The 71,524-nt window shown below is 56.0% G+C and overlaps 3 protein-coding genes across 6 annotated transcripts in view; all 3 read left to right on the forward strand.

Annotated features, from left to right (window-relative positions):
• PDE8B (phosphodiesterase 8B) overlaps positions 1-4,285 on the forward strand; it is a 41,572-nt gene extending 37,287 nt beyond the window's left edge. For 2 of the 3 annotated variants that reach the window (XM_078855015.1, XM_078855016.1), the window contains exons 19-22: positions 1-102; positions 2,333-2,509; positions 2,899-3,028; positions 3,228-4,285. The exon at positions 1-102 is cut by the window's left edge and continues 43 nt beyond it. In XM_078855015.1, the coding sequence (XP_078711141.1) occupies positions 1-102; positions 2,333-2,509; positions 2,899-3,028; positions 3,228-3,337 (519 nt within the window). In that variant the 3' untranslated portion in view covers positions 3,338-4,285. Of the gene's footprint in view, positions 103-2,332; positions 2,518-2,898; positions 3,029-3,227 lie in introns of all 3 variants that reach the window. The other variant, XR_013636488.1, reaches the window with a different exon arrangement.
• A 13,573-nt stretch (positions 4,286-17,858) lies between these two features.
• LOC144931084 (guanine nucleotide-binding protein G(q) subunit alpha) lies at positions 17,859-27,726 on the forward strand. Its single transcript, XM_078855018.1, has 7 exons — positions 17,859-18,275; positions 23,540-23,724; positions 24,975-25,129; positions 25,222-25,350; positions 25,878-26,007; positions 27,087-27,240; positions 27,469-27,726. The coding sequence occupies exons 1-7, from the start codon at positions 18,128-18,130 to the stop codon at positions 27,657-27,659; spliced, it is 1,092 nt and encodes a 363-aa protein (XP_078711144.1). The 5' UTR covers positions 17,859-18,127; the 3' UTR covers positions 27,660-27,726.
• A 6,704-nt stretch (positions 27,727-34,430) lies between these two features.
• Positions 34,431-44,532, forward strand: LOC144931085 (fibronectin type III and SPRY domain-containing protein 2-like). 2 transcript variants are annotated; one of them, XM_078855019.1, is made up of 13 exons: positions 34,431-34,889; positions 35,443-35,520; positions 35,740-35,835; positions 36,335-36,568; positions 36,915-36,937; positions 37,499-37,626; positions 40,407-40,547; positions 40,767-40,907; positions 41,055-41,223; positions 41,336-41,469; positions 42,145-42,295; positions 42,781-42,936; positions 43,530-44,532. In XM_078855019.1, exons 1-13 carry the CDS (start codon positions 34,599-34,601, stop codon positions 43,774-43,776), a joined length of 1,989 nt encoding a protein of 662 aa, XP_078711145.1. In that variant the 5' UTR covers positions 34,431-34,598; the 3' UTR covers positions 43,777-44,532. The 2 variants fall into 2 exon arrangements, with proteins under 2 accessions (XP_078711145.1, XP_078711146.1); XM_078855020.1 differs by lacking the exon at positions 35,443-35,520.
• The last annotated feature ends 26,992 nt before the right edge of the window (positions 44,533-71,524 follow it).

A 71,524-nucleotide genomic window follows, 5' to 3' on the forward strand; every position in this document is an offset into this window, starting at 1 on the left:
CTGGCCACGGAGATGACCAAGCACTTCGAGCACGTCAACAAGTTCGTCAACAGTGTCAACAAGATGGCTGCGGCCGGGGGCACGGGGGACTCGGTGTCCCTGGTGGGTGGGCACGCACGCGCGCACACACGAGCACGCGCACACACACGAGCACGCGCACACACACGAGCACGCGCACACACACGAGCACACGCACACACACGAGCACACACACACACACGAGCACACGCGCACACACGAGCACACGCACACACACGAGCACACACACACACACGAGCACACGCACACACACGAGCACACGCACACACACGAGCACACACACACGAGCACACGCGCACACACGAGCACACGCGCACACACGAGCACACACGCACACACGAGCACACGCACACACACGAGCACACGCGCACACACGAGCACACACACACACACGAGCACACGCACACACACGAGCACACGCACACACACGAGCACGCGCACACACACGAGCACACGAACACACACGAGCACACACACACGAGCACACGCGCACACACGAGCACACGCGCACACACGAGCACACGCGCACACACGAGCACACGCGCACACACGAGCACGCGCACACACACGAGCACGCGCACACACACGAGCACACGCACACACACGAGCACACGCACACACACGAGCACACGCGCACACACGAGCACACGCGCACACACGAGCACGCGCACACACACGAGCACGCGCACACACACGAGCACGCGCGCACACACGAGCACACGCGCACACACACACACGAGCACACGCGCACACACGAGCACACGCGCACACACGAGCACACGCGCACACGAGCACACGCACACACGAGCACACGCGCACACACGAGCACACGCACACACACGAGCACACGCGCACACACGAGCACACGCGCACACGCACACACGAGCACATGCACACACGAGCACACGCGCACACACGAGCACACGCACACACACGAGCACACGCACACACGAGCACACGCGCACACACGAGCACGCGCACACACGAGCACACGCACACACACGAGCACACGCACACACGAGCACGCGCGCACACACGAGCACGCGCGCACACACGAGCACGCGCGCACACACGAGCACGCGCGCACACACGAGCACGCGCGCACACACGAGCACGCGCGCACACACGAGCACGCGCGCACACACGAGCACGCGCGCACACACGAGCACGCGCGCACACACGAGCACGCGCGCACACACGAGCACGCGCGCACACACGAGCACGCGCGCACACACGAGCACGCGCGCACACACGAGCACGCGCGCACACACGAGCACGCGCGCACACACGAGCACACGCGCACACACGAGCACACGCGCACACACGAGCACACGCGCACACACGAGCACACGCGCACACACGAGCACACGCGTGTGCGTGTACGAACACGGTGACACACGCGCGCACGCACGCGCACACGCGTGTGCAAAGACAAAGGTCCCCGGTATTGACTTTACACGGCACACGAAGGGATGGGAAGCTCGGACCACGCCTGGTCGCCTTTGTTTCCCTAGTGGCGATGTTTACACGTCGCACCAGGTACTGATTTGAGGCTGAGTCGACCTAGAGGATGCCCCGGACCGCTTCAGATATTGGTCACCGATGTTGTCCATGAGCGCAGAATCGAACTCGGATCGCCGGATTCGTAGCACAGTGCACCCAACCACTGTGCCACTGCTCCGCCCACATCACCAGACCACTCACAGACCACGTGGGCACGCTAGAGACGTGCACGACGCATTGCCAGGCAAGGGCGCTATTTATGACATTAATATTTAGATTGTTTTCCCAGGAAAGCCTCAATGGGCCTCATACTCTTTTTCAGGAGGCTCCTATTTTTCACATCAGGGGGGCGAATTAGACCGTGACTCCAGCACACAATTGCCGACTCTTCTTTGAATTATGTCATGGGATCTTTAACAGCCGCTGTAGAACAGACGGCTTGTAGTTTATACACTCGCATACGGTAAGATGGAACCACGGACCTACGCCGTAAATGACAAACTATGTACCATATATAGTGAAGCAATGTCGTCTGCGCTCCTTCAATTGAGGAGGAGCAGCCAAACTGCACGAACTCGCTCCTGAAGCCCTCGTCGTGGCGAGCGGACCACGGCATGGCATCTCGCGAGTGAACATCGTACTGCTGCCATCCGTACGAGTGGACAGTTCAAGTTGTCTAGCGACCAGGCCAGGAGCCTCATTCGCAAGGGCGGCCTGGGTCAACGACGCCCGTGAGCCGTGTAGACGCACACGCGCATTGGTGACGCGTGTCCCCCCCCCTCTCCCCCAGAATGGGAGCAGCAGCGAGGATGACTCGGGCGGGGGGCCGGGCCCCCCGAGCACCCCCGAGATGCGCCTCCTCGTCAAGCGCATGCTCATCAAGTGCGCCGACGTGTGCAACCCGTGCCGCCCGCTCGCGCTCTGCGTCGAGTGGGCCGGGCGCATCTCGGAGGAGTACTTCGCACAGGCACGCACGTGCGCATACCCACGTGCACATACCCACGTGCGCATACCCACGTGCGCATACCCACGTGCGCATACCCACGTGCGCATACCCACGTGCGCATACCCACGTGCGCATACCCACGTGCGCATACCCACGTGCGCATACCCACGTGCGCATACCCACGTGCGCATACCCACGTGCGCATACCCACGTGCGCATACCCACGTGCGCATACCCACGTGCACATACCCACGTGCACATACGCACATCTGTGGAGATGGTGGTGATGATGGTGGTGGTGATGATAATGGTGGTGGTGGTTTTGGTGATGATGGTGATAATGGTGGTGGTGATGATGGTGATAATGGTGGTGATTATGGTGATTATGGTGGTGATGGTGTGCCCTGCAGACGGACGAGGAGAAGCGGAAGGGGCTGCCTGTGGTGATGCCCGTGTTCGACCGCTGCTCGTGCAGCGTCCCCAAGTCCCAGATCTCATTCATCGACTACTTCATCACCGACATGTTCGACGCGTGGGACGGTGAGACACGGGGGGGAGCGGGGGGCGTGGGGGATCGAGGCGTTGCCAACTCGGCGATTGTCACTAAACTTTCTGCGACGCGAACATCACGCAGATTCACGGGCAATTCCCGGTGGCGTTCGGGATACAGCACGAGTTCACTCCGAAACGCCCTGTTAATCCTCTGGCGTGCGTGCGTGCATTATCCCGCCCCCCACAGCTTACGCGGAGCTGCCGAACCTCATGCAGCACCTGAGCACCAACTACCGCTACTGGAAAGCGCTGGACGACCGCAAGCTCAAGTCACTGCGCCCCCCGCCCGAGCAGTGAGCCGAGCAGGGAGAGCGGCGTGAGGCAGCGGCCGTGGGGATGCTGAGGCCGCCCAGAGGGGTGGACGCGGCGAGCGTTCCTGGGCGAACGCCGCCGCCGCCGAAGGAAGGACCTGGAGTCACTTGAACAAAGCTCGGCAGGCCCAGGCCGCCCTGGGCTGTGGGCAGCACCTACCTCCGTGACATCTTGGGACTGGGCGGAGTTGGGGAGAGGCGCCTTTGGTTTCCCCACGAGCCCCCCACGGCGAGGAGGAAAAGGAGAGGACCCCCGAGGGCGTCCCCCCGGCCCGTGGCCTCCTCTTCCACCACCCCCTCCCCACCGCGTGCCCCCCCCCCCCCCCCTGCATCGCGGCTTCGGTGGCCTCCCCACCGCGTGGCCTCCCCCTGACACCCGTGGAAAGAGGACGAGGGCCCAAGAGGCCATGGGCTGGAGCCCCCCAACGCGCGTATACTGAGCCCAACTTCTCTATAGACTGGAGCACCCTCCGTTTGGATTGGAGTGCCCCCCACCCCAGGTCTGCCATAGATGGGACCTTGTGGGCCAGCTTGAAGTGGGGGGGGGGGGCCATGGCGCGCACGGGCCCAGGAGAAGGGCTCCTCCGCGTCTTAACTTTCACATCGAGGGGGTCTCGGGGAGACACGGGGAGACACGGGGGACCCCAGGAAGAAACAAGGGGCATGGGGACCCTGCTGGGCAGACACGGAGACCCTGAGGAGAACCAGGGACCCTGGGGCATGGGGACCCTGCTGGGAAGACACGGAGACGTTGCTGGAGAGACACAGGGACCCTGGGGGACGGGACTCGTGGGCGTCTCTTTGTACGCACACGGCGAAACACACTGGACTGTAACACGGAATTACGTTGTTGTAGTGTAACGAGATGTTTTGTACACGACGCCCGCGCCGTATTGAAATAAATGATACGAACGCTGTCGGCGGCCCCGTGTGAGTGGCGACACGGGGATCGTCGGGACATCGGTCATTTAAACCAGCAGCAGCAGCCAGTTAGTTATGCCACTAAGTGGCTGCTGCTGCTGCTGGGACACGGGGAACCGTTCGACTTTCCGACCAAGCAGCTTTGTGCATAAAGCTGGCTCGGCTTGTCCTGCACAGCGATTCTCAATATTGATTCAAGTGCTACTGACGGTTGATGTATTGCTGAATGTTGATACCGGTCCAGAGCTTTGCTTGTGTTGACCTGGAGCTGCTGAAATGATGCATTCCCAGAGAGGCCATGTGGCTGACAGGATGTTTTAAACGTGCTTTTACATATACATACAGGTGGAGGGATAGATGCAATCATTGGGCCCGAGAACGCATCACCGAGTGGATTATGTGAATTGATGTTCATTGGCCTGATTTAAACATTGTTACCCATACAGTAACGTGCCAGAAACATTTTACTTTTAATACGAGTGTAGCAAATGCCTGTTTCTCAATATCGACATATGCCCATTTTAAACTGTGAATCAGGAAACATTTTCAATAGTGAATTCTTACCAGGCCCCCGTGGTATTAAGTGAAGCTGCAAACTCTTATCTTCTACACAACCTCTCCCTGGCTTTTCTACGTGCTATGAAGAACGGCCATTGCCTGTAACGTTTCCTATGATATATATATTTATTTATTCTTTAGAGCCACGGTGCTATTGGCACGCGCGCGACGCGTCGTGTTGTTTAGACGCGTGAAGGAGGCGCAATATCTGCTGATCGAGTCCCAATGTGAGTTTAGTGAAACTGGACCCTGCTCGTCTCCCCGCGACGACCCGCGTGTTCTCTCTTCTGGCTTTGTTGCCCTCGCTCAGCAGCCGAGAGCAGCACAACGTTTGTGTTGTTCTGGCACAGAGAGAGAGAGAAACCCGACCCCCTCTGCGCAGCGAGAGTGGGACAGGTGCGACCGGCGGGGTCCCCTGAGCGCAGCGCCCCCGATCGGCACGGCCTGTGCCTCGCCTCCCCGGGGTCGTTCCCGGCTCCGCGCGGCACGGACGCGCGTGGTAGATCCACTGCTGGATGAAGGCCGCCCCCCGCCGTGTGGGTCGTGGTGGGGGGGGGGTGACCGTGAAGATTTGCCACAGCGGTCAGCGCGGGTTGGTGGTTGCATCGGCGTTGGAGGCATAGAAGCAGAGTGCAACATCATGGGGTTCTGCTGCTGCAGCTGCACCCCACGGGGCTTGCTTCTTCGTCTGTTGCCCTTCCTCCGCACCTCCTATTATCACGGTTGGCTACGTACGGTGCGAAAGAAGAGCAGCATACAGTACTAGCGTCGCATTGGCTGAATGTTCCCGTGTTACTGTGATCAGGTGTTCTTCGTCTGCAATATGTTACTGTGTGTGTGTGCTATGGCTATGGATGCACTGTGTATTTTGTCAATGTGCTTTGGATATTGTATGTATTGTGTATGTAGTGCCGTATGTATGTACAGTATTGTGCGTATATTGTGTGCACCACAGTGGCGTTTAATTGAACCGGTCCTGGACCTCCCCTAGGCCGACTCAGCCTCTAATGAGTACCTGGTGCGATGTGCAAGCATCGCCACTGGGGGGACAAAGGCGGCCGGGCGTGGTGCTGGCCACCCACCCCTCGTGTGCCGTGCCGGCCTTCATAGGTGCTCGCTAACAGCGCTTGTCCCAAGAGCCTCAGGTTATGTGGGAGATGTGTGTGTTACATCGAGTGTCCTGGGTGTGTATTGTGTGTTAGCGGTCAGGGTCGTGGGCCCGTGCGTCGCGGGGCCTTCGTCGCCATCTGCTGGCGTGCGCTGGGCTGGGAGGGTCAGGGTCCCCTCGTGGGGATCGGGGTCAGGGTGCCCGAGGCTGTCCGAGCTCTGGCTTCACGTGGTGTCGCGATGGGGACGTCTGTCACTCGACATCCGGTTCACCGGGGGTGGCGGCTCTGCTGGAACAACAGGGGGGTGGTGGGGGGGTGGTGGTGGGGGGGTGGTGGGGGGGTGGTGGGGGGGGGTGGGGGGTGTGATGCATGTCGCAGACGAGACGCGCGGGGGATGCAACTCATGTCGCTGCTGTGAGCTCTCAACACCGATACCACACACGTGATGTACACACAGGGTGTAGTGCACACACGTGATGTACACACAGGGTGTAGTGCACACACGTGATGTACACACAGGGTGTAGTGCACACACGTGATGTACACACAGGGTGTAGTGCACACACGTGATGTACACACAGGGTGTAGTGCACACACGTGATGTACACACAGGGTGTAGTGCACACACGTGATGTACACACAGGGTGTAGTGCACACACGTGATGTACACACAGGGTGTAGTGCACACACGTGATGTACACACAGGGTGTAGTGCACACACGTGATGTACACACAGGGTGTAGTGCACACACGTGATGTACACACAGGGTGTAGTGCACACACGTGATGTACACACAGGGTGTAGTGCACACACGTGATGTACACACAGGGTGTAGTGCACACACTTGATGTACACACAGGGTGTAGTGCACACACGTGATGTACACACAGGGTGTAGTGCACACACGTGATATACACACAGGGTGTAGTGCACACACGTGATGTACACACAGGGTGTAGTGCACACACGTGATGTACACACAGGGTGTAGTGCACACACGTGATGTACACACAGGGTGTAGTGCACACACGTGATATACACACAGGGTGTAGTGCACACACGTGATGTACACACAGGGTGTAGTGCACACACGTGATGTACACACAGGGTGTAGTGCACACACGTGATGTACACACAGGGTGTAGTGCACACACGTGATATACACACAGGGTGTAGTGCACACACGTGATATACACACAGGGTGTAGTGCACACACGTGATGTACACACAGGGTGTAGTGCACACACGTGATATACACACAGGGTGTAGTGCACACACGTGATGTACACACAGGGTGTAGTGCACACACGTGATGTACACACAGGGTGTAGTGCACACACGTGATGTACACACAGGGTGTAGTGCACACACGTGATGTACACACAGGGTGTAGTGCACACACGTGATGTACACACAGGGTGTAGTGCACACACGTGATATACACACAGGGTGTAGTGCACACACGTGATGTACACACAGGGTGTAGTGCACACACGTGATGTACACACAGGGTGTAGTGCACACACGTGATATACACACAGGGTGTAGTGCACACACGTGATGTACACACAGGGTGTAGTGCACACACGTGATGTACACACAGGGTGGCGTGCACACACGTGATGTACACACAGGGTGTAGTGCACACACGTGATGTACACACAGGGTGTAGTGCACACACGTGATGTACACACAGGGTGTAGTGCACACACGTGATATACACACAGGGTGTAGTGCACACACGTGATGTACACACAGGGTGTAGTGCACACACGTGATGTACACACAGGGTGTAGTGCACACACGTGATGTACACACAGGGTGTAGTGCACACACGTGATGTACACACAGGGTGTAGTGCACACACGTGATGTACACACAGGGTGTAGTGCACACACGTGATGTACACACAGGGTGTAGTGCACACACGTGATGTACACACAGGGTGTAGTGCACACACGTGATGTACACACAGGGTGTAGTGCACACACGTGATGTACACACAGGGTGTAGTGCACACACGTGATGTACACACAGGGTGTAGTGCACACACGTGATGTACACACAGGGTGTAGTGCACACACGTGATATACACACAGGGTGTAGTGCACACACGTGATGTACACACAGGGTGTAGTGCACACACGTGATGTACACACAGGGTGTAGTGCACACACGTGATATACACACAGGGTGTAGTGCACACACGTGATGTACACACAGGGTGTAGTGCACACACGTGATATACACACAGGGTGTAGTGCACACACGTGATATACACACAGGGTGTAGTGCACACACGTGATGTACACACAGGGTGTAGTGCACACACGTGATGTACACACAGGGTGTAGTGCACACACGTGATGTACACACAGGGTGTAGTGCACACACGTGATATACACACAGGGTGTAGTGCACACACGTGATATACACACAGGGTGGCGTGCACACACGTGATATACACACAGGGTGTAGTGCACACACGTGATGTACACACAGGGTGGCGTGCACACACGTGATGTACACACAGGGTGTAGTGCACACACGTGATATACACACAGGGTGGCGTGCACACACGTGATATACACACAGGGTGGCGTGCACACACGTGATATACACACAGGGTGTAGTGCACACACGTGATATACACACAGGGTGGCGTGCACACACGTGATGTACACACAGGGTGTAGTGCACACACGTGATGTACACACAGGGTGGCGTGCACACACGTGATGTACACACAGGGTGTAGTGCACACACGTGATATACACACAGGGTGTAGTGCACACACGTGATATACACACAGGGTGGCGTGCACACACGTGATATACACACAGGGTGGCGTGCACACACGTGATATACACACAGGGTGTAGTGCACACACGTGATATACACACAGGGTGGCGTGCACACACGTGATGTACACACAGGGTGTAGTGCACACACGTGATATACACACAGGGTGTAGTGCACACACGTGATATACACACAGGGTGGCGTGCACACACGTGATATACACACAGGGTGGCGTGCACACACGTGATATACACACAGGGTGGCGTGCACACACGTGATATACACACAGGGTGTAGTGCACACACGTGATATACACACAGGGTGTAGTGCACACACGTGATATACACACAGGGTGTAGTGCACACACGTGATATACACACAGGGTGTAGTGCACACACGTGATATACACACAGGGTGGCGTGCACACACGTGATATACACACAGGGTGTCGTGCACACACGTGATATACATACAGGGTGTAGTGCACACACGATATACGCAGGGTGTAGTGCACACACGTGATATACAGGGTGTAGTGCACACACGATATACACAGGGTGTCGTGCACACACGTGATATACATACAGGGTGTAGTGCACACACGATATACGCAGGGTGTAGTGCACACACGTGATATACAGGGTGTAGTGCACACACGTGATATACAGGGTGTAGTGCACACACGATATACACAGGGTGTAGTGCACACACGTTATACACAGGGTGTAGTGCACACACGATATACACAAGGTGTAGTGCACACACGATATACACAGGGTGTAGTGCACACACATTATATACAGGGTGTAGTGCACATATGATATATACAGGGTGTAGTGCACACACGATATATACAGGGTGTAGGGCACACACGATATACACAGGGTGTAGTGCACACACGTTATACACAGGGTGTAGTGCACACACGATATACACAGGGTGTAGTGCACACACGATATACACAGGGTGTAGTGCACACACGTTATACACAGGGTGTAGTGCACACACGATATATACAGGGTGTAGTGCACACACGATATTTACAGGGTGTAGTGCACACACGTGATATACAGGGTGTAGTGCACACACGATATACACAGGGTGTCGTGCACACACGTTATACACAGGGTGTAGTGCACACACGATATACACAGGGTGTAGTGCACACACGATATATACAGGGTGTAGTGCACACACGTTATACACAGGGTGTAGTGCACACACGATATATACAGGGTGTAGTGCACACACGATATACACAGGCTGTAGTGCACACATGATATATACAGGGTGTAGTGCACACACGATATATACAGGGTGTAGTGCACACACGATATATACACACAGGGTGTAGTGCACACACGTTATACACAGGGTGTAGTGCACACACGATATACACAGGGTGTAGTGCACACACGTTATACACAGGGTGTAGTGCACACACGATATACACAGGGTGTAGTGCACACACGTTATACACAGGGTGTAGTGCACACACGTTATACACAGGGTGTAGTGCACACATGATATATACAGGGTGTAGTGCACACACGATATATACAGGGTGTAGTGCACACACGATATACACAAGGTGTAGTGCACACACGTTATACACAGGGTGTAGTGCACACACGATATACACAGGGTGTAGTGCACACACGATATATACAGGGTGTAGTGCACACACGTTATACACAGGGTGTAGTGCACACACGATATATACAGGGTGTAGTGCACACACGTTATACACAGGGTGTAGTGCACGCACGTTATACACAGGGTGTAGTGCACACACGATATATACAGGGTGTAGTGCACACACGTTATACACAGGGTGTAGTGCACACACGTTATACACAGGGTGTAGTGCACACACGTTATACACAGGGTGTAGTGCACACACGTTATACACAGGGTGTAGTGCACGCACGATATACACAGGGTGTAGTACACACACGATATACACAGGGTGTAGTGCACACACGATATATACAGGGTGTAGTGCACACACGATTTACACAGGGTGTAGTGCACACACGTTATACACAGGGTGTAGTGCACACACGTTATACACAGGGTGTAGTGCACACACGATATACACAGGGTGTAGTGCACACACGATATACACAGGGTGTAGTGCACACACGATATACACAGGGTGTAGTTCACACACGTTATACACAGGGTGTAGTGCACACACGTTATACACAGGGTGTAGTGCACACACGATATACACAGGGTGTAGTGGACGCACGATATACACAGGGTGTAGTGCACACACGATAGATACAGGGTGTAGTGCACACACGATATATACAGGGTGTAGTGCACACACGTGATAGATACAGGGTGTAGTGGACGCACGTTATACACAGGGTGTAGTGCACACACGATATATACAGGGTGTAGTGCACACACGTTATACACAGGGTGTAGTGCACACACGTTATACACAGGGTGTAGTGCACGCACGTGATATACAGGGTGTAGTGACAATCACTGGCACAGCAGCAGCAGTCACGTGCAGGCATCTTTATTAAACACACTCACACCGACACACACATGCTACCGCACACACCACACAACCATTCACACCCCTCACTCGCACCGACACACACATGCTACCGCACACACCAACACAACCATTCACACCCCTCACTCGCACCGACACACACATGCTACCGCACACACCAACACAACCATTCACACCCCTCACTCGCACCGACACACACATGCTACCGCACACACCAACACAACCATTCACACCCCTCACTCGCACCGACACACACATGCTACCGCACACACCAACACAACCATTCACACCCCTCACTCGCACCGACACACACATGCTACCGCACACACCACACAACCATTCACACCCCTCACTCACACCGACACACATGCTACCGCACACACCACACAACCATTCACACCCCTCACTCGCACCGACACACACATGCTACCGCACACACCACACAACCATTCACACCCCTCACTCACACCGACACACACATGCTACCGCACACACCACACAACCATTCACACCCCTCACTCGCCCCCGAGACACGAGCGGCACGCTCGAGGCGAGCCGCGCCACGAGGCCGTCACGTGGGAGGGTGGAGGGATCCACTGCTGGCAGGAGGTCACCCACTCAGGCGCTATGGGTTGACTGACAAACCCGGCAGGGAGACTTTCACACAGATGCTCACAACCCGTCCACGGTGTGTTCTACTCCTACTGTGTTTGTCTCTGCGCCCCCATGACTTGGCATGTCTCTGCCACCATCTGTCTGTGTCTCTATGTCATTGTCCATCTGTGTTCCTGTCTCATTGACCCTTTTCCAGGCCCCGGTCGTCGTGTCTATGTTTCCATCTCCAGAAGCACGCCTTCATTGTCCATCTCTCTCTCTCCCTTTAGTTCCCTTGTCTGCATATGTTCGCCTCTGTGCTTCTGTCTCAACGTCCCTTCATGTGTATCTGCGTCTTCATGTCCACGTATCCACGTTCAAATATCTTCCATTGTTTGTGCCTCTGTCTCATTGTCTCCCGTGTCCATACCTCTCCGCTCCTGCCCACCTCTCCCCTGCCCCACGTCACCGCTACGATGGACACCTTTTGTTTGCGGCTACCTGGATCCTCCTCCACGTGTGTCTCTCGACATGTCTCCGTGTCGCAGCTCCTGCGTCACTGCCTCCCGTGTCTGTGTGCATGTCTCACGTGTCTGTGTGCATGTCTCATGTGTCTGTGTGCATGTCTCCGCGTGTCTGTGTGCATGTCTCACGTGTCTGTGTGCATGTCTCACGTGACTGTGTGCATGTCTCACGTGTCTGTGTGCATGTCTCACGTGTCTGTGTGCATGTCTCACGTGTCTGTGTGCATGTCTCACGTGTCTGTGTGCATGTCTCACGTGTCTGTGTGCATGCCTCACGTGTCTGTGTGCATGTCTCACGTGTCTGTGTGCATGTCTCATGTGTCTGTGTGCATGTCTCCATGTCTCCGCGTGTCTGTGTGCATGTCTCACGTGTCTGTGTGCATGTCTCCATGTCTCCACGTCTCGCTCTCTCACTCTGCCTGCCTAAGCCGCTGTCCCAGCGTACGTCTGTCCCCTTGTCAGTGTCTGTCTCCCTGTCTCCTCCATGTCCCCCTGGCTACATAACCACGTCTCCCTGCCTGTGCCCATCATCCTTCGCTGTCCTCCTACAGCTCTGTCTGTCCTCCCGCACTCTCCGTCTCATCCGCCCTGTGTCTGTCCCTCTCTTGTCTGCCACTTGTCCTCTATCTTCCTGTCTCTCTGTCATCCTGTCTATCCCTCTGTGTGTGTCTCTATTCTTGTTTATATCCCCCTGTCTCTCTGTCATCCTGTCTATCCCTCTGTGTGTGTCTCTGTTCTTGTCTCTGTCTCCCTGTCTCTCTGTCATCCTGTCTATCCCTCTGTGTGTGTGTCTCTGTTCTTGTCTCTGTCCCCCTGTCTCTCTGTCATCCTGTCTATCCCTCCGTGTGTGTGTCTCTGTTCTTGTCTCTATCCCCCTGTCTCTCTGTCATCCTGTCTATCCCTCTGTGTGTGTCTCTGTTCTTGTCTCTGTCTCCCTGTCTCTCTGTCATCCTGTCTATCCCTCTGTGTGTGTGTGTCTCTGTTCTTGTCTCTGTCTCCCTGTCTCTCTGTCATCCTGTCTATCCATCCCTCTGTGTGTGTCTCTGTTCTTGTCTCTGTCTCCCTGTCTCTCTGTCATCCTGTCTATCCATCTCTCTCTGTGTGTGTCTCTGTTCTTGTCTCTGTCCCCCTGTCTCTCTGTCATCCTGTCTATCCATCACTCTGTGTGTGTCTTTGTTCTTGTCTCTGTCTCCCTGTCTCGCTGTCATCCTGTCTATCCATCTCTCTCTGTGTGTCTCTGTTCTTGTCTCTGTCCCCCTGTCTCTCTGTCATCCTGTCTATCCATCTCTCTCTGTGTGTGTCTCTGTCTCCCTGTCTCTCTGTCATCCTGTCTATCCATCTCTCTCTGTGTGTCTCTCTGTTCTTGTCTCTGTCCCCCTGTCTCTGTCATCCTGTCTATCCATCCCTCTGTGCGTGTCTCTGTTCTTGTCTCTGTCTCCCTGTCTCTCTGTCATCCTGTCTATCCATCTCTCTCTGTGTGTGTCTCTGTTCTTGTCTCTGTCCCCCTGTCTCTCTGTCATCCTGTCTATCCATCCCTCTGTGTGTCTCTGTTCTTGTCTCTGTCTCTCTGTCATCCTGTCTATCCATCTCTCTCTGTGTGTGTCTCTGTTCTTGTCTCTGTCCCCCTGTCTCTCTGTCATCCTGTCTATCCATCCCTCTGTGTGTGTCTCTGTTCTTGTCTCTGTCTCCCTGTCTTTCTGTCATCCTGTCTATCCATCTCTCTCTGTGTGTCTCTGTTCTTGTCTCTGTCCCCCTGTCTCTCTGTCATCCTGTCTATCCATCCCTCTGTGTGTGTGTCTCTGTTCTTGTCTCTGTCTCCCTGTCTCTCTGTCATCCTGTCTATCCATCCCTCTGTGTGTGTCTCTGTTCTTGTCTCTGTCTCCCTGTCTCTCTGTCATCCTGTCTATCCATCTCTCTCTGTGTGTATCTCTGTTCTTGTCTCTGTCCCCCTGTCTCTCTGTCATCCTGTCTATCCATCCCTCTGTGTGTGTCTCTGTTCTTGTCTCTGTCTCCCTGTCTCTCTGCCATCATGTCTATCCATCCCTCTGTGTGTCTCTGTTCTTGTCTCTGTCTCCCTGTCTCTCTGTCATCCTGTCTATCCATCTCTCTCTGTGTGTGTCTCTGTTCTTGTCTCTGTCCCCCTGTCTCTCTGTCATCCTGTCTATCCATCCCTCTGTGTGTGTCTCTGTTCTTGTCTCTGTCTCCCTGTCTCTCTGTCATCCTGTCTATCCATTTCTCTCTGTGTGTCTCTGTTCTTGTCTCTGTCCCCCTGTCTCTCTGTCATCCTGTCTATCCATCCCTCTGTGCGTGTCTCTGTTCTTGTCTCTGTCTCCCTGTCTCTCTGTCATCCTGTCTATCCATCTCTCTCTGTGTGTGTCTCTGTTCTTGTCTCTGTCCCCCTGTCTCTCTGTCATCCTGTCTATCCATCCCTCTGTGTGTCTCTGTTCTTGTCTCTGTCTCCCTGTCTCTCTGTCATCCTGTCTATCCATCTCTCTCTGTGTGTGTCTCTGTTCTTGTCTCTGTCCCCCTGTCTCTCTGTCATCCTGTCTATCCATCCCTCTGTGTGTGTCTCTGTTCTTGTCTCTGTCTCCCTGTCTCTCTGTCATCCTGTCTATCCATCTCTCTCTGTGTGTGTCTCTGTTCTTGTCTCTGTCCCCCTGTCTCTCTGTCATCCTGTCTATCCATCCCTCTGTGTGTGTGTCTCTGTTCTTGTCTCTGTCTCCCTGTCTCTCTGTCATCCTGTCTATCCATCCCTCTGTGTGTGTCTCTGTTCTTGTCTCTGTCTCCCTGTCTCTCTGTCATCCTGTCTATCCATCTCTCTCTGTGTGTATCTCTGTTCTTGTCTCTGTCCCCCTGTCTCTCTGTCATCCTGTCTATCCATCCCTCTGTGTGTGTCTCTGTTCTTGTCTCTGTCTCCCTGTCTCTCTGTCATCCTGTCTATCCATCCCTCTGTGTGTCTCTGTTCTTGTCTTTGTCTCCCTGTCTCTCTGTCATCCTGTCTATCCATCTCTCTCTGTGTGTGTCTCTGTTCTTGTCTCTGTCCCCCTGTCTCTCTGTCATCCTGTCTATCCATCCCTCTGTGTGTGTCTCTGTTCTTGTCTCTGTCTCCCTGTCTCTCTGTCATCCTGTCTATCCATCTCTCTCTGTGTGTGTCTCTGTTCTTGTCTCTGTCCCCCTGTCTCTCTGTCATCCTGTCTATCCATCCCTCTGTGTGTCTCTGTTCTTGTCTCTGTCATCCTGTCTATCCATCCCTCTGTGTGTCTCTGTTCTTGTCTCTGTCCCCCTGTCTCTCTGTCATCCTGTCTATCCATCCCTCTGTGTGTGTCTCTGTTCTTGTCTCTGTCTCCCTGTCTCTCTGTCATCCTGTCTATCCATCTCTCTCTGTGTGTGTCTCTGTTCTTGTCTCTGTCCCCCTGTCTCTCTGTCATCCTGTCTATCCATCCCTCTCTGTGTGTGTCTCTGTTCTTGTCTCTGTCCCCCTGTCTCTCTGTCATCCTGTCTATCCATCCCTCTCTGTGTGTCTCTGTTCTTGTCTCTGTCCCCCTGTCTCTCTGTCATCCTGTCTATCCATCCCTCTGTGTGTGTCTCTGTTCTTGTCTCTGTCTCCCTGTCTCTCTGTCATCCTGTCTATCCATCTCTCTCTGTGTGTGTCTCTGTTCTTGTCTCTGTCCCCCTGTCTCTCTGTCATCCTGTCTATCCATCCCTCTGTGTGTCTCTGTTCTTGTCTCTGTCTCCCTGTCTCTCTGTCATCCTGTCTATCCATCCCTCTGTGTGTCTCTGTTCTTGTCTCTGTCTCCCTGTCTCTCTGTCATCCTGTCTATCCATCCCTCTGTGTGTCTCTGTTCTTGTCTCTGTCTCCCTGTCTCTCTGTCATCCTGTCTATCCATCTCTCTCTGTGTGTGTCTCTGTTCTTGTCTCTGTCCCCCTGTCTCTGTCATCCTGTCTATCCATCCCTCTGTGTGTGTCTCTGTTCTTGTCTCTGTCTCCCTGTCTCTCTGTCATCCTGTCTATCCATCCCTCTGTGTGTGTCTCTGTTCTTGTCTCTGTCTCCCTGTCTCTCTGTCATCCTGTCTATCCATCTCTCTCTGTGTGTATCTCTGTTCTTGTCTCTGTCCCCCTGTCTCTCTGTCATCCTGTCTATCCATCCCTCTGTGTGTGTCTCTGTTCTTGTCTCTGTCTCCCTGTCTCTCTGTCATCCTGTCTATCCATCCCTCTGTGTGTCTCTGTTCTTGTCTCTGTCTCCCTGTCTCTCTGTCATCCTGTCTATTCATCTCTCTCTGTGTGTGTCTCTGTTCTTGTCTCTGTCCCCCTGTCTCTCTGTCATCCTGTCTATCCATCCCTCTGTGTGTGTCTCTGTTCTTGTCTCTGTCTCCCTGTCTCTCTGTCATCCTGTCTATCCATCTCTCTCTGTGTGTGTCTCTGTTCTTGTCTCTGTCCCCCTGTCTCTCTGTCATCCTGTCTATCCATCCCTCTGTGTGTGTCTCTGTTCTTGTCTCTGTCTCCCTGTCTCTCTGTCATCCTGTCTATCCATCCCTCTGTGTGTCTCTGTTCTTGTCTCTGTCTCCCTGTCTCTCTGTCATCCTGTCTATCCATCTCTCTCTGTGTGTGTCTCTGTTCTTGTCTTTGTCCCCCTGTCTCTCTGTCATCCTGTCTATCCATCCCTCTGTGTGTCTCTGTTCTTGTCTCTGTCTCCCTGTCTATCCATCCCTCTGTGTGTGTCTCTGTTCTTGTCTCTGTCTCCCTGTCTCTCTGTCATCCTGTCTATCCATCTCTCTCTGTGTGTGTCTCTGTTCTTGTCTCTGTCCCCCTGTCTCTCTGTCATCCTGTCTATCCATCCCTCTCTGTGTGTGTCTCTGTTCTTGTCTCTGTCCCCCTGTCTCTCTGTCATCCTGTCTATCCATCCCTCTCTGTGTGTCTCTGTTCTTGTCTCTGTCTCCCTGTCTCTCTGTCATCCTGTCTATCCATCCCTCTGTGTGTGTCTCTGTTCTTGTCTCTGTCTCCCTGTCTATCCATCTCTCTGTGTGTGTCTCTGTTCTTGTCTCCCCCTATCTCTCCACACCTCGGTATCTCCCCGTCTCTCTGTCACTCAGTCCCCTCTTCCTCCTCGTCCCTCATCATCTCGAGCCTCTCCTCCCTCTCCCCCTGTGTCCATTGTCCCCGTATTTGTGCCTCTGCCCCCATCTCCGCTGTCCTCCCGTCACCGCCTCTCTCCACCCCCATTCGGCTCCCTCGTCCATCGGCCTCCTCTTCCCCATCCCCGTCCTGTCCTCTCTCGCCCCTCCCCTCGCTTCATATTTCCCAGCTCAGACGCGCGCCGCCCAGCCCCCCCCCCTCCCGAGCATTCGGGCGCCCATTGGTCCCGCGCGCCCTCACGTGACCGCGGCGTTGCGCGCGGCCCCGCCCCCTCCCTCCAGCATAGAAATGAAGGCGTGGCCACACGCGTCACGCGGTCTCGCTTGAACCAATGGGCGCGCGCGCTGGGCCCCCCCGGGGGGTGGGCGCGCGTCCGCGCTAGGGAATCGAGCGCGCCGCCATATTGCCTCCCGCTCCGCCGCCGCTGCCGCGACCAGGAGGAGGAGGGAGACGGAGGCACCACCCGCCGGGAGCGAGGAGCCGCGTCCCCCTCTCGCGTCCGTCTCCTCCTCGGCCTCGCGTCTCTGCCCGCCTCCCGGTCTCCCCGAGAGATCCGCGGCGGGAGTCCGCGAGCCCGCGGCGCGCCTCCGCCGCGCGGGTGATGCCCGTGCGGGGAGCGGCGGGGGCGATGATGGCGTGCTGCCTGAGCGAGGAGCAGAAGGAGGCCAAGCGAATCAACGCCGAGATCGAGCGGCAGCTGCGGCGGGACAAGAGGGATGCGCGCCGCGAGCTCAAGCTGCTGCTGCTCGGTGAGCGAGACGGGGGTGCGGGGAGGATGCGGGGGGGGGTGTGGTGAGGCCGCCGCCGCCGCCCCGGGGCCCCGGGCCTCCGCGGCGGCGCTCGGATGGATTCGGCGCCCCCCCTCCCAACCCGCAGCCCCCGAGCGCAGCCTCTTGCCCCCGACGTAGCCAAAGTCCAGGGCCGGGGATTTGTTTGGCGTCGATGAGGATGTGGCCGCCATGGCCGCGCAGACCCCGGCGTGTAGCGCTTCTCAGGCGTCTGCCCCGCCCGGCCCGGGGGTTGCGGGGAGCGTCTGGGGGGGTGCCCTCTCCCCGCGTCTTGGGGCTTTCGGACCCCATTTACCATTGGCCTCCCTCTCTCTCTCTGGGTTCTCTCTCTTTGCCCGAGGTCCTGAGTTTGTCTGGATTGGTCCTCATCCCGTGTTCCGAGGCTGTCGTGCCTCGGTTCATGTCTCTGCATGGGACGTTACAGGGCAGTGTCGGGGCTTCCTCCCCGTGGGACCAGGTTTATCCTCATGAAGGACCCCGAAGCTGAGTGCGGGATTGGGGGTGTAGGGATGGGTTCGTGGCTGGGTAGCAGGCTGGTTTTGTTTGCATCTGGTTGGGTGGGTAGAGGTTGGGCTTGTTGTTTGGGTGACTGCGTGGCTCGCTTGCTTTGCGTATTGCTGTCATTGTTTAGCTGGCTGGATAATGAAACGTCTGAACGCGAATGGAAGCTAGGTGCCTGGCTAATATAATTCGTTAGATGTGTTGCTGTATGGTTGGTTGGCTCAGCAGGTAGGTGGTTGAGTGGGTTTCTGGGTGCTTCTTAGCTGGTTAGCCGGTTGGATCGTTGACTGGGTGAGTTGCGAGGTGGTTATCTGGATTGCCAGATGTGTATCAGAATATTTATACTGGAGGAATCCGATGAGTTATAAAGCTCTTTTTAACATATCCTTTAGTTGACTGGGTAGCTGGTGTGATCTATTTGGGTGACTGGTTGGGCCCCTGGCTGGCTGGGCAGGTAGGTGGCTGGATACCTGGCCTGGCTGAGCGACTGGTTGTATACCTGGCTGGGTGTCTGGATGGTTCGCTATGTAGGTGTGTGGGTGGATAGTTCGGTGTGTGGGTGGATGGTTCGGTGTGTAGGTGTGTGGGTGGATGGTTCGGTGTGTAGGTGTGTGGGTGATGGTTCGGTGTGTAGGTGTGTGGATGGATGGTTCGGTGTGTAGGTGGGTGGGTGGATGGTTCGGTGTGTAGGTGTGTGGGTGGATGGTTCGGTGTGTAGGTGCGTGGGTGGATGGTTCGGTGTGTAGGTGTGTGGGTGGATGGTTCGTTGTGTAGGTGTGTGGGTGGATGGTTCGCTGTGTAGGTGTGTGGGTGGATGGTTCGGTGTGTAGGTGGGTGGGTGGATGGTTTGGTGTGTAGGTGGGTGGGTGGGTGGATGGTTCGGTGTGTAGGTGCGTGGGTGGATGGTTCGGTGTGTAGGTGCGTGGGTGGATGGTTCGGTGTGTGGGTGGATGGTTCGGTGTGTAGGTGTGTGGGTGGATGGTTCGGTGTGTAGGTGTGTGGGTGGATGGTTCGGTGTGTAGGTGCGTGGGTGGATGGTTCGGTGTGTAGGTGGGTGGGTGGATGGTTCGGTGTGTAGGTGGGTGGGTGAATGGTTCGGTGTGTAGGTGGGTGGATGGTTCTGTGTGTAGGTGTGTGGGTGGATGGTTCGGTGTGTAGGTGGGTGGGTGGATGGTTCGGTGTGTGGGTGGATGGTTCGGTGTGTAGGTGTGTGGGTGGATGGTTCGGTGTGTGGGTGGATGGTTCGGTGTGTGGGTGGATGGTTCGGTGTGTAGGTGTGTGGGTGGATAGTTCGGGGTGTGGGTGGGTGGTTGGATGGTTCGGTGTGTGGGTGGGTGGTTGGATGGTTCTGTGTGTAGGTGTGTGGGTGGATGGTTCGGTGTGTAGGTGGGTGGGTGGATGGTTTGGTGTGTGGGTGGATGGTTCGGTGTGTAGGTGTGTGGGTGGATGGTTCGGTGTGTGGGTGGATGGTTCGGTGTGTAGGTGTGTGGGTGGATTGTTCGGGGTGTGGGTGGGTGGTTGGATGGTTCGGTGTGTGGGTGGGTGGTTGGATGGTTCTGTGTGTAGGTGTGTGTGTGGATGGTTAGGTGTGTGGGTGGATGGTTCGGTGTGTAGGTGGGTGGGTGGATGGTTCGGTGTGTAGGTGGGTGGGTGGATGGTTCGGTGTGTAGGTGGGTGGGTGGATGGTTCGGTGTGTAGGTGCGTGGGTGGATGGTTCTGTGTGTAGGTGTGTGGGTGGATGGTTCTGTGTGTAGGTGTGTGGGTGGATGGTTCTGTGTGTAGGTGTGTGGGTGGATGGTTCTGTGTGTAGGTGTGTGGGTGGATGGTTCGGTGTGTAGGTGGGTGGGTGGATGGTTCGGTGTGTAGGTGGGTGGGTGGATGGTTCGGTGTGTAGGTGGGTGGGTGGATGGTTCGGTGTGTAGGTGTGTGGGTGGATGGTTCGGTGTGTAGGTGTGTGGGTGGATGGTTCTGTGTGTAGGTGTGTGGGTGGATGGTTCGGTGTGTGGGTGGGTGGATGGTTCTGTGTGTAGGTGTGTGGGTGGATGGTTCGGTGTATAGGTGTGTGGGTGGATGGTTCGGTGTGTAGGTGTGTGGGTGGATGGTTCGGTGTGTAGGTGGGTGGGTGGATGGTTCGGTGTGTAGGTGCGTGGGTGGATGGTTCTGTGTGTAGGTGTGTGGGTGGATGGTTCGGTGTGTAGGTGCGTGGGTGGATGGTTCTGTGTGTGGGTGGATGGTTCGGTGTGTAGGTGTGTGGGTGGATGGTTCTGTGTGTAGGTGTATGGTTCGGTGTGTAGGTGCGTGGGTGGATGGTTCGCTGTGTATATGAGTGGGTGGATGGTTCGGTGTGTAGGTGGGTGGGTGGATAGTTCAGTGTGTGGGTGGGTGGGGAGCTAACGTGCAGCACCTTCGCCCTCCTGCCCTCGACGGTACAAGGCACTTTGACCGTGGGCGGTACGCATCGCGTTTATTGCGAGAAGTTGTAAAGGGATGGTGGTGTCTGTGCTCCGCTTGCGCTCCAGTGCCGTGGCGTGGCTCGGTGGCGCTTTGCCCACGCCCTGTTATCGCGCTATGGCCTCGTAATCTACCCCGTGGCCCTCCACTTCGCAGAGGGTGGGTGGGGGGGGTCCTACCCTGCACCTCCATTCGACTTCGTCAAGAGTTAGTGTGGTGGGCAGTGCCCCCTCATGAACGCACGCAGGCCTGTAAATTCATTACTTCGCGTTGTGTTTGCAGCGGAGGAAGAATGCAATGGGAGGCAGCACCGTCTGCATCGTTGTGTCTTTGTGTCTTTGTGGGACAGGAAAGCAGAGACACCGAAGGGAGTGGGCTGCCCGCCCGTATTTACACGCCAGCGCTCGCCGGTACAAATAGAAATCCACGCAGCTCCAACGGAAGCATTAGAATGCCAGGTCCTCCTTTTGACTGACACCACCTAGTGATTCTGGAAGCGGACACACCTGGGCGTGGTTTGTTAATATAAGGGAGATTGGTTTGCCTTTAAGAGAATTCTCACAGCCACAGTTCAAATGCTAAAGGAAAATATAGCTTGCAACGCCTGTGAAATGTGTGCAAAATTTGTGGTGGAAATGCATTGTATAAAATAGTAAGCCAAATGAGCACTTCTCAGAACACCAGACACATTTCCCGGTACTTTTCATAATGGTTCCTATTCCTATACCACAATGTTAGGCAGAGGGGAAACGGCAGTGAGAGTGATTGTCGAAGTGATGGTGAGTGTTTGTGTGAGGGTGCGATAGAGGCTGTGTTTGAGAGTGTGTGAAGTCAAGGTGAAAGAGTTTGTGTGAGTGTGTGGGTGAATGCCAGTTAACAAGGGCTGTCTGAATAGGTCTTGTACTGGGACTTGTGCATTTACATTTCCAGCACTTGCTGCTGGGAAAGATGTGGGGGGCGATCTGGGGGCAGCACATGTGAGCGGGATGCCTTGAGCTGGACTGGCCAGTGTCCACAGGTTTTGCACAAGAAGCACTGCCGTTGCTGCTGCGTGGATTCACTCTGGGAAGGCGGGCCAAGTCTGGGTCTCTGGCCAAGGCCGTGGGGGAGGGGGGCCCCTTCCCATACAAGGCAGCCCTGTGCGCTGGATTCCTGTCGCCGGCTGTTTTTGGAGGGTTTCCCACGGCACGACGGGCCGGCGGGACGCCTCTCCTGGGTTCCTCACAATGAACTAAACTGTTCCACGGCACCACTCGCGCCCGCGTGGTCGAGGATGAGGCCCAGCACCGTAGCTCCCTCGGTTGGGGGGGGGGTATGGTACACCGTGGCCTCGCCGCACCCAGGGCCCACACCTGGACCCCACCGCGTCTCAAATTTAGCAGCAGCCACCAACTCCGCAGATTTCGTCCTACGCTGTGGTGTATCGTTGATTGCCTCTGCCTTAATTATTTGGCTGTTTTTTCTCAGTTCTATTTGCTTCGTTGCTATACTTTGTTTTCATGCTATTTTCTCTTTTTAATGACCCTGGTCACTTTTGCAAATCATGTGTCTTGAGTTCTAACCTGGTTAAACAAAATCAACTTGAATTGTGGGTGACCACTGCACCTCGTGACATGCGGGTGTGGTTTGTGTTGGTGCTGCTCTTGGTGGTATGTGCGCACATGTATGTATGTTGAAGTTCTTGGCATCGTACGTAGCCATCCATGCTAATTGCAGGTGCGGGGGAAGGTGTGTACGCCTGTATACCTGTATATGAGTACACCTGTGTGACCCGTGCAGTATTCAAGGCAGGGGTTTTGTGGCTGGTGAGATGTGCAGGGCTGAATGCTGCTCCTGCCCCTGTCTTTGTGGTTGAGCCAACCACAAGTGGTTTTGTCTTGATGTGGGGTGCCGAGGTTTCTACGGAGTGTGCTTGTATGTCTTATGGTCATGAATTTGTACAACTGTACACTTGTACATTTCGGTGTCTAAGTTATGTTCACCCATCCTGTAGTGGATTGGTTTTGGATGATGATATATGTCACTATACCTGTACGACTCTACGCTTGCTTGTACTCCAATATGAATGTACCCCTGCAAGCCTGTCACATCTGTACATGTCTGCCAAAAAGCCTGTAGACTTGTAAACCTGTGCTTGTACACCTATGCATCTCCTCCTGCAAACCTGGCCATCAGTCCGTCTGTAACCCTGTGTGGCTCTTCACCTGAATGTACACCTGTACGTACGCCCGTACACCTGTACGCGCTGACAGGAGCTTGTGCTTTCCTTACAGGCACCGGCGAGAGTGGCAAGAGCACCTTCATCAAGCAGATGCGCATCATCCACGGCTCGGGCTACACGGAGGAAGACCGGCGCGGCTTCATCAAGCTCGTCTACCAAAACATCTTCATCGCCATGCAGGCCATGTGCCGCGCCATGGAGACCCTCAAGATTCCCTACACCTACGAGTACAACAAGGTACGCCGCGCGAGGGGGCGGGGACACAAGCGTACCTGCCTTTGCATCTCTGGCGATGAGCGGCTCTGAACGTGACCTTTGCGTACGTGCTGTGTACGCACGGCACTGCTGACCCTGGTGCGCCGGTCACCTCTGAATGCCGTCGTATCGCGTGTCGGTCCGCCTTGTACCTGCGTGCGCGTTTGATGTGAAACGTCCCCGGGGCAGATAACCCCCTGCCAGCAAGGGTCATGCACTTGGGCACGCCCAGCACCTCCGGGTTAGATGTTCCTGCCGGTGTCTTCACTTGCTGCGCATGCGGCTTCACAACCCCCGCGTTTTGATGCGTCTCCCTGCGGTTCGTTTATTTTGTTGAGACGCCGGGCCCAAGCTGGCCTTCACACCCAGGGGACGCGGTGCACCGAGACGGGAAGGCTGCTTTCACCACAAGGGGCGGGGAGGGTGGGGAAGCGGTGGTGCTTATGTTGATCTTGAGCCGTTTACAGGCATCCGTGCACGCGGCTATCGATGTGTGTTTTAGCCGACGGAAGGGGGTGAGCACCGGGTCAATTGTGCCGATGGCTGCCATTGCGTAGACAGTCGGCATTCGGCCGTTGATGTATCATGCAGCTGACTGCTCACCTGATGCATGCAAACCTTTACACCTGGTAGTTTATACGTCTGTAACCTTGTATACTTGTACGTTTTCATACCTGTAAGCCTGTGTGGCTCTTCAGCTGCACGTACATATGTACATGTCGTTTGACTTTGTTGGCCCGTGCATCATCGCGCTTGAGGAGACGCTCACTGATGGCCATGCTCGCGTTTTACTGGGCACCGTAAAGGAGAGTGACTGTGCAAGGCTATCTGTGCTGCAAGGAGCCGTGTTTAGTTGGCAGAGGGATATGGTAATGGGAGCTTAATTTGCTATTTTAAGTGCAGACGGTGTTTTGTATTGAAATGCTTTTCTTTCCAAGCCCTGCCGTAGGCGGTGGGGGTTGGGGAACTCGGGTATGGCTTGCTACCTGAAAAAGATGGTAAGAATTTCATAAGAAGACAAGATAAGCAATGTACAAGTCCGGAAGAGAACATGGCAGGATTTTGTACAGCAAAAATACTTGCCCTGTATACTTACTTTTTACAGGATGGGGGAAGGCCGATTGTTGAGACGAACCCTGAAGTGGCGATGACTTCTTGAAGGCTTGGCAGCCATTGTCTCGGCAGCCATTGTCTCGGCCTGAACTCATGCTTACGTCCTCCTCCTCTGGCAGGAACATGCACAGCTGGTGAGGGAGGTGGACATCGAGAAGGTGTGCTCCTTCGATAAGCCGTATGTGGAGGCCGTGCGCTGCCTCTGGGACGACCCCGGCATCGAGGAGTGCTACGACCGCCGGCGCGAGTACCAGCTCTCCGACTCGACCAAATAGTGAGTGTCGCCGTATTTCGTTCCTGGCCGTGCCGCACCCACCGCCGCGGTTCAAAGGCCTTGGCGAGTACCACCCTGTCTTGTTTCCACAGTTACCTAAGCGCGATTGACCGCATCTCGGGGCCCAACTACTTGCCGACCCAGCAAGACGTGTTGCGTGTGCGCGTCCCCACCACCGGCATCATCGAGTATCCCTTCGACCTGGAGAATATAATCTTCAGGTAGCGAGCACTTGCTCACCACACGCTCCTCGCACACTCTCCATTCACTCACCACACGCTCCGCCCACAAGCTCACCATCATACTTACATCCACACTCGACCATGAAGGCCGACACAGCGCATGAGCACACCCACATGCTCACCCACAGACCCACGCGCACATGCCTACAGGATACTCTCCTAAAGAGATGCCTCGGCATGTATGACACTGCTGAGGCAGCTCGGCCCTACAGACCATTGTGCCGTCCACCTCCAGGAGGGATTTCCGGGAGTGGGGCTTGTGCTGGGGGCTTGTGCTGGGGGCTTGTGCTGGGGGCTTGTGCTGGGGGCTTGTGCTGGGGGCTTGTGCTGGGGGCTTGTGCTGGGGGCTTGTGCTGTGGGCTTGTGCTGGGGGCTTGTGCTGGGGGCTTGTGCTGGGGGCTTGTGCTGGGGGCTTGTGCTGTGGGCTTGTGCTGGGGGGCTTGTGCTGGGGGGCTTGTGCTTGGGGTGAGCAGAGTGACGGAGCCCCCAATGTCGCATGCGTGCAGGATGGTGGATGTGGGGGGCCAGCGGTCGGAGCGCAGGAAGTGGATCCACTGCTTTGAGAACGTGACGTCCATCATGTTCCTGGTGGCACTGAGCGAGTACGACCAGGTGCTCGCCGAGTCTGACAATGAGGTGAGTAGCAGACAATGTATGTCTGTTGAACTTCGGAGGTGCTAATGGGAGGTGCGGGAAATAGTGCAGAGAGTGCGGAGGTTCGCGCTCGGCTCCGATACCTGCTCACGGCCAACATCAATGACATATCTTACCTGGTCCTGGGCCTCCCCTAGGTCGACTGAGCCTTACACGAGTACCTGGTGCAGGGTGTAAACAACAGCAATGCGGAGACAAATGCGACCGGACGTGGTGCTTTCCACCCACCCCCTCATGCCATGCTGCTCGCTAACAGCACTTGCCCTTCTTGGATCAAACTGTCACCATCCTAGAATCTCTCCCAGATCAGGAAGAACGCTGCTGGCGAATGGATTGGAACAATGCGGATATTTATTCTGGACATCTCATCCGAGACCCAAACATCGCACCTCCTGGTTTTGACATTCCTCAAACACTGATGTAACCATAAAGTGCATCAGATGTGCACATGGAAAAATAAAGACGAGACCATGCAACCCAAACGGTGGATCATATACTGAACCACTCTAGTGTGTAGAGGAGGAATAGCAAAACGATACAAAAGCTCTCCTAAAGCCCTCGTCGTGGCCAGCAGACCTTGACATTGGATTCCAGCTTTGTATCCATGTGTGCATGTATCCATGTGTGCATGTATCCATGTGTGCATGTATCCATGTGTGCATGTATCCATGTGTGCATGTATCCATGTGTGCATGTATCCATGTGTGCATGTATCCATGTGTGCATGTATCCATGTGTGCATGTATCCATGTGTGCATGTATCCATGTGTGCATGTATCCATGTGTGCATGTATCATTTGCATGAGTGTTATTTGTGCTTCATGTGTGCTGGCGTGTAAGTGTGCATGCGTGAGCGTGCTCTTTGTGCACCTGCGTACGTGAGAGCGCGTAACCTATGCGAGAGCATCTACCTGTATGTGCACGTGTACCCATGCGTACTTGCATGTGTTCGAGCGCACACGTGGGAGGCGTGTATATTTTTGTTATTTTGGCACCGTACGTCGCTAACCATACGTAGCCAACCTTGCTTATCGGTGCGTGGGTGTCTCTCTGTGCCACAGAACCGCATGGAGGAGAGCAAGGCACTCTTCCGGACGATCATCACCTACCCGTGGTTTCACAGCTCCTCTGTCATCCTCTTCCTCAACAAGAAGGATCTGCTGGAGGAGAAGATCATGTATTCTCACCTCGTGGACTATTTCCCAGAGTTTGAAGGTGAGGCAACACACACGTGCCCGCACCCACACCAGCACACGACTGCGCTCCCGCCTGTGTGCACCACCGTGTCACGCCCCACCCCCACGTACAAAGACAAATATGCCTGGACGGCACGCACCCGCATGCATGTCCACACTCGCACGTGTTCTGGCACGCCGTGAGGGCCTACCTTCTCCCTCCCCCTGCCACCCCCCCCCCCCCCCCCCCAACTTACTTTGTCCGCAGGCCCACAGAGGGATGCGCAGGCTGCGCGCGAATTCATCCTTAAGATGTTCGTCGACCTGAACCCCGACAGTGACAAGATCATCTACTCGCACTTCACCTGCGCCACCGATACGGAGAACATCCGCTTCGTCTTCGCCGCCGTCAAGGACACCATCCTGCAGCTCAACCTCAAGGAGTACAACCTGGTGTGAGGAGGGCCCGTCGGGGGATCGGCCGGGGGAGCGGTCGGGGTGGCGCTGTGGGCGTAGCGGCAGTCGTGGGCGGGTGGGAGGGTGGGCGGGTGGGTGGGAGGGTGGGCGGGGCGCCGGTTCTGGTGGAGGTGTACCGGTCGAGCGAATGTCTGCATACGGCCATGCGTCTGCGTGGTTTGGATTTCTTCGATTTAAAATTTCGCGTTTCGCCTCCCCCCACCCGCCCATCCTCTCTGCCCCCCCCTACCCCCCTTGCATGCGTGCGTACTCGCTGCCCCCCTGCCCCCCTCCAGTGGCTGCACTCACTGGGGACCGAGCCCCGTCCCCCCACAGGTAGGCCGACCTGCGGCACGTACGGAGCCCTCCCCTTGTTGCTCGGGGGCCCCTGTGCACAGATAGAACCCCCAACACCAAGGCCTCCAGTGCCGGGGCCCCGGGAGGGACACGGCGTGCCCCACCGCCGCCTCAACGCGGCCCCGCGCGCGCGTGTGTCTGTGTGCGCGCGTGTGTGCTCGTTGTGTACGTGACATTGGGAGCATTTCCACTGCTTATGGGAGGGGCAGGGTTGTGGGGGTTGTTGGGGTATCAATCGTATACATTTGTTACAATTCTATTAAAACCGTGGCGCGCTACGTTATATTATACCGTGGTGACGTACAGTATTAACGATTTTTAGTGGGTAATTTCTACGGTGTATGTGGGTATGCACGTGTGTGCGCGCACACGTGGCTCGGCGTGAGTGTGTGCACCCGCGTCTGTTTTTCCGTGCTTGCGTATGTACCTGTGTCGGGGTGTGCGTGTGTCAACGTGAGCGTGTGTAAGCGTGGGTTGCAGGTGCGTGGCTGCTCAAGTGCGGCTGTTGGAGCTGGTGAATGTGGCTAACGTGCGGCTGTGAGAATGTGTGCACCGGTGCAAGTTCCCGTTACGGTTTGGATAATTTGTTCTGGTGACTGTGTGCGTTGCGTGTGTGTGCTCGTTGGGAGGAGAGTGCACTTGGCTTAGGGTGTGTATGCATAGCTGTGTTCATATTTGTGCACACATTGATGCGCGCACCTGCCGTGGTGCGCGCACTATTGCGTACGTGCGCGCATGTGCCGGAACGTAAGCTTCATGCGTGCTTTTGCTGGTACATAGACCATTGTGTGTGTGCGTGCACACGTGATGACATGCGTCCCAGTGCGGGCGCACACGTGTCGGAGCGTACGTACGCACGTACGCACCGACACGCATGCACCCACGTTGGGCAGACGCTGCTGCCGCCCCCAGTGTCACCTTGTCTCCATCTTGTACCCTCGCTGACAACATCGTTATTATTCTTTGTTGTTGTTGTTGATGATGAGGAGTCTTCTCTTTTTTAAAGTCATACATTTTTCGGTGTTATCCAAACACACGCAGAAAAAGAGAATGAAAAGAAATGTAAAGAAACTCATCGATGTATCCAAGCCATGCTATGTTTCCATTAATTTCAGTTATTGTTTTGGCAAGTGACGTGTACTGTTGTGAATAGCCATGCCTGGTGCGAAGGCGGTTTTTAAGTTATTTGATTGTGTTCCTCTTGACGACGAGTGGTACGAGCGGGTGAGGATTTCTCCCTCAAGGGCTAGCTGTTTGTCGAGTGGGCGCTGGGGTTGGGACGCGCGCCGCTCCACCTGCGAGGCGGTGCGGTTCAGGCCGCCGGGTGGCGAGGGGCGGCTGCGATGGCGCAGGGTGGGGGCGCAGGGTGGGGTCGTGACCCGGTGTGGCGAGGGCAGCTGTGCTGCGCGGTGCTGGTGGACGCAAGCGTAGAAACTAAAGCCTCCACCGCCCCACATGCACGACCGCGCACAGCTTCACTCGAGGAAAACTAGCGTCCGATCCTTTCCATTTCTTATTTAATTGAGGTCTATTTGGGGCTCAGGATTGACGAGGATTTCATTCCCATTTTAGACATGTTTTACACTTTGTAGCGGAGGAATATCGACCTTCCTGACACCTATAAGATGTTGAGTATTTTAGAACGCCCTGCGGCGGTGTCTACGACTAACGGTTGCCACTTGTTTTTTGCGCTGAGCGGAGCGCCGCCCCCCCCCCCTCCCCGTGCCCCCCACTTTGTCCCCCGCCCTCCCCCCCCACCGCCACACGACTCGGTCCCTCTTACCCACTCCGTCCTAATCTGAGGCATCCGTAGAGAACTTGTTGTTGGTGAATAGTATCGTCTTGTTGTCAGATTGGATCGTGCCAGCTGCCGGCTCCACTGGGCGCGTGCGGAGCTGGGAGGCTCTCTCTGGTACTGCTGTAGCAGCGAGGTGGGGGGGTGGCGTCCCCCTCCCGTGCCAGCTGTCGCGTAGAGAAGGCACAGCGCCGGTCACGGTGGTAGTGGCGGAGAGAGCTGTAGTTAAACTGATTAGCAGTTCTGTAGTAAGTGGACTCGACGGTGGCTGCACGCTGTGGGGGTGCTCTCGTGAGGCGTAGTTGGGGGGAGGAGGGGGGGTTGAGCTGGGACGAAGTGGAGGCCGTAGGGAGCCCCTCTCGGAGTTTGCGCCCATCGCCGCTTACGTGTGAGTTGGCCGATTGTGACGTAATACCAGTCGGTGGTTTTGCATAATTGTTAGCAGAAGACTTTGACTTTCATTATATCAGAAAATGAGGAAGAGCCCTGAACACAGAACGTGTCGTCGTAACAATGAAGGCTTGGTCATTTGCCGAGCAGCCCGTCGTCGCCTTCACTGGCTCCCATCCAGCAGCGTGCGGAGAGGGATGTGGGCGCTGTGCGGGTCCGCCGGCTGGCCGTGGCAACCAGCCGGCGGTACCGGCGGCTTCTTTGACGGTGGTCGGTACCGGCAGTGGCGCTGTAGTTCGGTGCAGGAGGGAAAGCGGTACTGGCAGTGGTACTTACCAGCTGCAGTAATAACAGAGGTGCGGCGCCGGCCCTAGCCAAGTACCGGGGGCCAGCTGGGCCGCTTTAAGAGGCCGGGCCATTGGGAGTCATCGCAGGCCACGTGGTGTTCCGTGCGGCCAAGAGGCGCACGCGGCCCCTCTGTCTGCTGGCGGTGTCTGCGACGTGCGGTATTGTGCAGGAGTGGTTTTGTACATGGAGGTTGTGACGGCGTTCTGGCGGTTACCATCTACAGGCTCCTCGCTTTGCCGCGGCCCCACACGTGCAGCTGTTTCCGCATTTACACGTCCCCTGGTTCTAATGGGGTCACGGTTTCGGTGGGTTCCTCGTCCTCGTGGGTTGGAGGATCTGGTTCCCATGGGTTCCATATTGCGAGGGGGGCCTGGTTTTCATTTGGTCCCCGGTGTCCGATGGTTCCTGGTTTTCTCTCGTGGGTTCTCGGTCTCTCTTCGTTCACCGTCATCCCGGCGTTAGGAGGGTTGCCCGGGCGATGAGACTGGCGCGTGGCCGCTTAGATCCCACGTGAAGACGTGGCCGTCCACTGCCGACCTTTCGGAAACCGTGACCTCGTGGTGATGGTGGTGTAAATAGAGTACAATGGTAAATGCCGAGACATCACTGTATATATATCTATATATGGCAGCCATCCATATTTGCCTTGTTAATTACCAAAATTGCCAATTTTGAATGTGTTGTATTGTTAATCTGTATCTGTTATGGTAATATTGTATTGTTTCAGAAAAAAACTGATATGAAGAGCTTTTATGTTGGCGACTTTTTAGACTTGGGGTGTCCGCGGCGTCGGAGCCGAAGTGGAGGGCGGCTCCACTCGCCAGCCGCAGTCCCCCGCAGCTGTCGTCGTGGAATGCATTCCTTACTCCGAAACGTGCGCTACAGTTGGACAGACACCAGTGGTTTCACTTGTGCTTATTTTACGCTACAGGCTTAGCTTTGTTAGAGGAACAGGCCTGAGTGTGGCGATGGGTGTGGCGGTGGGGGTCGTTGGGTGGTCAGTAGTGGTGGTGGTGAGGGTGGCAGCTGGCCAGTGGCATCGTGAAAGGAAACCCACTTGGGGTGTGCTTGCGGTGACTGCAGTGGCTGCTGGTGCGTTGCCGTGCCCGACTGGGTCCTCGCAAAGTCTAATTGGAGCCACCCCAAAGCTCGGTTGACCGGCTCTGGGCGACGCGTCTCCACACGGCGAGTTCACTCGGCGTGGACGGTCTCTTGCTGTCAGAATGCGCAAGGCCGTGCGCGGTGGGGGGACGACCCAGGCATGTAATCGGAAACTCTGCATCCGAAGGCACTGGGCTCCAGGACCAGAGGCCGATTGTCAAACCACCCCTAGGGGGCGCTACGTGGGGGGGTTTCCCACCTTCGGGAGGCAGGATGTAGGTGTTGCCGAGTAATCGCCCCCCTGAAAATCAAAAGTAAATTTAAGAAAAAGTTTTACGCAGCCAATATTTAGATTCGCAATAGATTTTGGCGCGAGGAGATGTAATTCTGACATGGTCTGTGTCGTTGAGACCCTTCACCTGACAGCCAAACAAATTGTATTCTCACAGAAATGTTTTGTTGCACAAATTACCCAGGTTACTCTTGTAAATAAGACTCATCCTGGTCTCATGAGTTCTCATCCGGTTACACAAACAAACTTGCCTTGACTTGAGGGGCCTCGCCGAGACTGCATGACACTAAGGGGCTCTTAGACCGGGGGCTCCAGGGAGCGCCAGGGACTGGAGGCTTCTAACTACAGCCCAGTTGCCACAAAGCCTCAAATGGCGCGTGCATCCCCGGCCCCGCGGGTCTGTTGTGATTGGTGGACGAGGGAGGAGGGGGGTGAGTTGCTGATAGGTGGGCCAAGGCGGTTGATACCGTCCCTGCTGCTGCTGCTCGGTGAGAGACACTACATAATTATTCGCCAAACCTACGTTTGAGTTTGGTGAATTGAGCTCTGCGCATATCTTCACATTAGTAGTGTACGCATACTTGAACTCGGATGAAGTGCCAAGCTTCCACGTGAGACCAAGCCGTGTTCCCGGTGGGCCGCGTGCCTCTCGCCCGGCCGTCGTGTCGTCCCGTGCACGCGTCTCCGGCCCGCCGCTCGGGTGCCGTGCATGCCACCTCGAGCGCCCCTCACGGGGGGGGGGCGGGGGCCTTACCCGAACATCTCGTGTGCAGCGGCGGCGCGGGCAAGGTGGCAGTGGGCTGGGGAGGAGGAGGGGGATGCACCAGACGAACGCCAGTGCTTGCTGCACAACTCCCGTTTCTATTTTAATTTTTTGTTTTTATTAAGTTGATGTTTCGTGACACGTGTAATTTTTCTACGTCCTGTGACTCGCCGATGGTCGATCTCTTGCATGCCGAAGCTCTGCTCGTGGTTTTGTAAGCTGTGTTTGGGGCCGCAAAGGCCGCCTTCCCCTTTATATAACTACACTCTCATAGCCCGTATTACTTACTACACTGTACAGCCACAGACATGGAATAAATGATTTGTCAGAATCTGTTGCCTTCCGGGCATGAGTGAGATCTGTTCCTGCCGTCGTGTCGCCAAGCGTCGTAACGCACAACCACGCCGGTCGCGACGCGGTGGCCTCGAGTTTCGTGTGGAAGGCGGTGGTTGTCATAACGGTGGTGTGACTGGTGGTGCTGATGAGAATGCTACGCTAAATTTAACGGAGGAGGTGTGAGAGTCTGGTGTGTGGTGCTGCAGGTTATGGCTCTTACAATGGCCGTTCTAAAAATTGTGGGCAGACACCACAGCCACTTCTCGCGGTGTTTATTCACCAACCACCGTGCAGTTACAATGGTGTTCTGTTCCAAAAATCGTAGTGTCTGCAACAATTGGTGGGAACCGCTGTCTTCGAAAAGCCACTTAATGGGCTCCCAAGCAGCACCTGCCCAACAGATGTGAGAAGCTCATCACAAGAAGGCCTTCGTGTCGTTACCATGGGAGGAGGCCGCGATTTGCTTCCAGTGTCTTCTTGTCCCGGCAGAAAACCGCTGGGGACATTCCCGGATCTCAGCAACAAGAGCTGGACGAGCGGTTCCACCAGGCCACACGTTTTGCCCCCAGTCGCCTGCGTTGCTGCTTGCGTGCACAACCCAGGAAATCCCAGTCGCCTGCGTTGCTGCTTGCGTGCACAACCCAGGAAATGCATCTTGAAGGCAGCACTTGTCTGGAAGCCGTGTTAATTGGGAAGAGACGACGCGTTTGCCAAATCCATAATTGGCGAGAGAATTTTCAAATTGGCCATGATGCCGGCACAATGCCCTATTCTTGTAACTATTTAACGTCCGCTGTAAAACAGGTTGCGCATATTAGTGTTAGTAAAGTTAATCCACCCGCAGTCATAACCAGGGTGGACCCTGGTTTTGAACCGCGATCTCTGCAAGGAGCGGCGAACGTGCGTCTGCAGGGCCGCGTCACGCTGGTGGCTGAAATCGGACGACAGCTGCCGCCCAGTGGCCTTGAGCAGCCGCACCTCGTCGTGGACACGCTGCTGGCTACAGGCGAGAGACGCGAACCTTAAACCAGAATCGCGGAGTCGCTCTCCCGTTGGAAATCAAATTGAGTAAACGTCACTACATTTTCTCTTGCCCGTGACGGTTTGATAATAAAGATCACACATCGGCGCTCCACCGCCATGGTTCCTCCTTCCCGCCTGCTCCCAGTGCCTCTCCCAGTGCCTCTCCCTCCTGGTTACGCTTTGCTCCCCCCATGGCTCCCGCTCTCTCCTGGCTCCCTCCCTGCTCCCCCTCCCCCCACCTCTATTAATAGCGGCCGCGAGGGTTGGAATGCGGCTGCGGGGAGAGGGAGGGAGCCTGGGCGGAGCGGCAAGAGCTAAAGAAGGAGCGAGACGCGGGGCAGAGGGTAGAGGGAGAAGAGGGGAGAGAATTAGAGGGGGTAGAGGAGGTAGAGGAGGGAGAAGTAGAGGGGGTAGAGGAGGGAGAAGTAGAGGAGGTGAGAGGCAGAGGAGGACGCCGTCGCGTCGTCCTGACAGCTTCTTCCCCCTCACGTCGGGGACGCGGGACGAGCGGCTCCAGTCGTGACGACACGAGCCAGAATGGAAGAGGAGGAGGGGGGGCACCCCCTCGGCTCCTGGGGCATCCACGGCTGGAGTGACCCCAGCTCTGGCGAGGAGGTCGCTGCGGGCGAGCGGCCACGGGGAGACGATGCGGGAGACTCGTCGGGGACCCTGGTGGGAGACGAGGTCGCCTCGGACGAGGCGGAGCTCACCGCCGTCGGCAGCAGCTCGGACGGGCCCGGGACGGGCGGCCACGCGGGTCGCGGGGGGCCAGGAGGGCCCCGCACCCCCCCGGGTTGGCCCCCCTCTGGGAGTCAAACGAGAGATGAGGTGGGTGGTGAGGTGGGTGGTGAGGTGGGAGATGAGGTGGGTGGTGAGGTGGGAGATGAGGTGGGTGGTGAGGTGGGTGGTGAGGTGGGTGGTGAGGTGGGAGATGAGGTGGGTGGTGAGGTGGGAGATGAGGTGGGTGGTGAGGTGGGTGCTGAGGTGGGTGGTGAGGTGGGTGCTGAGGTGGGTGGTGAGGTGGGTGGTGAGGTGGGTGGTGAGGTGGGTGATGAGGTGGGTGATGAGGTGGGTGAGGCGGATAGGGGGTGGAGGGAATGAAGATGGCGAGAGGCAACAGGCTGAGGAGGCGAGTGACGAGGTGAATTTGGTGACGTAAGACGGTAAGCAGGGGAGCAGATGAGGTAAAGTGAGAATTTGAGTAACGAGGTGAGGGTCGGTGAGGTGAGTGGTAACAATGAGGGATGATACTGGAGACGAGGTGGTGTCATTGCAGTATGCCCGCGTAAGGATGGTGACGAGGCGAGTGTGCAGGTGATGGATGGGCCGTGGTTGGGCCCCACCGAGGGTCTCTGGGTGGGCCCTGTGCCGCGGGGAGCAGGTGGCGCGCGGAGGGGACCCGGGGGGCCCAGCGGGGCCGGAGCGCGGCCTCGGCCAGGAGGAGGTGCACGACGTGAAGGTAGCGCGGGGAGACATGGGGATAAAGGGAGATGTGGGGATACAGGGACACGGGGATAAAGAGAGACACGGGGAGGAAGGGAGACATGGGGATAAAGGGAGACGTGCAAATACGGGGGTATGAGAAAGCAGAGTCCCAGAAACCACACGCAAGGAGCCCAGTGTGATCCCAGGATCGGCACCCCGGGGCTGACCCTCCCCCCTGCCTCTGGTCTCTCAGGCGGAGCTGGAGCAGCGCGTGGAGCAGCTGGCGGCGAGGGCGGCGCGGGTGGAGAGTTTCGTGGCGGAGCTGGAGGACATCTTCATCCGAGTGGAGGTGGGTGGCGTGCATGGGCTGGGGGGGGGGCGACGAGGTGTCTGGGGGGCGCGCCTCGAGGCTCTGCTGTTAGGGTCGTTCGAGTCACGGCGATGGCCACGGCTGGAACGCGACTGGGTTGGTTCGCGGTAGGGATGTTGAACTCGTGTCGCACGTGGCCAGCCGTGTTCTTCGGAGGTGCGGGTGAAAGACAACTAAACATAAAAAGCAGCGTAAGGCACTACTACGACTACTATACTCGTATACTACGGGATTATTACAGAACACACTGTTCCTATAACCATTTGAACAGGTTGACGGCAAATGAAGGCGATATGGATGCGGCAGGCCGAGATAAATGCCGGCTGCTTCGCCTGAGATTAAATCGTGGCGACAAGCCATGCCCCGACTGCGTCCCATCGCATGGTGCGCGTCCCAATGCCCGCCCCATGGCCCATCTCTTGCCCCCCCTCCCCATGGCTCACCCCATGGCCATCATCTCACGCCCCATATCCTCCAGGACTCGTACTCGGGGCTGCAGGCAGGCGCCGACTCGCGCCTCGCGGGACTCATGGAGTCTCTGCTGGACCGCTACTCGGGGCTGGCGCGGCTCCTGGAGGAGGAGCGCCGCCTCAAGACGGAGCGCCTCTACGTGCAGCTGCTGCAGTGCGGCCGCGGCCTCGCCGCCTCGCGGGACCTCGCGGCCGCCGCGAGGCGCGCGGCGCGGCTCCGCGACCGGGTCCCCTTCCTGCTCGTGAGGGTCCCAGGGGGCGCAGGAGGGCCCTGGAGGACAGTTGGGGGGGGGGGTGGGGGGGCACTTCGGGACCGATGGGATGAGCCGCGCGGATTGGGGAGGCCGAGATTCGTGGTCGCTGGTGCGCCGTGTGGGGTCACTGGGTCACTCGTGGAGCGGTGAACGCGGGGGGGGGGGGAGCCTGCGCTACCGGCCTCGCCCGCCAGGGGGCGCGGCTGGCCCGCGATTGAAGCTGCTACTCGCCAAGGACAGCAGCCTCCACGCCACGCCCCTTGACACGTGAGATGTTGCTTTTGTTCACGATGTCAAATGACGATATTGATGAATGTCTTGTTTTGTTTTTCAGTCGGCGGAGGCGATAAATGACAGGTGAGGTCTGTTCCCCCTCGTCTTCCCCTACTATCTCATTCTCGCATCTCGTGTACGTGTGTGTATCTCCTGTATGTTGTACTTATGCATAATCTTTGTACTCATTTTTCTAGAACGGTTGGTTAGGTACGGTGCGAAAGAAATCCAACATAATACATTTGTATGCATCTCTCTGTGTTGCATTGCATTATATTTCAAAGTTCACGAGGTTTGTTTTCTCATTCATGTGTACCTGATGATGGTTGCTTGTGTTGCAAACGTCGTATTATATTATCATTTATTTTATTTGTACGCGACTTTACCGAAAGAACCAAAGAGTAATCCCTGCAGTCACGAAAGCTTCGAATCTAGTTTGCATCTGTAAGTTGTATGAATGCATTTCCTGTACGTCCTGTATGTTGAACTTCTTTAGCACCGTACGTAGCCAACCGCATTCCCAGCCCCTTGTCTCCCACCCTCTCCTCGTCACCTCCCACGTCTCTCCTCATCGTCTCCAACTCTCCCCTCTTCTCTTCGCCCCCCCCCCTCGTGGCTTGGTCGGCCGTCCTGTCCTCGGCGCAGGATCGTGGAGGCGGTGGGCTCGTTCCTGGGCGTGAGCCCGCAGCCCCGCACCTCGGCCGATCTCCTCGAGTTCCGCCTCGAGTTCTCCCGCGAGCGGCGCGCGCTGCGGGCTCTCACCTGCACGGCGGGTCGGCGCCTCCACCACCTCCACCACCTCCACCACCTCCTCCTCCACCACCTCCACCTCCTCCACCTCCTCCACCACCACCTCCACCTCACGTCTCGCGCATCATCACACACCTCGTTATACCTCCACGCCTTCTTGCACACCTCCACATCTCCTTACGCCTCAGCCAACGCACCTCGTCTACACATGCCTCCTCAAACATCATCGTCACACAACTCATCACCACACACCTCGACAAACATCATCGACACACAACTCATCACCACACACCTCGACAAACATCGTCACACAACTCATCACCACACACCGCGACAAACATCATCGTCACACAACTCATCACCACACACCTCGACAAACATCGTCACACAACTCATCACCACACTCCTCGACAAACATCATCGTCACACAACTCATCACCACACACACCTCGACAAACATCGTCACACAACTCATCATCACACACACCTCGACAAACATCGTCACACAACTCATCACCACACACCTCGACAAACATCATCGTCACACAACTCATCACCACACACCTCGACAAACATCATCGACACACAACTCATCACCACACACCTCGACAAACATCATCGTCACACAACTCATCACCACACACCTCGACAAACATCATCGTCACACAACTCATCACCACACACCTCGACAAACATCGTCACACAACTCATCACCACACACACCGCAAAAAACATCATCGTCACACAACTCATCACCACACACACCGCGACAAACATCATCGTCACACAACTCATCACCACACACACCGCAAAAAACATCATCGTCACACAACTCATCACCACACACACCGCGACAAACATCATCGTCACACAACTCATCACCACACACACCTCGACAAACATCATCGTCACACAACTCATCACCACACACACCTCGACAAACATCATCGTCACACAACTCATCACCACACACACCGCGACAAACATCATCGTCACACAACTCATCACCACACACCTCGACAAACATCATCGTCACACAACTCATCACCACACACACCTCGACAAACATCATCGTCACACAACTCATCACCACACACACCGCAAAAAACATCATCGTCACACAACTCATCACCACACACCTCGACAAACATCATCGTCACACAACTCATCACCACACACACCTCGACAAACATCATCGTCACACAACTCATCACCACACACCGCGACAAACATCATCGTCACACAACTCATCACCACACACCTCGACAAACATCATCGTCACACAACTCATCACCACACACACCGCGACAAACATCATCGTCACACAACTCATCACCACACACCTCGACAAACATCGTCACACAACTCATCACCACACACCTCGACAAACATCATCGACACACAACTCATCACCACACACATCGACAAACATCGTCACACAACTCATCACCACACACCTCGACAATCATCATCGTCACACAACTCATCACCACACACCTCGACAAACATCATCGACACACAACTCATCACCACACACCTCGACAAACATCGTCACACAACTCATCACCACACACCTCGACAATCATCATCGACACACAACTCATCACCACACACATCGACAAACATCGTCACACAACTCATCACCACACACCTCGACAATCATCATCGACACACAACTCATCACCACACACATCGACAAACATCGTCACACAACTCATCACCACACACCTCGACAATCATCATCGTCACACAACTCATCACCACACACATCGACAAACATCGTCACACAACTCATCACCACACACCTCGACAAACATCATCGTCACACAACTCATCACCACACACCTCGACAAACATCATCGACACACAACTCATCACCACACACACCTCGACAAACATCGTCACACAACTCATCACCACACACACCGCGAAAAACATCGTCACACAACTCATCACCACACACACCTCGACAAACATCATCGTCACACAACTCATCACCACACACCTCGACAAACATCGTCACACAACTCATCACCACACACACCGCAAAAAACATCATCGTCACACAACTCATCACCACACACCGCGACAAACATCATCGTCACACAACTCATCACCACACACACCTCGACAAACATCATCGTCACACAACTCATCACCACACACACCGCGACAAACATCATCGTCACACAACTCATCACCACACACCGCGACAAACATCATCGTCACACAACTCATCACCACACACCTCGACAAACATCATCGTCACACAACTCATCACCACACACCTCGACAAACATCATCGTCACACAACTCATCACCACACACCTCGACAAACATCATCGTCACACAACTCATCACCACACACACCGCGACAAACATCATCGTCACACAACTCATCACCACACACCTCGACAATCATCATCGACACACAACTCATCACCACACTCCTCGACAAACATCATCGTCACACAACTCATCACCACACACCTCGACAATCATCATCGACACACAACTCATCACCACACACCTCGACAAACATCATCGTCACACAACTCATCACCACACACTCCTCGACAAACATCATCGTCACACAACTCATCACCACACTCCTCGACAAACATCATCGTCACACAACTCATCACCACACTCCTCGACAAACATCATCGTCACACAACTCATCACCACACACCTCGTCAAACATCATCGTCACACGCCTCATCACCCCATCACACCTCTTCATCCACCGGATTGTGATGAATTTAAAATTCCTCCGTTAAATGAGCCCCCCCCCACCCTGCAGCGCCCTCCGCCCCCCGCCTGGGCCCCCAAGAGGAGGGCGGGGCCACGAGTCGCAGCTTCACGGTGCGGTGGGGGGTGGGGGCGCGTGACGTCATCACCCACTTCACACTCACCTGGCGGGGGGCGGGGCCGGACTCCACAGGTAACGGGGGGGGGGGTCGAGGTGGGTCGCACGACTTTTTTCTCTTTGCCTCAATGCGGAACTCATGTCGGTGCCCCTGGTCACTCCTACAATGAGACTCCGCTATCCCGATCTCGAGAGCTCTCGCCGCGTTATACGGAGTGAGCCTGAGACATTCAGCCCAGGGTGAGGCGCATTGCGCACCCGTCTGACCCCCAACCCCGTGGCATGCGAGCGCAGAGCGGAGCGTGGGGGTGCGCGGCGCGTGCTGCAGCTGCGTCGTGACGGGGCTCGAGGCCAACTCGGCGCACGTGGTCCACGTGGTGGCCCACGGGCCGCACGGGGCCAGCGCCGTGAGCGAGGCGCACGTCTACCACACAGGTGCGACCCCCACGCGACTCGACACGCACGCGACTCGACACACGCGGTTTGGGCGGTAGCGCGGCGCAGTGAAGGAGCCTCCCACGGCTCCCCGTGCCCCCCGCTGTCGCCCCGTCTTGTCCCCGTGCCCCCCGCCCGTGGCTCCAGTCCCCGAGGCCCCCGAGTTCGTGGAGCGGGACTGTGCGTGGTGCCCGGATGGCGCCGCGCTCTGCTGGAAGTCTCGCGGCGTGGGATCCGTCTCCTCGTTCTCGCTCGAGTTCACGCGGCTCCACGCAGACCCCGAGGGCGGCGATGGCGAAGAGGGCAGCGGCCTCAGGTGATTGGGGGGGAGGTGGTGCGGGTGATGGGGGAGGGCCTGGGGCGCTCAGGAGAGGGATAGGATGCGGGGTCCCTCACGCCGTGCCCACCTCATGCCGCCCCCTCTGCAGGACCATCTCGGGCATCCAGGGCTGCTCGCGGCTCGTCTCGCTGCGACCCGCCCAGCGCTACCGCTTCCTCTTGCGTGCGCTCAACGCCGCGGGGCCCAGTGACACCGGCCGCGCGCTCATCATAGAGACGCGAGGTGACGGCTCACCTCGTCATGGTCACACCTCGTCATGGTCACACCTCGTCATGGTCACACCTCGTCATCACACCTCGCCATGGTCACACCTCGCCATGGTCACACCTCGTCATCACACCTCGTCGTCACACCTCGTCATCACACCTCGTCGTCACACCTCGTCATCACACCTCGTCGTCACACCTCGTCATGGTCACACCTCGTCATGATCACACCTCGTCATGGTCACACCTCGTCATGGTCACACCTCGTCATCACACCTCGTCATGGTCACACCTCGTCATGGTCACACCTCGTCATCACACCTCGTCATGACACCTCGTCATCACACCTCGTCATGGTCACACCTCGTCATGATCACACCTCGTCATCACACCTCGTCATGACACCTCGTCATGACACCTCGTCATGGTCACACCTCGTCATGGTCACACCTCGTCATGGTCACACCTCGTCATCACACCTCGTCATGGTCACACCTCGTCATGGTCACACACACACACCTCGTCACACGGCCTCCTCACCGTGCACCACACTGACAGGGCCTTAAATGATTGAGGACGTGACAACGCGAACATCTTGTAATATGCTGACAGAGGGACCACGTGTGAGAGCCCCGTCACTGCCTCCATCTCAATATTCTTCCTCCCTTCACTTACCCCCCTCCCATCCCAGGTGCGCACTTCACCCTTGACCCCGAGACCGCGCACCCGAGGCTTCGGGTGTCTGAGGACGGGACCCGCGTCACGTGCCCCGCGGGGGAGCCCGAGGACCCGGGGGATGCGGGGGCCCAAGAGGGCGATGGAGACCCAGAGCTGTTTGATGGGTGCGCGCGGGACTACTCTCATCGGCACCATCCCTGCCATCATCATCATCATCCTAATCACCGTCAAACTCATCATAATTACCACCACTATCATCATCATCATTGTAATTATATCCTTGCGTATGGAAATATGGTTCAGTAGCTCGATACCAATGTCGAGGCCTGCTGGCCACAATGAGAGGGCTTCTGCAGATCGAGTTCGTGTCGTTTTGCTTTTCCCCTCCTTCGTCGAAGGAGTGCAGACCACAGTGGGTTTACTCTGTGGTCCATTAGTCGGGTTGCACGGCCACAATCGCACCACTGTGGCTGTGTCTTTCATGGAGATATGTACATCGGCCTGTTGGTGTTCTGATGCGATTGATGGTCCCATCGGTGTCTTAGAAGAGGAATGTAAAAGCCAGGAGGTGGTACGATGATTGGGTCTTGAATAATGACCACCATCATTGTCATCAATGCCGTGCGTCCCTCTGTGTCGGTGCGTGCAGCTGCTGGCTGTCGGTGCTGGGTGCGTCCCCCTCACCCCCCACCTCTCGCGCCCCCCTCTACTGGGAGGTGTCTGTGGACGCGGCCTCTGGGTTTTGCGTGGGGCTTGAGAAGGAAGGGGGCTCGTGCCTCCTGCGCTACGCGGGGGAGCCCAGCAGGTACTGCGTGTGTCCTGCGAGTGCTCACGTGTGCCGGGTATACTGGATGGACCGCGTGTAGGCTACTCGGCTAAGTGTACTGTTTGAATTCTGTGTACTGTGCGTGTACACGGTGCTGGATTATCCTAGTAGCAAAAGTAGCATATGCTACGGGCCCCGCACTTTCAAGGGCCCCACGCTCAATGCTTTCAAGCTGTCAATTCCGGTTCAGTGATTCTGCACTTGCTCTATTACTATAGTACTATACCGCTTTCAACTGTTACGAACGACTTTTTAAGGTTAGCGATTTGTCGTATTACCTGGCCGTATAGCAAATTATTTTTTTAAAATTACTTTACTATGCAAGTTCAACATTTATGTGTTTTAATATTTATGGGTTTTTTTTAATTTAGGGACCCTCTAACATATGCTACAGGCCCCGCACTCGCTTCATCCGGCACTGCGTGTGCGTTGTGCACTGCGTGTGCGTTGTGCACTGCGTGTGCGTTGTGCACTGCGTGTGCGTTGTGCACTGCGTGTGCGTTGTGCACTGCGTGTGCGTTGTGCACTGCGTGTGCTGACGTGGCCGTGTGTACTGCCCCCTCCCGGGACAGGCTGGAATTGCTGGAGGAGGGAGGCCGTGTGAAGGAGCTGCTCGTGTCGCTGCTCCCCACTCGCCTGGGCATCCTCTACCGCCCCCTGCGGAGCCTCCTGAGCTTCTACGACGCCCAGCGGGGCCAGCTGCTGGCGGGGGGTCCTGTGCCGCGGGGCCCGGGCTCCGCGCGCCCCGCGCTCATCCTCGAGGGGCCCGGCAGCCTCCAGCTGCACACGCGGATCCCCGTGCCGTCATTCGCGGCGTGAGGGGGGGGGGTGCGATGTGATGTGGGGGGCGCCCTGCGACCCGAGTTCTATTCTCGCTCACGGCCAACACCAGTAACGATTATCTGAACCAGTTCTGGGCATCCCCTAGATCGACTTACTTGAGTACCCGGTGCAATGTGTATACATTGCTATTGGGGCAACGAAGGCGGCTGGGCGTGATGCTGACCGCCCATCCCCTCGTGTCAGTCTGCTGAAGCCGGGGGATCTTCGTGTGAATGTGCAGTGTGCGTGACGGGGTGGAGCAATGTAGGAGTTGGGATGTGCGGGCCGCAACAAGCCGCTGTGCTGCATGACTGTTGCGCGTGGGTCGACTCGCGTACACACTCGCGTACACACTCGTGTACACACTCGTGTACACACTCGCGTACACACTCGTGGTTTGATGACGCGAATTTCAATTGTCCCCGTTGCTTGGCTGAACGAGGCTGATATTATTTCTTTTGCTGCGGTGCTGTGCTCACTTACAAGGTCAGGGGGTCCTGTCGGGGCTCACCCCCCGGGTCGGGGTTAACACGCGGGGTCGCGCACGTCAGGATCACTTTAGGTCCCGGCTCAGGGCAATGGAGCTGAATAAACACACGTGGCAGGGCAGCCATCAACAGAGTCTGGCTTCTCTCTCCGGTACTCACTCGCTCACCCACCGGCGCTCAGTCGCCTCCGTGTCACTCTGCTATCGCTCCTACCAGCGTTACTCCGGATCTGGGTGAGATCCTAGTGTAATAAAGGTCGTGGAAGCGACTTCTGGAATCCGGTCTTTATTTGTCTTTCGTTCACAACACTCCTTTTCTTACTCCTTCACGCTGCTGACAGACAGCGTGAGAGGGAGAGAGAGACACGCGCGGCCACGTGGCAACCTGGACCCCGCTCCAGCGTGGCCTCACCCTCCGTTCCAGATCTGACCACGTGTTGTCCGTCTCCACCCATTTTAATACCCGGGTCACGTGGTACCTTTCCACCAATCCTGGTTAACCTCTGGAATCTTCTAAACTCCATCGTACGTTCCCAGTACCGCACCCCTGACTCGTCCCCCCATTGGCTGTGGCTAAAGCCAGCAGATCCAATCCTCTACTTACAGATGTCACCTTCCTATTACGTGAGGGCCACGCCCCTAGACTTCCCCCCATTGGCTATGGGCCAGGACCGGTAGAGCCAATCATCGTAACGAGGTGTGATCCATCAGTAGCCCGGATATATCCTCACATTACACTAGGACGGTGGTGACGGCAGCGCAGCCCCAGAAGGGGTGCAGTCGGGGCTCGAGTGTGTGCAGCGAGGTTCGTTGTTGGAGTCTTGCTTGACGGGTAGTGTGGCGCGTGCATCTGGTCCCGAATGTGGAGTTGCCTTCAATGTGCAGACGATCTGTTCGCACTGGGGGTCGCGTCGAGTGCGCATTGTGGTGTCTCCTCAGTATGTGGGTTGCGTGCGTGCGGGCACCGGTGGTGCACTGGGTAGCACAATAGGATATGCACCCGGGTGACCCGAGTTCGGTTAGCTACGGCCGAGAATGTAAGTGGTGAATGACATCTGAACCTGCCCCAGATCCTCCCTCGAACCCGCACTGCCCAGTGTGGTGAATGGTCAAACATTCCCCGTGTCTGACACAGCATGGGGAGGAGCGTGACATCCAGCAGTAGATTCACAAAGGGGATGTCCCGTACATGCATGCAGTTATCGCGCGTCGTTTGGTGAATGCAGTTGCTTTATTCGGGTCTGCATGGAACGCAAGACTCGAGGTGTCCAGACCTCTCACCTGGTTCTGATCGTCCAGGGTGGAAACGGGATAGAGACCCGAAAAGATGGGAACCATCCTGTGATACCCGCAAAGTGGTGGAGACAGCAGCGGGGGACAGGAGATTATAACCAGGAGCCTGTGTGCCCAGGATGGAGACACCGGGTGGAGAGGGGAGAGTGTCGGGGCTCACCGAGGGTGGACACAGGAGGCGCGAGACCGCTCCTCTCCTCGCTCGCTCGCTCACTCGCCTGCGCCGCGCGGGGGGGATTTCGGGGCCGCTCCGCAGTGGGATTTGGGGGGCGGGGTGAGGAGGTCTCGGGGATGAAGGGGGATTGGGGATGACGCGAGGGGAGCGCGGAGCGGGCGACTGCCGTAATCCCCGTTTAGAGAGTCATTTACAGTCGCTTACAGAGTCATTTGCGAAGCCGCATCTCGGCGCGGCGCGGGATTAGGACCGCTTGAGTCCGCGCCGCGCATTTGCATCCTAATGTCTCCCCGTGTGTTCACGAGCCGCGTGTTCACTCACGTCCGTGTCGATGGCCTCGTTGGTGTCACGTGACGGAACGCGGGGACGCGAGATCCAAGATCGAGACTCGTCTCAGACACGTGCGTGCTGGGCAGTGGGTCACTCCACGAACCCACACCACGGGCAGGCCGTGGCATCACTCTTCTATACAGCGACATCACACACACACTCACCCTCGTAACACACACACACACACCCCGTCATCTCACACACACACACACCCTCGTAACACACACACACCCCGTCATCACACACACACACCTACACCCCGTCATCACACACACACACCCCGTCATCACACACACACACCCCGTCATTACACACACACACACCCCGTCATCACACACACACACACCGTCATCACACACACACCTACACCCCGTCATCACACACACACCCCGTCATCACACACACACCCCGTCATCACACACACACACACCCTCGTAACACACACACACACACCCCGTCATCTCACACACACACACCCTCGTAACACACACACACACACACACACACACCCGTCATCACACACACACACCTACACCCCGTCATCACACACACACACCTACACCCCGTCATCACACACACACACCTACACCCCGTCATCACACACACACACACCCCGTCATCACACACACACACACACCCCGTCATTACACACACACACACACCCCGTCATCACACACACACACCGTCATCACACACACACCTACACCCCGTCATCACACACACACCCCGTCATCACACACACACCCCGTCATCACACACACACCGCCATTACACACACACACCCCGTCATTACACACACACACACCCCGTCATCACACACACACCCCGTCATCACACACACACACACCGTCATCACACACACACCTTACACCCCGTCATCACACACACCCTCGTAACACACACCTACACACCGTCATCACACACACACCTACACCCCGTCATCACACACACACACCCTCGTAACACACACACACCCCGTCATCACACACACACCTACACCCCGTCATCACACACACACCTACACCCCGTCATCACACACACACCTACACCCCGTCATCACACACACACACACCCCGTCATCACACACACACACACACCCCGTCATTACACACACACACCCCGTCATCACACACACCTACACCCCGTCATCACACACACCCCGTCATCACACACACCTACACCCCGTCATCACACACACACCGTCATCACACACACACCTACACCCCGTCATCACACACACACACCCCGTCATCACAGACACCTACACCCCGTCATCACACACACACCGTCATCACACACACCGTCATCACACACACACACCCCGTCATCACACACACACACACGCCGTCATCACACACACACACCGTCATCACACACACACACCCCGTCATCACACACACACACACACCGTCATCACACACACACACCCCGTCATCACACACACCTACACCCCGTCATCACACACACACACCGTCATCACACACACACACCCCGTCATCACACACACACACACGCCGTCATCACACACACACCTACACCCCGTCATCACACACACCTACACCCCGTCATCACACACACACACCGTCATCACACACACACACCCCGTCATCACACACACACACACACCGTCATCACACACACACCTACACACCGTCATCACACACACACCTACACCCCGTCATTACACACACCCCTACACCCCGTCATCACACACACCTACACCCCGTCATCACACACACACACCCCGTCATCACACACACACCGTCATCACACACACACCGTCATCACACACACCTACACCCCGTCATCACACACACACCGTCATCACACACACACCTACACCCCGTCATCACACACACACACCCCGTCATCACACACACCTACACCCCGTCATCACACACACACACACCGTCATCACACACACCGTCAGCACACACACACACCTACACCCCGTCATCACACACACACACCTACACCCCGTCATCACACACACACCTACACCCCGTCATCACACACACCTACACCCCGTCATCACACACACACACACCGTCATCACACACACACACACCGTCATCACACACACACCTACACACCGTCATCACACACACACCTACACACCGTCATCACACACACACACACCCCGTCATCACACACACACACCGTCATCACACACACACACCCCGTCATCACACACACACACCGTCATCACACACACACACGTACACCCTCTCGTCACACACACACACCTCCACCGCGCCATCACACACACACACTGTTGGGACAAATACTATCACATTTGGCCTCCTTTGTCTCCCCAGTGCTGGTGTTCACACACGCAGCGCCATTTAAACCCGAGTCGGCCGAGGGGAGACCGAGGACCGGTTCAGATACTCGGGTTCGTAGCGCGTTCATCACCTCACAACCGCTCCATCACACACACACATCTACACCCCATATCCATCACACACACACATCTACACCCCATATCCATCACACACACACACATCTACACCCCGTATCCATCACACGCCATCACCTACACGTCTCGCACATTTGCACACCCACCACAAATCCGCAATGTCCATCGCCCCTCATGCACACAGCACAGACACCAACACGCCGTCACCATCTTCGCATCGCACACGTACAACACCGTCTCCCCCGTGTCTCCCCCGCGTCTCCTCCGCTCTCTCTCTATCTCTCTTTCCGTGTCTGTCGCCCCCTGTTCGGCTCCCCATGTCCACGGCCACTAGAGGTCGCTATCGCCTCACGACTCCGCCTCTTGTCTCCATGGAGCTCCCGAGGAGCGAGCCAAGGAGCCACGTCCTGGAGTCCAACTCGAGAAAGACGCGAGGGTCGACCACCGCGACCCAGTCTCGAGGTCGAACCGCGCCTCCCCTTGTCTGCCTCGTCTCCTAGTCTCCCCTTGTCTGCCTCGTCTCCTGGTCTCCCCTTGTCTGTCTCGTCGCCTAGTCTCCCCTTGTCTGCCTCGTATCCTGGTCTCCCCTTGTCTGCCTCGTCTCCTGGTCTCCCCTTGTCTGCCTCGTCTCCTGGTCTCCCCTTGTCTGCCTCGTCTCCTGGTCTCCCCTTGTCTGCCTCGTCTCCTGGTCTCCCCTTGTCTGCCTCGTCTTCTAGTCTCCCCTTGTCTGCCTCGTCTCCTGGTCTCCCCTTGTCTGCCTCGTCTCCTGGTCTCCCCTTGTCTGCCTCGTCTCCTGGTCTCCCCTTGTCTCCACTTGTCTGCCTGGTCCCCTTGTCTGCCTCGTCTCCTGGTCTCCACTTGTCTCCACTTGTCTGCCTGGTCCCCTTGTCTGCCTCGTCTCCTGGTCTCCCCTTGTCTCCACTTGTCTGCCTGGTCCCCTTGTCTGCCTCGTCTCCTGGTCTCCCCTTGTCTCCACTTGTCTGCCTGGTCCCCTTGTCTGCCTCGTCTCCTGGTCTCCCCTTGTCTCCACTTGTCTGCCTGGTCCCCTTGTCTGCCTCGTCTCCTGGTCTCCCCTTGTCTGCACTTATCTCCCTGCCGTCGTGTCTCGCCGTCGTGTCTCTGAGCGCGCCTCATGTCGGTGCCTCGTGCTCCGGTCCCAGGCTGCGGGTTGCTGCTTGAATCCTCGGACACTGCGCTGTGGCTGAGGAGCTCCCCTGGATGTCTCCCCTCTCGGCCCAGGCCTGGACCAGGGGTGATCCCAGGGGTTGGGTCCCAGACAGCCAATGGAGTGGCCTCCACAATTCCGGCGACCCAGGGGAAGAGAAGACCTAAAAGCAGACGGTGCTGGTCAGGGCCGTTCATAGAGAGTGCGGGCCCGGGGCAAATCCTACGGTGAGCCCCCCGAAGCCGTCAAACTAAACCGGAAGCATCACGTCTGCCACCGTGACGGCGAAGCGCGGGGCCCCCAAAAGCGGCCCTCTTCGCCGTACCCCGGGGACGACTCTTGCTTGAGCAGATCTGTGGGACTCTGTGTGAGTCTATGGGCCTCTGTGTGAGTCTATGGGCCTCTGTGTGAGTCTATGGGCCTCTGTGTGAGTCTATGGGCCTCTGTGTGAGTCTACGCGTCTCTGTGTATGTCTGTGGGTCTCTGTGTGAGTGTAAGAGCAGATGGTGGGATGAGGCTGTCAGAGTAGATCTTGAAGGTCGCCGCATGTCTCGTGTACATCGTCAGCAGCAGCAGTGGGATCTGTTGGTGGGGCGAGCGCGTTGGGAGCGAGGTGGTGGTGGTGGTCGCGGTGTGACTCCCTCTGACCACAGTGAAGTCATGGTATTTGCCCCTAATCGTCACCCGTGGAATTTGCTGTGAGCCTCAGTGAATTTGCAAGTTAATCTCAGTCTCCAGCAGTCATTAGGTCCAGCGTGAGGGGGCATGGTGAGTGAGATCATGGTGAGTGAGATCATGGTGATTGAGAGTGCATGGTGAGTGAACGGCCATGGTGAGTGGTGAGTGAGAGGGCATGGTGAGTGAGATCATAGTGAGTGAGGTCATGGTGAGTGAGGTTATGGTGAGTGAGGTCATGGTGAGTGAGAGGGCATGGTGAGTGAACGGCCATGGTGAGTGGTGAGTGAGAGGGCATGGTGAATGAACGGCCATGGTGAGTGGTGAGTGAGAGGGCATGGTGAGTGAACGGCCATGGTGAGTGGTGAGTGAGAGGGCATGGTGAATGAACGGCCATGGTGAGTGGTGAGTGAGAGGGCATGGTGAGTGGGCATGGTGCGTGAGATTATGGTGAGTGAGCGAACACGGTGAGTGGTGTCATGGTGAGTTGAGGGGCATTTTCTTGGTTCTTTCGGTAAAGTCACGTAGAAGGAAAATAATAAAAATAAAACATAATAAAATAATTCTCACGACGTTTCGGCCACAACGCAAGCAGCCGTCTTCAGGTGGAGAACATGTCTGTCGAGAAGGCCTGTTCTCCACCTGAAGACGGCTGCTTGCGTTGTGGCCGAAACGTCGTGAGAATTATTTTATTATGTTTTATTTTTATTATTTTATTATTTTCCTTCTACGTGACTTTACCGAAAGAACCAAGAAGATGAATCCCTGCAGTCACGAAAGCTTTAAATCGAAATTGAGGGGCATTGGTGAGTGTTTTGTTTGCTACTTTGTGTACTGTTCAGGTTTCGACCATGCCGGTGTCCCCGCGTGTCGAATCCGCACTTCGCAGCTGGCGGTTTGCACCGACTGAACCCTCCATCCTGCAGGCGCAATGGTCGCTGTGCGAATAAGAACATCTCTCATTATAGCGGAGATCAAGTGGCGAGCCAGGTCATTACCATTGAGCGCATAGTGAGTGAGATCATCTTGGTGGTGAGGAAGCCCTGGTGAGTGAGTGAGGAAGCTGTGGTGAGTGAGTGAGTGAGAAGCTGTGGTGACTCGGTGAGTGAGGAAGCTGTGCTGAGTGAGTGAGTGAGAAGCTGTGGTGAGTGAGTGAGTGAGAAGCTGTGGTGACTGAGTGAGAAGCTGTGGTGAGTGAGTAATGAGGCCACGGTGTGATCGTGGTGAGGAGGCCACGGTAAGATCGCGATGAGGAGGCCACGGTGAGTTCGTGGTGAGTGAGGAGGCCTTGATGAGTGAGTGAGGAAGCTGTGTTGACTGAGTGAGTGAGAAGCTGTGGTGACTGAGTAAGGAGGCCACGGTGAGTTCGTGGTGAGTGAGGAGGAATGGCTGCTGCTGCTGGAGGAGGAGGAGGCTCCCGCCGTGGGGATGCCCCCCCCCGCCACCATCAGGTGGCTAATCTACTTTGTCACCACAATCAAGACAAGACAATTAGCCTTAAACAGCTGCGGCCTGGCCTTTGTGCGGAGGCGTAAAGGCACGAGGGGAGGGCAGAGTGAATATTCACACGCGGAGCCGAGAGGTCACGGGGGGGGGGGGCAAGAGGAGAGTGGTGGAGAGCGAGGAGAAAGGACCCGAAATGGCGTCCAATCAAAGGCCACTTAATCCTGCATAATGTCCGAGTCCAGAGCCTCTCAAACACAGCTCACGACGTGGGGGGAAATTGGGCCTGGGGAGCGGGGGGGGGGGGCGTGAAAGTGCTCAGCCATCTTACGTGGAAATCGTTTCCGCGGGTGCCTTGCCGAGGATGTTGGCGGCCTCGCGATGATCGCCGGACCCGCGTCCGCGGAGCGCAGCGCACGACGCCTCCTCCTCCTCCGCTTTGTCACGGGAGCTGTGAGCGCTGCTGGCGCTGCCTCTACCGCCCACTAAGATCGTTGAGATCGGTCTCAGCGCGTCGGTGTGATTGACACGAGACGATGATGATGAACTCCATGGGGAGCCCCCTTGAGCCGTGCGCTTCATCATGGCGGGTGGCACAATCGTCGCACGTACTTGATGGTTCATACCAGAGGTGTGGACTCGAGTCATGTGACTTGGACTCGAGTCAGACTCGAGTCATGAATTTGATGACTTGCGACTCGACTTGGACTTGCATAACAATGACTTTGTCCCACCTATGAGATGTGGACTCGAGTCATGTGACTTGGACTCGAGTCAGACTCGAGTCATGAATTTGATGACTTGCGACTCGACTTGGACTTGCATAACAATGACTTTGTCCCACCTCTGGTTCATACACCCGCAGCATTGACGTGGGCGGCCTGCGGAATTCCGACCACGAAGCTCTTTGACATTCAGAGAAAGAATTGCTGCTGAATGTACTCTCTCTCTGTTGGAGCGGTGGCATCACCCAGCGAGATGCCTGCTCACCGCTTGTTGCAGAGATTTTCTGTTCTATCCGGCAGGCCGCACTGGTTAATACTGCGGTGTAAAATTAAAATTAAACCACGACGCGACGTCTGCGTCACTCGCAGTCGACGCCAAAGATACCGCGACGTGAGTCGAAGAAGAGTGTGTCTTGCCCTGCCAGCGCCAAATTCACCAATTTGCCAAATTTTAAAAATATCTCCGCGGTTTCCTGTTCAGGGAATGGCACCCTGGCCAAAGGGCGACTTCTCCACAGCTGTCGTTGCTGTGGCTACATCTTGTTCCCTTGCTCTGAGCTCCTGTGAGATGCTGCTGCCTTACTGTGGGTTGCTGTGCCATGAGTTTTAGTGCTATGGGTTGCTGTGGTCGCTGTGTTGCCATACGGTGGGTTTTAGTGTCATGGGTGTCTGTATGGTGGGTTGCCATGGGGTGAGTTTCTGAGCTGGGGGGGGGGGGGGCTCTTCAGGCCCGTGCTATTACACGTGCAGACCATGTCCTGAGTGGACGGGTGAAATCACCCCCGCCTCTCCCCCACTTTGTATCTTCTCGTTACGGTGAAGATGGGAGCATCTGTTAGAGAGGACAGAGCACATCCCCTCTCGGGGCCGCTCCTCACTCGTCAGGGAGGCCAGGGGCAAGGGAGAGGGGGGTGGGACAGCGAGAGGGGGGGGTGTGGGGGGGGGCTGCAGGGCGAGGGTTACCGCTGCGTAACGCTCCGCACGCACGCACGCAGCTCCCTTTCCTGAGACTTTCACTCGCCCTGCCTCCCACTGACCACAACAAACACGCACTCACTCCGGGGTGGCCCGGCTCTTTCTTACGCGAGTGTTCGGAGGGGGTTTGTGAGAGGCTCGGGGGTGGGCCTTGCTTTGGTGGGAAGAGGCTGGGGGGCAGCCAGTGTGTGTGGGGGGGTGGGATCGGGCCGCTTTGTTCCGGGGAGATGGAGCTGACAACAGCGCGCTTTGTGCACTCTGCGGGAAACAGCGCGGGACAAACACGTGGCTTTCAGCGCGAGTCAGGTGTGAGCCACAATCGCTCGGCGGGGGGGCGGGGGGGAGCTGGGTGGCGGGGCGAGCGGGCATCCTTTATTGGGGTCTCCCTGGTGATGGCAGTGAAATGTCTCTCTGAGAGAGATTCCGTTATATGGCTCCTGGATTTACACCTCTCACCTCGTTTGAAATCGTATTGAATGTAGTGGCTTTTCAGGGGCACGGCTATTGACACTTATTTGCGTGGTGGCGCGGGGGGCGCTTGGCTCCATGTGGAGATCCTCATGGGCACTGCCGGGAGGCCACCTCCATCAGCCAGGGCTGCCCCCCCCCCCGACCCCCTTTTGCTGGACCCCAAAAGTTTTGTGGCGAAGGTGGTGGCGGCTGTGACGACAATGTCGATGATGTTGTTGGCTGGGCGGTGGCTTATCGGGTGGAGTGAGGCGCGCGTGTCGTGGGCGGATTGTTACCGACGCACATCAAAAGCGCCGCTCCGAGCAGTCCCGCGTTTGTTTGGCACAAGATGCATAATTTAGAAGCTCGCGTCCAATTTGCACAGAACCTCTGCTCCCTTCACCTGCCTGACGGAGCCGGGGTTTGGGAGGAGAGATGGCTTTGTGGTGATGAGTAAACGCTGCGAGCGACGGAGTGACACGTGAGGAGCTGCGCTCCCCGCGGTGCGAGGCCACGCGCGCGCAGGCGGAGGGCTCCGAGTGCTCGTGGAGTCGCCGCGTTCGCGGCTTCCCCAAACCACGCGGCGGCGCGCTCCAGCCGCGTGGCACGGGGGATGTAGCAGCACCCTGTCGGTGTGCGCGCAGGTGTGGGGCAGGTGACCAGTGCAGGCCGTCCTGTTTACTATCTATCCCACACCTCCCAGTCAGCACATCGCCAGACACCAGGCCCAAGAGGCACTTGAGAAGATCAGAAGAGAATTGCTCGGTACTGATGTAATCGCAGACCAATTACCACGTGCAGTGCACAAGACCGAAGCACACGCGTGGACAGTGGACGCAATGGAAGCATTGAAGCCCTGGTATGAAACCTGTTTGCCCTGTAACCCATGCTCACTGCCATTTCCCCTCTCGAGTACTCGTGTTGATTTAAGTTAGAACATTGTGAAAATGCTGGCATGCATTATGGGTGTTGTGAATATTTCCCATGTGGCATACCATCGTATAGCGACACATTTCCACCACCGTCTTTGGATATTGCAGCAGGGACCCTAACCGCCAATCAGGGTCCTCAGGGAAGGTGACAGGGAGGTGGTGGCAGGACAAGGCCCCCCCTGGGGGGTACCTATCCCTCGCCGGAGACATCTTAGCCCCTGACCGGGGAGGTTTCGGATACGAGGTGACGATGTCGTGCCGCTCGGCAGTGGGGTCCTGAGGTATATGTGCTGCTGTTGCAGCCTCCTGCCTCCCCTCGCTGCAGCAGAGGGCGCCACGGCGACTGCTCTCTGTCTCACTCCAGCAGCAGCAGCATGCGCAGGAGAAGGAGGAAGTGGTTGAGAGGTCAGGGTCTTGATCTGTCTGAGCTCTCGCTCACCTCGACGCAGGGAGATACTTTGGGAGCCACATTTGGAGCTTTAATTCTAAAACACAGTCACTGAGCACACGCCCAAAGGCCTTACGTGTCAAGCGGCAAGCAACAAACAGCACTGCGAAAGTTATTCTAGATAAGCGAGTAATGAGTTCATGGAATTGAGCAAAGTCATTTTCAGAGCTTGAGACGAAGGGAGGGAATTCCAGAGTGCATCAGTGCGAGTGAAGCGCTGCGACCTGCAGCGTGGTGGCTGAACACAGAGTGGATGAGACGAAACAGTCAGTATCTGGAAGACCGGCTCCTCAACACGGCTGGAGGCCTCGGCGACTGCTGAGACCTCTCGGCCCAAGTGCTGCTGATTCAGGAGCCTCCACGGCGCCTCTCAAAGCTCCACTGAGCGCTCATCAGCTCGGTCTCATTCGGAATGTCCAACGGCTCCTTCACTCCAAGGAATTGGACGACACGGGATCACGGTGTGCCGGGGAAACGTAGGGCAGCACGGCATACTGACGCTACACAAGGCAATTGAATGAATCTTGAGGAAACAGAAGACAACACCATATATATTTTGATAGTCGACGTATTTTTACTTGAGACAACGCAATACCTTGACAACACATGACACCGGCGTGTTGTGAGAAGACACAAGGTGACACGTTATTGCTTGAGACAACGCAATACCTTGACAATACATGACATCGGCGTGTTGTGAGAAGACACAAGGTGACACGTTATTGCTTGAGACAACGCAAGGTGATGATGCAAACGACCACCTTCGACGACATCCAGTCTGCCTTGAGCGGTGACCTCAACACCACGGACGGGGCTACTTCCATAAATGGAGGCTCAAGCAAAACCCCCACAAAGCAACGGTCCCTGTATTCATCTCGATAACAGGAATGCAAAGACGCACTCTGAATTTTTCCTTTTGTGGCAACACTGTGCAACATGACCCCACTCTGACCTATCTAGGAGTGACTGAACCGCACGCTAACCTTCCACGACCACCTTAAAAAGGTGTAGACGCTAAGACGAAGATCCACAGCCCAGGGTGTCACGCCACGTCTGCGCCCCGCACTCGGAGAGACCCAACCAAGCGAGGCGACCACAGACACACGGAGTTCGGGATGAGAAAGACAATTAGTGGCGGGCGCGGGGGCCGTGTGGCGGCGCGCGGGACAGGTGCCGTTTAACCTCGGTAATTAGCGGGATATATGTGGGCGAGAGCGCGGTCCCACGCAGTGCCGGCCCCGTAACGAGGCGCTAACGCCGGATTTATTTCGCCACTTAATGGGCGCGTAACGAGCCGGGGTGAGCGGGGCTGAGCGGGGCCGCCGGGGTGGCCGGGGCGGGTAGCGGGGCCCGAGCCGCGATAAATCGCCGATAAAAGGAGCCCCCCGCGTAGCCCGCCCGCGCTAATTACACATTTCTGACGCAATAAACAGGGCGGCCGCAGTCGTTAGCAGTTTGTTTGTGTGTCACAGCGCGCCGCCGCGGGGCGGTTCTGATAAATATTTAATTAAGAAATTAATTGTGAGCGCCGCGCCACCACCACCTCCGCCTCCTCCTCCGCCGCCGCCGCCGCCGCGGAATGTATTCATTATTCAGGCGTCTCTCTGCCGCTCGGAGTGTGAACTTTCCTAATCCTGCCACGCAGCGGCAGATAAACGGGGCATGGCAAAGCAGGGGTGCGGATAAATGGGGCGCGTGTGTCAAGGCGGTACATCGGAGGTGGGGAACATCTCCTTACTGAGGGTGAGGTTCCAATGGTGTAAATGCTTACCCCCGAGCTCTCATACTCTGATGGTGCATTGTCTTTGAGTTGTGCGCCTTTTGCCGTCATCTGGTCCAACCCATGTGAGACTAATCTCTAAGGAAAGCTGTCTCGGGTGTGGACCAATCAACTTCAAGGACAGTACACATTATCAGAGTTATGTTTTTTGTTTGCATTATGACTGCAGGTATTGTGGTCTATGCAAGCATGACTAGTAAAAAAGGTCTCAGTTTTGTTGCCAGATAGAAGGGTAAAAAAACCAATGATCATATTTTTTACTGGCAAATGAGGTTCCAATGGTGAAATACATAGTTTAGTGATTTGCTTCTCAAGTGATTTGCTTCTCAAATGATTATTGAAGCATTGGTGCTCATCTTCTGTTTAAAGCCCTGAGCGAGTGGGTGAAGTCCATCCACATTTCGGATACAAAGGAACATTGCTTTTAGCGACCCCGGAGGTAGGGATGATGGGCTGATTCAACCCCCCCAAGCAGATTGTGAAATCGCAACTTTCCGATTGCAAGCCGCTCGCTCTGCCACTGAGGAGCCACCTGGCACTGCGAGAGGCCCTTGCAGTGAGACACGTGAATGAGCGCAGTGCTAAAATAAGGCGCCCAGTATTGCCAGGTGAGAAATTCTAGATTTGAAGCTTTCGTGACTGCAAGGATCCATACTCTTAGTTTTTTCGGTAAAGTCACGTAGGTAAAAAAATGAAATTAAAGTTCATATTAAAAATAATTTATTTATTATTACTTTATTTTTATTAATTTTAATTTATTTATTTTTACCTACGTGACTTTACCGAAAAAACTAAGAGTGCAGGTGGGAAATATTCCCCTCGAGTACCCGACGCGTGCCACAACGACGGCTCCATATCGTGTGTGGGGCCGTTTCACAGCGGCAGGCCTCCTCCTCGTGTGGCCGCGGCCGTGCGAGATCAAGTCCCGTCGTGGACATTGGGCGTGATTGGGCTCGCGGCCGTCAGCAGAATGAACGAGTCTGACCGGAGCGAGGAGACGCGTTCGTTCCGGCAGCGTCGGGGATTCGCGATGGAGGCGTCTGGCGAGACGCGTGTCGCGATGCCATCTCCGTCTCGGGGCAGCAGCTGCCACGGCCCCCAGACTCGGAGGGACATGCGCACACAGCCCGGCCACGCACGTAGCTGCTAATTAAGATTAATTAGCAAGGCGATGAGTGAACATGGTGTGGAGTCGCGCAGCACGACGACACCCTCTGCCACTGAGCAACCGCAACTCCGAGCCATGGGTGACACGAGAGAGCAAGAGTGGAGCTATCGTGCGTTCATAACACCACAGCTATCGTGGGTTCATAACACAGCTATCGTGCGTTCATAACACCACAGCTATCGTGGGTTCATAGCACAGCTATCGTGCGTTCATAACACCACAGCTATCGTGGGTTCATAACACAGCTATCGTGCGTTCATAACACCACAGCTATCGTGGGTTCATAACACAGCTATCGTGGGTTCATAACAGCTATCGTGGGTTCATAACACAGCTATCGTGGGTTCATAACACAGCTATCGTGGGTTCATAACAGCTATCGTGGGTTCATAACACAGCTATCGTGCGTTCATAACACCACAGCTATCGTGGGTTCATAACACAGCTATCGTGGGTTCATAACACAGCTATCGTGGGTTCATAACACAGCTATCGTGGGTTCATAACACAGCTATCGTGGGTTTATAACACAGCTATCGTGGGTTCATAACACAGCTATCGTGGGTTCATAACACAGCTATCGTGCGTTCATAACACCACAGCTATCGTGCGTTCATAACACCACAGCTATCGTGTGTTCATAGCACAGCTATCGTGGGTTCATAACACCACAGCTATCGTGGGTTCATAACACAGCTATCGTGGGTTCATAACACAGCTATCGTGGGTTCATAACAGCTATCGTGCGTTCATAACACAGCTATCGTGCGTTCATAACACCACAGCTATCGTGGGTTCATAACAGCTATCGTGCGTTCATAACACAGCTATCGTGCGTTCATAACACCACAGCTATCGTGCGTTCATAACACAGCTATCGTGCGTTCATAACACCACAGCTATCGTGGGTTCATAGCACAGCTATCGTGCGTTCATAACACCACAGCTATCGTGGGTTCATAACACAGCTATCGTGGGTTCATAGCACAGCTATCGTGGGTTCATAACACAGCTATCGTGGGTTCATAACACAGCTATCGTGGGTTCATAACACAGCTATCGTGGGTTCATAGCACCACAGCTATCGTGGGTTCATAGCACAGCTATCGTGCGTTCATAACACCACAGCTATCGTGGGTTCATAACACAGCTATCGTGGGTTCATAGCACAGCTATCGTGGGTTCATAACACAGCTATCGTGGGTTCATAACACAGCTATCGTGGGTTCATAGCACAGCTATCGTGGGTTCATAACACAGCTATCGTGGGTTCATAACACAGCTATCGTGGGTTCATAACACAGCTATCGTGGGTTCATAGCACAGCTATCGTGGGTTCATAACACAGCTATTGTGGGTTCATAGCACAGCTATCGTGGGTTCATAACACAGCTATCGTGGGTTCATAACACAGCTATCGTGAATTCATAGCACAGCTATCGTGTGTTCATAACACCACAGCTATCGTGGGTTCATAACACAGCTATCGTGGGTTCATAACACAGCTATCGTGGGTTCATAACACAGCTATCGTGGGTTCATAACACCACAGCTATCGTGGGTTCATAACACCACAGCTATCGTGGGTTCATAGCACAGCTATCGTGGGTTCATAACACCACAGCTATCGTGGGTTCATAGCACAGCTATCGTGGGTTCATAGCACCACAGCTATCGTGGGTTCATAGCACAGCTATCGTGGGTTCATAACACCACAGCTATCGTGGGTTCATAGCACAGCTATCGTGGGTTCATAACACCACAGCTATCGTGGGTTCATAACACAGCTATCGTGGGTTCATAACACCACAGCTATCGTGGGTTCATAACACCACAGCTATCGTGGGTTCATAGCACAGTTATCGTGGGTTCATAACACCACAGCTATCGTGGGTTCATAGCACAGCTATCGTGGGTTCATAACACAGCTATCGTGGGTTCATAACACCACAGCTATCGTGGGTTCATAGCACAGCTATCGTGGGTTCATAGCACAGCTATCGTGGGTTCATAACACCACAGCTATCGTGGGTTCATAGCACAGCTATCGTGGGTTCATAACACCACAGCTATCGTGGGTTCATAGCACCACAGCTATCGTGGGTTCATAACACCACAGCTATCGTGGGTTCATAGCACAGCTATCGTGGGTTCATAACACAGCTATCGTGGGTTCATAACACCACAGCTATCGTGGGTTCATAGCACCACAGCTATCGTGGGTTCATAACACCACAGCTATCGTGGGTTCATAGCACCACAGCTATCGTGGGTTCATAACACCACAGCTATCGTGGGTTCATAGCACAGCTATCGTGGGTTCATAACAACATCATCGGCCTCTCCATGGAGAAGTTACATCGATTTTTAATTTTTTTTTTACAAATTCCATCGGCCACGAGCTCTTCTTGTAGTACACAATATCAGTAGCGTCGGTTAAATGCAAACTCTGAACCAGTTTCAACAAGCGGTGCCTCGTGGGCAGAGTGCGGCTTGGTTGAAGCAATCAATGCTGGTAACCACCGGGTTTATAGGCGAGGACCCCCTCTCTGAGATAGGGGGTCTCGCTTTGTGAAGCCGGCGTTATGTTATCAGCTTGTTGACGTTGCTGTTGGTTCAAGTCAGCAGGGTACGGGGCTTGGCATGGGCCCTGGTGCATGAAATGAAATGGGGCCCTGCCCTGGCCATCCCCTGGCCATCCCCTGGCCATCCCCTGGCCATCCCCTGGCCATCCCCTGGCCATCCCCTGGCCATCCCCTGGCCATCCCCTGGCCATCCCCCTTCTTCGTATCCCGACCCTGGGGCCCCTGCGGCCTGTGGGCGCCTGCGAAGTTGCACCGCCTGTACCAACTCCGTAGCTACGCCACTGGTCCAGGTGCAACTGTGTGTGGAGTCAGGTGTCAGTACAGGTGTTTGTGCAGGTGATAACAATGGTGAAGTATGGGTGGGTGTGAGTAGTCATCGCTGTGGGTGCGAGTAAGTGTTGGTGTGAGTTTCAGTGATTTGTTGGGGTTCGTGTGAGTCGTGTTCGTGGTGTTAGCAGTAAGTGTCGTTGTGTGCATGTAGAACTGTTTTCGCATCTTACGTAGCCAACCGTGATAATCAGAGGTGTGTCAGTAGGCGAGCGATGTCAGCCAGCAGTGATGTGTATCCGTGTATACGAGTAGGCACCGGGGGGTGTTAGAACGCGTTGGCGCGGGGAGCTGGTGTGCGCGCCGCGTGTGTCAGCGCGCTGCCGGCACTGGGTTGTTATGGTCGCGCGGCTGTTGTTTAGGGGAATAATCCGGCTATGAGAGGTGGCATTAGCGGCCTCGTCACGAGGCGGCAGAGGTTAAGGTGGCCCCTGCGAGAGGCGGAATGCGATTCCCGTTACTGTTTATAATGAGATCGCGGCCGTGATGGCGAATACATTACTCGCTAAATGAGAAGCTATTGCTGACCTTGTGGGGAGTTAATGGGTAAAAGATGTGAATCGTAATAATATCGTCCACTCTGCAAGCGACAGGCGGGTATTATTGAGATGAAACTGGAAGTGAGCCCCCCCCCCCCCCTCGAGGATAAGATGTCCCCCCCGCTCGCCCCGCACCCCCTTTCTCCCCCGCGAGGAGGTCGCGCGGCGCACAGAGGCGCGCGACCCGACAGGTAGGTGCTGGTGCCGCGCAGAGCGACTTGCAGATGTGGCCACGGACTCTGCCCGGTGTGTGGGGTGGAGCTGGGACGTGGAGCGGGGTGAGGAGGAGGTTGACATGGCGGCGCTGGGTGTGCAGAGGTTTGCCGAGTGCAGAGGCAATCGTGATTCTTGATGCTGAACGCCGTGCGGATGGCCCCGTGGCCCAAGGGCTCCGTGCGCGCGAGTGTCTCGTATCACGATGAGCCTCCGCCCGCCTGCGTGGGTGCATAACGAATGAGTCGGTGTGCGTGGGAGGGGGCGGGCGGAGGGATGATGAATGAGCGCGGTGGCCTAGGGCCGGCCTCCCCCCTCCCCTCCTCGCCCCCCTCGCTCCCCCGCGTGTCCCCGGGTTGATCAGATAGCTGCCGCTTTGATGGCCGCCTCCTCGCTCGCTTTGTACGCAGGTGTGAGCCGGGGCCCAGGGCGGGCGAGACGCGGGGCGGGGGAGGCCGCGACGGCCCAGGGGGGGGCGGGGCTCTCGTGAGGGGCCCGCGCGGGGGGCTCGGGCAGCGGAGGTCGCGGGGTCGCAGCCCACAGGTGGCGGGGCGCCTCAGAGCGCGCTTCGCCATCGCAGGGCGCGCTGGTTTGGTGCGTGGTTTTGTGGGTGATTGGTGGGTGGTTTTGTGAGTGGTTTTGCGGGTGATTGGTGGGTGGTTTTGTGAGTGGTTTTGTGGGTGGTTTTGTGGGTGGTTTTGTGGTGGTTTGGGGTGGGTGGTTTGTGGGTGGTTTTGTGGATGGTTTTGTGGGTGGTTTTGTAGGTGGTTTTATGGGTGGTTTTGTGGGTGGTTTTGTGGGTGTTTTGTGGGTGGTTTTGTGGGTGGTTTGTGGGTGGTTTGGGGTGGTTTTGTGGGTGGGTGGTTTGGGGTGGTTTTGTGGGTGGTTTTGTGGGTGGTTTGTGGGTGGTTTTGTGGGTGGTTTTGTGGGTGGTTTGGGGTGGTTTGGGGTGGTTTGGGGTGGTTTGGGGTGGTTTTGTGGGTGGTTTTGTGGGTGGTTTTGTGGGTGGTTTAGGGTGGTTTTGTGGGTGGTTTTGTGGGTGGTTTGTGGGTGGTTTTGTGGGTGGGTGGTTTGGGGTGGTTTTGTGGGTGGTTTGGGGTGGTTTTGTGGGCGGGTGGTTTGGGGTGGGTGGTTTTGTGGTTGATTTTGTGGTGGTTTGGGGTAGTTTTGTGGGTGGTTTGGGGTGGTTTTGTGGGTTGTTTTGTGGGTGGTTTGGGGTGGTTTTGTGGGTGGTTTGTGGTTGGTTTTGTGGGTGGTTTGGGGTGGTTTGTGGGTGGTTTTGTGGGTGATTGGTGGGTGGTTTTGTGGGTGATTGGTGGGTGGGTTTGTGGGTGGTTTTGTGGGTGATTGGTGGGTGGTTTGTGGGTGGTTTTGTGGGTGATTGGTGGGTGGTTTTGTGGGTGATTGGTGGGTGGGTTTGTGGGTGGTTTTGTGGGTGATTGGTGGGTGGTTTGTGGGTGGTTTTGTGGGTGATTGGTGGGTGGTTTTGTGGGTGGTTTTGTGGGTGGCAGCGGCATGGAGGCTGCGGCGAGTGGGGCCCCTGGGTAAATTTCGGACTCGGTGCCGATAGACCACGGCACTCGGAAGACGCCGGCGTGTGTCTCTGTGTCTCGTGACAGCGTGTGGAGACGGCGGCCTATTGCCCGATGGTCGCTGCGCTCTCATGCCCACACTCATCGCCTCGCGTGTGCAGTGCATCTTGAGTGCGTGTGTGTGAGAGGTGTGAGTGTGGGCGTGTGAGCGTGTGGTGCGTGTGTGCTACGTTTTCGGTGTGTCCAGTGTGACAGTACGCTGGAGACACGCGTGTGCGTGCGTGGCGTCGAGTGGCGTGCACCACCCCATCATAGGCGCCGCTTACTAACAGCACTTGCCCCAGCACTCTTTTAAGGCTATCCGGGGCATCTTTCTCTTCGTGCGTGCGCGGCACGTCGGCGGCGCATGCGGCAGGCGGCACGGGATGAGGCCGCGGGATGCCGATCGCTCTTTTAAATGCGCCTTTATGATTCCCTATCAGCGGAGAAAATGATTCTGCAAAGTTTAATGAAGCCTTGGTGGGTGGTAAGACTCGCTATTAAACGATTACAGAAGCAAAATTAGCAGAGTTTTCACCTTGGGCTCGTAGGGAAGCTCACGTTCTTAACAAATGTCCAGGAAAATGTTGTAATAATTCGCTATAATGTAGTCCGGTAAAATGAAATGTTACATTTCCCGGTGGTGACCATCGGGAGTGAGATGCGGCCTCGCCCCTGGAGCCCCCAGGCCGCTGGGCCCGGGAGGTCGCGCGAGGAGTCGCACGGGGGGGTCAGGGCGCGAGCTCGGGTGTGTGACGCCAGCTGGCACGTGATGAATTCCCGTCCTCCGCTCCGTCGCATGCCTGCACCAGCACCCGAAACTCACATCTAAATCTCTTGCCATGACAGCGGCTGTTAGCGGCTTGGTGAGCGCGGACAAGCACGGTGACAAATCAACGACTCGCAGGGAGAGTGAGTGAGAGTGAGTGTCTGTTCCGGGAGCGGTCGTGTCGTGGTTAAGCTGCTACGCTTCAATTGCAGCAACCAGAGTTCGATTGCCTCTCGCGGTCAACACCAGTAACGATTGTCTGAACCGCTCCTGGGCCTCCTCTCGGTCGACTCAGCATGAAATTGGTACATGGTGTGGTGTGTTAAACATAAGCATTGGGGAGATAAAGGCGGTCATGCCGGCCTTCGTAGGTGCTCGCTAACAGCACTTGTCCCATCGGTCTGTTCAGGCTACATGGGGGGTCTTTGCCTTTGCCGGAGTACATGGGGCCATGCCCTCGGTGCGACACGGGATCCGTGGCGCGGCCGCCACGTATCTGTGACACAAAGGGGAGCACAAAGCCGCCGTAATTGCTCGGTGCCCCGGTGAGACTCCCTCCCTCCCCTCCCCTCAGGGCCGCGGCTCCCCCAGGAATCCGTCCTCGCGTCGCGGTGGGGTCCGGCACGGAGACCCTCACAGGCACCACAAATCACCAGCACCTGTGCCACACCGTGATTACAACCCTCGCTCGCGGCGCCCGTCGGCGCTGCGCTCACCGCGAGAGAGCGCGGGGGGCGCATCGTGTGTGCGCTTTTGGGGAGCGGTGGTACAGCGATTAGCACGCTGCACTACGAACCCGGCCACCCGAGTTCACTCACGGCCAACACCAGCGACGATTATGTTGGAGAGCCCACGTGGCATGCTGGAGAGCCCACGTGGCATGCTGGAGAGCCCACGTGGCATGCTGGAGAACCCACGTGGCATGTTGGAGAACCCACGTGGCATGTTGGAGAGCCCACGTGGCATGTTGGAAAACCCACGTGGCATGTTGGAGAACCCACGTGGCATGTTGGAGAACCCACGTGGCATGTTGGGGAACCCACGTGGCATGTTGGAGAACCCACGTGGCATGTTGGGGAACCCACGTGGCATGTTGGATAACCCACGTGGCATGTTGGAGAACCCACGTGGCATGTTGGAGAACCCACGTGGCATGTTGGGGAACCCACGTGGCATGTTGGAGAACCCACGTGGCATGTTGGAGAACCCACGTGGCATGTTGGAGAACCCACGTGGCATGCTGGAGAACCCACGTGGCATGTTAGAGAACCCACGTGGCATGTTGGAGAACCCACGTGGCATGCTGGAGAAACCCACGTGGCATGCTGGAGAACCCACCTGGCATGTTGGAGAACCCACGTGGCATGTTAGAGTGGCATGTTGGAGAACCCACGTGGCATGTTGGGGAACCCACGTGGCATGTTGGAGAACCCACGTGGCATGTTGGAGAACCCACGTGGCATGTTGGAGAACCCACGTGGCATGCTGGAGAACCCACGTGGCATGCTGGAGAACCCACGTGGCATGTTGGAGAACCCACGTGGCATGTTGGAGAACCCACGTGGCATGCTGGAGAAACCCACGTGGCATGTTGGAGAACCCACGTGGCATGCTGGAGAACCCACCTGGCATGTTGGAGAACCCACGTGGCATGTTAGAGTGGCATGTTGGAGAACCCACGTGGCATGTTGGGGAACCCACGTGGCATGTTGGAGAACCCACGTGGCATGCTGGAGAACCCACCTGGCATGTTGGAGAACCCACGTGGCATGTTAGAGTGGCATGTTGGAGAACCCACGTGGCATGGTGGAGAACCCACGTGGCATGGTGGAGAACCCACGTGGCATGTTAGAGTGGCATGTTGGAGAACCCACGTGGCATGGTGGAAACCCACCTGGCATGTTGGAGAACCCACGTGGCATGTTAGAGTGGCATGTTGGAGAACCCACGTGGCATGGTGGAGAACCCACGTGGCATGGTGGAGAACCCACGTGGCATGTTGGAGAACCCACGTGGCATGCTGGAGAACCCACGTGGCATGCTGGAGAACCCACGTGGCATGTTGGAGAACCCACGTGGCATGTTGGAGAACCCACGTGGCATGCTGGAGAACCCACGTGGCATGGTGGAGAACCCACGTGGCATGGTGGAGAACCCACGTGGCATGGTGGAGAACCCACGTGGCATGGTGGAGAACCCACGTGGCATGCTGGAGAGCCCACGTGACATGTTGGACCGAGCATCGCGCTCTCATCCCAGCGGTGGTCGCGCAGCGCGAGTTCCGTTGGCGGCGTGGACTCTGGCACTGTCACGTGGAGTGGGGGGCTTAGCCGCTCGCTTGCCGGACGCCTCGCAGGCATAAGGTGACCTCGTAAGTGTCCATGTCACGTGACCCTTTACCCCATTCGTTACCTGTTGCTACCTGGGCGGGCAGCCAGTTATTCTCGACCCCCCCCCCCCTCCATTACACACACCTGTGCCCACCCCCCCCCCCCATTACACAAACCTGTCTAGCCCCCTCCACCCCCCCGCAGAGCCGTGGCGGTGTTACTGCTCGGAGCGCCAGCTCGTTAAGCGACGAGCTGATGAATGTTCGCCCGGACGAGCGCTAGTTAACGGCGGGTCGCAATTACACAAGTACAAGTTTGTGCGGGTGTCCTGATGGGCCCCATGTGCGTGATACGCGCTGACATTTGTTAGCGCGGGAGAGCGGCGCGCGAGAGAGGGAGGGAGGGAGAGGGCGGGCGAGAGACGGATGCGATTGGATTGCAAACAAAACGGCGGCGTGTTTGGCTGGAGCCATGTGGGGTGGAAGCGCTCTGCACGTTCTGCGGAAGAGACGTTTATGGCGGAAGGCAGCGAGTGAGGCGCTCGCTCCGTGCGCGCGCAACGATGGCGTGAGTTGTTGCTCGGGTGCAGTGATGCCCTCTGAACAAGCTGCCGGTCAGATTCACACACTCAGCCGAATTAGCAAGTTTGGTTACGTACTGTGCGAGAGAAGTTCAACATTGGCAGTGGTGCACAAACAACTCAGAACGTCCCGTGATTATACCAACACCCTGCATGTGTGTGTGGGGTCTTCAAGATAAATAATAGCCAGCGTTTTGCGCAGTGGCCCTTCTCTATAGCACATGCATGCTCTTGTATGTATTCTGAAGCGGTGTCATTGACGAATGCTTTGGAAGGTGTGTTTTTACATCCCGAACCAGTGTGGAGTGGTGTTGGCAGGTCGTTTACTCGGTAAATGGCTGGCAGCATGCTCTGCCCCTGCCCGCGTAGTCCACGAGTCGTGGCCACGAGTGGCCAGGGACTCACACACACACGCACGCACATGGGGTTTGTGTCCAGGGGATCGTGCCACACGAATGGCGGTACTGTGGCGGTTAGCGCGCTGCGCTGCGAACCTGCCAGAGACGATGATCTTAACTGGTCCTGGGCCTGCCCTAGGTCGACTCAGCCTTAAAGAAGAGGACCTGGTGCGATGTGTTAACATTGCCACTCGGGAGACAAAGGAGGCCGGGCGTGGTGCGCTTCAATAAGAGCATGGCAAGGATAGGCGCGGTGTGTATACAACGAGGCAGACGTATGTCAATCGTTATCTTTTTCATAAAGTGAGAAAAATTGACACCAGAGATTAACTTTGCTAGATTTTTTCAGTGCAAATTTAGCAATAGCATCTTGAAATTGTGTATTTTGCATCATCGTTCTCAATAGAGAGCAGTGCACGGGAAGACAAGCGGCGTTGTCCTTTTGTTGATCCGGGACAATTTTATTAATCAGCTTTAGCTTCGAAAAAGAACGCTCCCCTTCACAATTCGTACCCATGTCAAGATACATCCTCAGAGCAATGTAAACATTCGGTAAGCTGCTGATCACTTGTCAGATATTTGAGCTTTGAGCATATGTGACAATTTTGTTCTCTAAATACAAATGCAGGAACAACAGGAATTCATCAGTGAATGATTTTTCAAAAAAATAAAATCTGCTTATCTGCGTTACACAGCACGATCCCATCAAATTAGGGCACCGACTAAATAATGAACGTATCAGTAATAACATCTGTCCAGCGGCTGGACGAAGTGCCGCGTGAAACAAGCGAGTGACAGTGGTAGGAGCGGCATGGGCAGCAGCAGTGTAAACAACGCGATCTAACCCACAAACGATTCTTATGTAGAAAGTGATCACTGAAGGCCGACGAAACAGAAGTGGCTTGGGCCTACGAGAACCTGAATCCGACCCTGTATCACACGAACACCTCGTGTGTACGTACGTGCCTGTCCGTGCCAGGCGTGTGTGTGCGCGCGTGCCACCTTTCTCAGTTCGACTTCACGGCCGATCTTCTCATGAAGATGGTATGGTGTGTCGGTGTGTGTGCGCGCGCGTCTTTGTTAAGTGTCTGCTTCACGTGTGTATGTGCGCGTTCCGTGCCATCTGTGTGGATAAACGGGAGTAAGTGTATGGAGAGTGGAGCGTGGTGAGTGAGTGGTGAGTGAGTGGTGAGTGAGTGGTGAGTGATGGGTGAGTGAGTGAGTGGTGAGTGTAGAGTATGGTGAGTGAGTGGTGAGTGAGTGAACGGTGAGTGAGTGGTGAGTGAGTGGTGAGTGTAAAGCATGGTGAGTGAGTGGTGAGTGAGTGGTGAGTGTAAAGCATGGTGAGTGAGTGGTGAGTGAGTGGTGAGTGAGTGGTGAGTGATGGGTGAGTGAGTGAGTGAGTGGTGAGTGTAGAGCATGGTGAGTGAGTGGTGAGTGAGTGAACGGTGAGTGAGTGGTGAGTGTTTGGCACTGGGCCTGCTGTCTCGCTCCCCTCAGACGCGCGCTGCGTCTGAGTGGCGGTGCGAGTCGCGACTCGCTGAGTATCGCCGCGGCACCGCGGGGGGCGCTGCGGAGGCTTAATTGAGGACGGGGTCATTAGAAGCGCCGCTTAATTAAAGCGAACACGGCGCGTGAGCCCCATTCCCCAGCGCGCACGTGCGCACGCGCGCTCCTCAACCCTAAACAAATTCTGCGGGGAAATTAAATAAATAACGATGCTCACAATAACTATAGCGGCGCTTTCCAGGCACGAGAACAAAAACATTGATGGTTGGGGAGCGTGGTGAGTGAGTGGTGATCGAGCGAGTAAGTGGGGTGCATGGGGGCTGAGTGGGGAGCCTGATGAGTGAGTGAACTGGGAACGCCGGGAGTGTGGGGGGGGAGCCTTGTGAGGAGAGGGTGGACAGCGTGGTGAGTGAATACGTGAGTGGGGAGCGCAGCGAGTGGTGAAGTCACGTTGAAGCCGTGGATGTACCGAACTCCATTTGCAATCCATTTACATAGTTGGGCCTCATTACTCTCCCCACTTTCACCACACTCCCCATGCTCCCTTGTTGCAGCGCTCTCTCACCGCACTCACCGCACCATGCTCACCGCTCGACTTTGCGCCGTGGTTTATGGCTCGGCAAGAGCGAGTCGGACTCTGCTGATTGGGCTCTTTAGCAGCCAGCCCCACGACTCCGTGTGCACAGCAGTCACTTTGTTATTCAAACTCGAGTTTTCCCAACATTTGCCTGCATGCAAAATGTAACCAGACATCATTTATTCCCATCATTATTTAATGCCGGTGGAATAGCTCGCAGGCTCCGCTCGACTCTGCTTCGGGTTTTCCGGTTGCTCGGGGGGGGGGCTGGGTGGTGGTGGTCCCCGCTGGGAGACGGTCCCCACGTCGTCTCCTCCTCGCTCGCTCCCTCCCACTCGGCTCCCTCGCTCCCACTCGGCTCCCACCCTGCAGCGCCTCGCCGTGTTCGGCAGCTCCTGTCACGGTCACAGTAATTATGATTAATTTCACCCCCAACCGCTGCCTGCCCCCCCAACGCCCCCCACTCATTCCCTTGTTACAGCTTTCGGGTCCGCGCCGTGTTCACACGGGTACGCGTGCACGCTGAGTGTACCACGTCTTCGGATGAAGGAAACAACTTCCAAATAACAACTGGGTCAGTCGGAAACCTCTGGGGTTACCTGGCAGAGATGACGGGGGTACCGGAGTGCCGCGTCTGGATATCGTCTAAGCCACGTGTCTAACTCCGTGCCTCTGCGAGGTCTCAGTGTTGTGTCTGTGTACTGTGTCATGTCTGTGTACTGTGTGTACTCTGTGTGCTGTGTACTGTGTGCTGCGTACTGTGTGTGCTGTGTACTGTGTGTGCTGCCTGCTTGCGACTGAACGTGTGCTGTGTCTGTGTACTGTATGTGTGTTATGTCTGTATACTCTGTGTCTGTGTACTGTGTGATGTATGTGTATTGTGTGTGCTGTGTACTGTGTGCTGTGTACTGTGTGTGCTGCCTGCTTGCGACTGAACGTGTGCTGTGTCTGTGTACTGTATGTGTGTTATGTCTGTATACTCTGTGTCTGTGTACTGTGTGATGTCTGTGTACTGTGTGTGCTGTGTACTGTGTGCTGTGTACTGTGTATGCTGCCTGCTTGCGACTGAACGTGTGCTGTGTCTGGGCTCTGTGTTCGCGTGCTCCCACCGAGTGGGGCTGGAGGTGGAGGCTGCCATGATTTGCTAAAGTGAGCGATTTTCCGTCGGGCATCTCAGCTAAAATATTTGTTTGCAACTCCCTGGTAGGGAATTCACGAGAGGATTAATGCGGAGTAAGGGAGCTCACATTGGGTCATAATTTAATGAAGAGTTTAAACAAATTGCTAATTATAAGTTTATCACAAGAAGTGGGTCGTACATTAGTTGTGACAATGCAGGAGGGAGCGATGAGGGGGGGGGCGATTTGCATAACGCAGAGAACACCCCCCGGGGGTCCTCAGCCCGGAGCCCCCCCTCAGTCTGGAGCCCCCCTCCCCACTCAGCCCGGAGCCCCCCCTGAGCCCGCAGCCCCCACTCATCCTGGACCCCTCCCCACTTAGCCTAGAGCCCCCCCACCTCATCCTGGAGCCCCCCCCCCCCCTCAGTCTGGAGCCCCCCCTCAGCCCGGAGCCCCCACTCATCCAGGACCCTCAGCTCCACACTTAACCATGAACTCGCATGCAGCCTGGAAGCTGTGACCCCCAGCAGAGATAGAACCTGTGCCCCCCAGTTTGTATTTCACCTGCACACCTGTACCAGGTAAAATCCAAGTATCAGTCCGACCACTAATGATGGTGTAACTGCTTTGTGTGTGGTGTGTTCGTGCTGCACGTGCTGTGTGTGCTGCTGTGTTGTGTAAGTGCTGCACGTACTGTGTGTACTGCTGTGTTGTGTAAGTGCTGCACATACTGTGTGTACTGCTGTGTTGTGTAAGAGCTGCAC

This window comes from Lampetra fluviatilis, chromosome 3, assembly GCF_964198595.1.
Source record: "Lampetra fluviatilis chromosome 3, kcLamFluv1.1, whole genome shotgun sequence".
In the NCBI taxonomy this organism is placed as follows: Eukaryota; Metazoa; Chordata; class Hyperoartia; order Petromyzontiformes; family Petromyzontidae; genus Lampetra; species Lampetra fluviatilis.

What these genes read in the sequence shown, in the direction of transcription:
- LOC144931085 (XM_078855019.1), top strand. Translation starts at nt 34,599, where the DNA reads ATGGAAGAGGAGGAGGGGGGGCACCCCCTCGGCTCCTGGGGCATCCAC. An exon ending in AGGAGGTGCACGACGTGAAG is followed by an intron (nt 35,521 to 35,739) that starts GTAGCGCGGGGA and finishes CTGGTCTCTCAG; the next exon opens with GCGGAGCTGGAGCAGCGCGT. An exon ending in GGCGCACGTCTACCACACAG is followed by an intron (nt 40,908 to 41,054) that starts GTGCGACCCCCA and finishes CCGTGGCTCCAG; the next exon opens with TCCCCGAGGCCCCCGAGTTC.
- LOC144931084 (XM_078855018.1), top strand. Translation starts at nt 18,128, where the DNA reads ATGCCCGTGCGGGGAGCGGCGGGGGCGATGATGGCGTGCTGCCTGAGC. An exon ending in ACACCTACGAGTACAACAAG is followed by an intron (nt 23,725 to 24,974) that starts GTACGCCGCGCG and finishes CTCCTCTGGCAG; the next exon opens with GAACATGCACAGCTGGTGAG. An exon ending in CTCTCCGACTCGACCAAATA is followed by an intron (nt 25,130 to 25,221) that starts GTGAGTGTCGCC and finishes TTGTTTCCACAG; the next exon opens with TTACCTAAGCGCGATTGACC.